Source organism: Balaenoptera musculus, chromosome X (assembly GCF_009873245.2).
Source record: "Balaenoptera musculus isolate JJ_BM4_2016_0621 chromosome X, mBalMus1.pri.v3, whole genome shotgun sequence".
NCBI lineage: Eukaryota > Metazoa > Chordata > Mammalia > Artiodactyla > Balaenopteridae > Balaenoptera > Balaenoptera musculus.
The window spans coordinates 41,201,893-41,273,981 of NC_045806.1; the positions used below are offsets into that span (position 1 = coordinate 41,201,893).

General features: G+C 39.3%; 1 protein-coding gene and 1 non-coding gene across 3 annotated transcripts; both read left to right on the plus strand.

Moving 5' to 3' along the window:
• Positions 1–27,853: 27,853 nt before the first annotated feature.
• Positions 27,854–27,949, plus strand: LOC118889328. The gene has a single exon (XR_005018469.1). It is a non-coding gene; the product is annotated as a small nucleolar RNA SNORA31 (small nucleolar RNA).
• Positions 27,950–29,713: 1,764 nt separating this feature from the next.
• On the plus strand, positions 29,714–58,708 carry ZNF157 (zinc finger protein 157). Of its 2 annotated transcripts, XM_036839647.1 has the most exons (5): positions 29,714–29,872; positions 32,065–32,271; positions 55,610–55,749; positions 56,043–56,138; positions 57,071–58,708. In XM_036839647.1, the coding sequence occupies exons 2-5, from the start codon at positions 32,210–32,212 to the stop codon at positions 58,093–58,095; spliced, it is 1,323 nt and encodes a 440-aa protein (XP_036695542.1). In that variant the 5' UTR covers positions 29,714–29,872; positions 32,065–32,209; the 3' UTR covers positions 58,096–58,708. The 2 variants fall into 2 exon arrangements, with proteins under 2 accessions (XP_036695542.1, XP_036695543.1); XM_036839648.1 differs by lacking the exon at positions 29,714–29,872 and having other exon boundaries at positions 32,063–32,271.
• The last annotated feature ends 13,381 nt before the right edge of the window (positions 58,709–72,089 follow it).

Genomic DNA, 72,089 nt, shown 5'->3' on the forward strand with positions numbered 1-72,089 from the left:
ACGGGGATCAGGATTGTTGTGCTAAGTTTAAGAACATGGTTAACTTAAAATCTCAGTGTCAGACTACACTTTTATTTTTTATTTATTAAAATTACTGGACTGAATGTCAATATTATGACATAGTATGAGTGTGTTTCGTGTTTGGTAATTGCAATCATTGTTGCTTTTGTTGTGGTCATCCATTTACAATGCTTGGTGTCAGTTTATTTATCTCTTGTAAAAATAAAATACAATGTGTGTGTGTGTGTGTGTGTGTGTGTGTGTGAAAAAACAACTAGGAAAAAAAATAAATGTTAAAACAAAAAAAAGAATAAATTGGATTCTTCATTCCCTCCTGGAAAAAGGGTTGGGAACTAATAATTTTTGAGCACCCGTTAGCATCCATGGTTTGAGCAACCATGCTAGGAATTTTATATATGTTATTGCATTCATTCTTACGGGACAGGGATAAAAGAAAATATATTGAATTCTAAGAGATTGCAGGTGTTTTCCTCCCCCATTTCTAAAGAGGAAGGCTGCTGCCTTGGTTAAGGAGCTACCTTTGTAGTGCAGGATCCAGGTGTTCCCAAATGAAAAGAAAATCAAGAGATGAAGAGACTTATCTACATCCTTGGCACATTGATATTTTGTGCCAAATAGTTCTTTGTTTTGGAGGCTGACCTATGCACTGTAGGATGTTTAGCAGCATCCCTGGCCCCCACTTGGGAATCACATGTTTAAGGGTTGAGACTTGGAGGTGAGAAAGGAGCTAGACTAGAGAGGTGGTGGAGTGGGCGTTGAGGACAATTTTGGGGGGTAGAAAGAGAAAAAGGAGAATTTTTTGAGTCACTACTACAGACTGAGGATGAGAGAATCCCCCAAAGGATTTTTTGAGAAGTTATTTATTAAGAGTGAATTTTCCCCTTTATAATTTTCTTGAAAGTTTGGATCAGGATTTGAGTTGCTCTGAATTGTGATTTTTATATGGTTGTTGCTTTCTTTGAATATGATTCTGTGTTGAAACTGGACCACATGGTAGGTGTTCGTGTAGATTTTATATGGTTTACACTCATAACAGTCTTTTAAATTCACACTATCCCCATTTTTATAGATGATGCCCTAATCTCTCTGAAAGGTAAGATTTCACCTTGTACCATTCTTCCTTCCTCTTCCCTTTGCCTTCACAGAGAGGACCATGTTTCATTTTCTCAAGATTTTAAAAAGACTAGTATGAAAAAACACCTGTTTTTCCTCTTTTAAAATGGTGTCATAGCTTACATTCGGAGGTAATTTAACATCTAATCCTCATATGATTCAGAAAGGTATGTCTGCAAGTTTCTTATTGTTGCTATAACAAATAACTACAAATTCAGTGGCTTAAAACAATACAAACATTATCTTACAGTTCTGGAGATCCACAATCAGTCTCAGTGGGCTAAAATCAAGGCGTCGACAAGGCTGCATCCCTTCTGGAGACTCTAAGGGAGAATCCATTTCCTTGCCTTTTCCAGCTTCTAGAGACTGTGTGCATTCTTGACTCATGACCCTGCATCACTTCAACCTCTGTTTCTTTCATCATATGTACTTTTCTCTTTGACCTGCCTGCCTCCTTCTTAATAAGGACACTTCTGATTACTTTGTGAACCCACCTGAATAATCCAGGACAATCTCTCCATTTCAAGGTAATTAATCACGTCTGCAAAGTCCCTTCTGCCATGTAAAAGAGCATATTTACAGGTTCCAGAGACTGGGATGTGGGCATCTTTGGGGCCATTATTCTGCCTTCCCCAGCAAGAGTGTAAGACCTCGCGGTATGTATGGTGTCATTCTGACAACGTGCTTGAATTGTTCCATCTTGACTTGATTTTTTTTAATATGAAATTCTTAGGCTTAGCTGACATTTAATTTTCACATTAGAAAAGGGATAAGGATTAATCAAATTATAATAATATTGATGGAGATGCTGATAAGAGTTTTAAATACTAACTCAAGTTCCTCTTTAATTTCATTCCTAGTATCTAATTACTAGGCCCGTCAAGAAGAAGAAAGTTGTGGCTACAGCACATTCAATGGTCTTCCTGAAACATACAGCATGTCTAATAGTTAAATAGGTGGGATAAATCCTCTTTCAACAGATTCAAAAGTATCACCTGCCCGGCACAGTGCCTGACACAGAGTAGTGGTCCATGAATGTTGCTTAAATAATTAAAAGACCGCACAGTCACATCAGGTTTTATTGATGTTGAAATATGTTGGTGAGAGATGATACCAAAAGCTGTTATGTCATTTGTTATATATTTGGACATAATGCAATTTGACCTGCACTGCCTAACTTCTGGTGAAGCTCATGGGTTGGGTACATTAGTGTTACTGTGATTTCATTTCACTTCTTCCTTGTCAATATACTCAAACTAGTTTCTCCGAGGCCTCTTCTCCTTAACTCACTTTTCTGTTGTGCTTGATGAAGTGAATAATCATAGGCTTCAAAACTTGCCTTGAACTTGGAAGTTCAGCCATGGGCTGGAGGGAGATAGTGCACGAGTTAAGAGCGTGGACTTGGCAGTCAGACTGATGATGTATTTAAATGTTACCTCTGCCACTTGCTGAGAAGCTGCAGGCCCATCCTGAGCCTCAGTTTTCTCACCTGAAAGTGATGATAATAGTGCCTGTTGAATCATAGGGTTGTGGAGAGGATTCAAGGAGAGCCATGTGAAATGCAGAGTCAGTGCCTGGCTCACAATGACCACTTAGTAAATAAAAGCTAATATTTGTCAGATTGAATTATTACCTATTAACCAGTAAGACTGTAAAACGGGCGTTCTGTACTTTCCTGTGTCCATGACTATTTTGAGGAGAATTTTGGGGAAGAACCTATCCCTCCTCCTGGAGGAGAGTGGGAGAGCGGATGCTTAATGGTTGGAGGATTTTTTTTGAAGTGATCAAAATATATTGTACCTAGATAGAGGTGGTGGTTGCACAACATTGTGAATGTATTAAATGCCACTGAATTGTATACTTTAAAATGGTTAAAATGGTGAGTTTAATGGTATGTGTATTTTGCCACAATTAAAAAAAAATCTCAATGTCAGACTACATTTTTATTTTTTATTTATGTATTTATTAAAATTTATTTATTTATTTTTGGCTGCATTGGGTCTTCGTTGCTGTGTGCGGGCTTTCTCTAGTTGCAGTGCACGGGGGCTACTCTTTGTTGCTGTGCGTGGGATTCTCACTGTGGTGGCTTCTCTTGTTGCGGAGCACGGGCTGTAGGCACGTGGGCTTCAGTAGTTGTGGTACACAGGCTTGGTAGTTGTGGCTCGCGGGCTCCAGAGTGCAGGCTCAGTAGTTGTGGCGCAGGGGCTTAGTTGCTCTGTGGCATGTGGGATCTTCCCGGACCAGGGCTCAAACCTGTGTCCCCCTTCATTGGCAGGAGGATTCTTAACCACTGCGCCACCAGGGAAGTCCCAGAATGCCACAGACTCTTACTGTTCTTACCCAGTTTTACTAGATTTTCTTTCTTTCTCTCTTTCTTTCCTTCCTTTCTTTCTTTCTTTCTTTCTTCTCTTCTCTTCTCTTCTTTCTTTCTTCTTTCTTTCTTTCTTTCTTTCTTCCTTCCTTCCTTCCTTCCTTCCTTCCTTCCTTCCTTCCTTCCTTCCTTCCTTCTTTCTTTCTTTCTTTCTTTCTTTCTTTCTTTCTTTCTTTCTTTCTTTCTTTCTTTCTTTCTTTCTTTCTTTCTTTCTTTCTTTCTTTCTTTCTTTCTTTTCTGCACCATGTGGCACTCAGGATCTTAGTTCCCACATTGGAAGCATTGGAAGCACAGATTCTTAACCACTGGACCACCAGGGAAGTCCTAGATTTTCTTGAATAAATAGTTCTTCATTTGCTGTATGCTCTTAGGACAATTTGCAGAGACTTTAACTGGTTGCTTTCTTAAAAAGAAATTTCACCAACTTTATTAGTTTTGTTGGAAGGGGGTCCATGGAACATCTCACTCTACCACCCTGGAACTCTCCATATATATATTTAACTGACCCAGCTTCAGTAATTGAAAGACTACTATTAACTATCAATAATACTGTATTGCATATTTGAAAGTTGCTAAGAGAGTAGATCTTAAAAGTTCTCATCACTAGAAAAAATATCCGTGAGTACGTATGATGACAGATGTTAACTAGACTTGTGGCCATCATTTTGTAATATATACAAATATCAAATCATTATATTGTACACCTGAAACTAATATAATGTATGTCAATTATACCTCAATAAAGTTAAAAAGAAAAAGACCATCCTTTTCCCACTGCACTGTACTGTGACTGTGACCTTTGTCATAAATCAGGTGGTGAATTTAAATAAATAAATAAATAAATAAGTAAGTAAATAAATATATATATATTTGTTCTGGACTCTCCATTTTGTTCTGTTGGTCTACCTGTTTATCCTCACACCTATGTCACATTGTCTTAGATCCTGGAGCTTTTTAACAAGGCTTGAAATCAGGTAGTGTAAGTCCTCCAACTTTTTCTTCTTTTTCCTCTTCTCCTCCTCATCCCTCAAGACTGGACTTAGCTATGGTGTTTTTACCATGTACAACTTTTAAACATTTTTATGTCATTGAATATATGTCTTTCTCTTTATGGTTTCTAGATTTTGAGTCACTGTTAGGAAACTTTTCGTCAGTCCCAGGTTATAAAGGAGTTCACTGCCTTTCCTTTGTGTATGTGTATGTGTGTGTGGTTTTATTTTATACGTTTAGATCTCTGATCCATATAGGATCTGTCTTAATATACAGTGTGAGGAATGGGTCTAGTTTAATTTTCTTTTCCACTTTGCTATCTTTTGTCCTAATACCACCTATCAACTGTGTTCATCTCTTTTACCACTGATTTGAGATGACAGCTGTACCATAATTTCCCTTGTGCACTTGGGTCTGTTTCTATATTTTCTATTCAGTTTCACTAGTCTGTGTGCCAGTACCACATGTTTTAATTATAGAGACTTTATAGTAAGATTTAATATCTGGAAGAGTTTGTCCCTCCTCAAGGTTCCTCTCCCCACCCCCAGATTTGTTGAGATATAATTGACACATAACATTGTGTACAACGTGATGATTTGATATATGTATATATTGCAAAATTATTACCACCATAAGGTTAGTTAAGAAGTCCATCACCTCACAGAGTTACCTTTTTTTTTTTGTGGTGAGAATGTTAAGATCTACCCTCTTATTAACTTTCAAGTGTACGATACAGTATTGTTAACTATAGTCACCATGCTGCACAGTAGCTCCCCAGAACTTATTCATCTTATAACTGGAAGTTTATAGCCTTTGACCAACATCTCCCCATTTCCTCCCAAGCCCCAGGTAACCATCCTTCTACTCTCTGTTTCTCTGAGTCTGTCTTTTTTAGATTCCACATATAAGGGATATCATACAGTATTTGTCTTTCTCTGACTTATTTCACTTAGCATAATGCCCTCAAGTTCCATCCAAGTTGTCATAAACAGCAAGATTTCCTTCTTTCTCATGGCAAATATATATATATATATATATATTTTTTTCCCCCTCCCTTTATTCCTTTGTCAGTGAACACTTAGGTTGTTTCCATGTCTTCACTATTGTGACTAATGCTATGGAGGTTCCTCAAGAAATTAAAAATAGAACTACCATATGATCTAGCAGTCCTGCTTCTGGGCATATATCTGAAAGAAATGAAATCACTATCTTGAAGAGATACCTGCACCCCATGTTCACTGCAGCATTATTCACAATACCCAAGTCATAGTTCCTTTTTTTCAGGGGTTTCCTGGATACTCTTACTTCTATATTCTTTCATATTAACTTTATAATCAACCTGTTTAGCTCCAGGAAGACATATGATATTTTAATTGGGATCATCTTAAATTTAAAATGAACCTAAAGACAGTGAAACCTTTATGATGTTAGTTATTCTTTCCATTTGTATTTCCATTTGTTCAAATCTAGTTGTGTGTTTTTCAGGAGTGTTTTGTAGTTTTCCTATTAAATATATGCCTAGGATTTTATTCTGTTTTGTTTTATTGCTGTTGTTCATTTCACCAAAAAGGATATACAGTTGGAAAACAGCCACAAGAAAATATGATCATTAGCCATTAGTGGAATACAAATTGAAACCAAAATGAGAAACCAGTACACACCTATCAGAATGGCTGAAATAAAATATAGTGATAACACTAAATACTGGCAGTACATAGAAACTGGATCAGTCATATATTGCTAGTGGGAATGTAAAATGGTACAGCCTTTCTGGAAAATAGTTTGGCTGTTTCTTATAAAACTAAACATAATCCAGCAATTTCGTTATTGGGCATTTATTCCAGAGAAATGAAAATTTATGTTCACACAAAAACCTGTACATGAATGTTCACAGAAGTTTTATTCAGAATAGCCCCAAACTGAAAACCACCCAACTATCTTTTGACATTAAGGATGAATGTTTAAGCAAACTCTGGTACATCCATACTTTGGAATATTGCTTAGCAATAAAAAGGAACAAACTACTGATACGTACAACAACTTGGATGGATTTCAATGGAATTATGCTGAATGAAAAAAGACAATCTTGGGACTTCCCTGGTGGTCCAGTGGCTAAGACTCTGTGGTTCCAATGCAGGGGACCTGGGTTTGATCCCTGGTGAGGGAACTAGATCCCATATGCTGCCACCAAGAGTTTGCATGCTGCAACTGAAGATCCCACACATGGCAACAAAGATCCTGCCTGCAGCAACTAAGACTCAGAGCAGGCAAATAAAAAAATAAATATTAAAAAACAAAAAGAGAAAGAAAAAAGGCAATCTCAAAAAGTCACATACTGTATGATTATATTTATGCAATAAGCTGGAAATAACATAGAGATTAGGCGTTGCCAGGGCTTCAAGTGGTGGGGAAGGTGGGTGTTTATTCTGGCTATAAAGGGGTAGTACGGAGAAGCTTTGTGGGGATGGAACGCTTTTCTCTCACTCTCTCTCTCTTTTTAGTATTTATTTACTTATTTATTTATTTATTTATTTTGGCTGCGCTGGGTCTTAGTTGTGGCATGCAGGATCTTCGTTGAAGCATGCGGGATCTTTTGTTGAGGCATGCAGACTCTTAGTTGCCGCATGCATGCGGGATCTAGTTCCCGGACTAGGGATCGAACCTGGGCCCCCTGCAATGGGAGCATGGAGTATTACCCAGTGTACCACCAGGGAAGTCCCGGAACAGTTCTGTATATTGATTATGGTAGTGGTTACATGCAGTAAAATTGAATGGAACTAAACACACACAAATGGGTGCACTTAAAGCTGGTGAAATCTGAATAAGCTCTGTGGATTATACCAATGTCAATTTCCTGGTTTCGATATTGTACTATAGCTATGCAAGATGTTAGCACTTGGGGAATCTACTGAAGCATCCACAGGACCTCCCTGTACAATTTTTGTTATCACTTCTTGTGACTCTATCATTATTTTAAAATAAAAAGCTAAAAATTCAAAATAAAGTAATGGATTATAACCTATTGAATAAAATAGGAAACCATGCATCCACACCGATATGGATAAATGAATGAATAAATTGAAATTTTGATGAAGAATGAGATATATACATAGTATCAAACTACCTCCTCACTATATACTCATTAATTACAAAAGGAAAACCATAACTTTATAGTAGAGAAACCTGGCAGACACCATCTTAATCAAGGAATCAAAGTGAACATTCTCAGTATTGATAGGGTGAAATGAAAAGGACACAGCGTTGCCTCTGTGATATTCTTATCTAAGGTACAAAATCTGAATCTAACCATGAGGAAACATCAGACAAATCCAAACTGAGAGACATTCTACAAAATAACTGGCCTGTAATCTTTAAACGTATCAAGGCCATGAACGTCAAGGAAAGCCTGTGGAAATTGTTTCAGACTGAAGGAGATTAAAGAGACAGGATAACTAAATGCAATATGTGATTCTGAACTGGATGGACCCTTTTGCTAGAAAGGACATTATTGAGACAAGTGGTAAAACTTGAATGGGGTCTGAGGATTAGATGGTAGTAACATATCCATGGCATGTCCTGATTTTGATGCTGTGTTTTGGTTATAGAGGAGAATGTCCTCATTTGTAGGAAATACTCATTAAAGTACCCAGGAATGATGAAGTATCGAGTCAGCAACTTAATCTAAAATGGTCCAGCAAGAAAAGTTCTGTGTACTGTACTTGTAACTTTTCTAAGTTTGAGATTTTTTTCAAAATAAAATATTTTTAAAACATCAAGCAAGATTGTCTTGCCAAAAATGCAGGCATTTTTTTAATTAGAAAAATTACCTAGTGGAATCTGTAAGATATAGCTAAATAAAAATAGGAAAAATTGTTGCCTTAAAAACTTACTTAAAAAAAAAGACAATTCAAGAAGATGGGGGAAAAAAGAAAGCAGAAGGAATAAATAGATAAAAGCATAGATGACAATATAAGATTGAAAAAAATGATACACTAAATAAATTTTCTTTTGGATAATAAATATAGATAGACTAGTTTTAACAAATACAGTGAGTAAGAAGTACAAGAGAAATAATGAGAATTGCAAGTGATATTAAAAGAATCATAGGACACTACTTTTTTCAATACCATCCAAATAAACTTGGCGATCTAAATGAAATTTGTGTTTTTAGGAAGATATAAATGGACAAAATTGACTCTGGGATAGAGAGAAAATCGAATACACCATTTACAATAGAACAAATAGAATGAAAATTCAAAGTTACCCTCCTAAGCTGTGCCAGACCCAAAGGAAATCCTAGGGGAATTCTACCAGTGCTCCTTCGACTTTCCCACAGCTTAGAAAGAAAAGGGAAAACTTTTCAATTCTTTTCATTTATTTATTTTTAATATTTATTTATTTGGCCGCATCAGGTCTTAGTTGCCACAGGTGGTCTTTTAGTTGCAGCATGCGGGATCTAGTTCCCTGACCAGGGATTGAACTGAGACCTCTCCATTGGGAGCGCAGTCTTAGCCACTGGACCACCAGGGAAGTCCCTCAATTCTTTTTTTTTTTTTTAAACATCTTTATTGGAGTATAATTGCTTTAAAATGGTGTGTTAGTTTCTGCTTTATAACAAAGTGAATCAGTTATACATATACATATGTTCCCATATCTCTTCCCTCTTGCATCTCCCTCCCTCCCACCCTCCCTATCCCACCCCTCTAGGTGGTCACAAACCATCGAGCTGATCTCCCTGTGCTATGCGGCTGCTTCCCACTAGCTATCTATTTTACGTTTGGTAGTGTATATATGTCCATGCCACTCTCTCACCCTGTCACATCTTACCCCTCCTCCTCCCCATATCCTCAAGTCCATTCTCTAGTAGGTTTGTGTCTTTATTCCCGTCTTGCCACTAGGTTCTTCATGACCTTTTTTTTTTCCCCTTAGATTCCATATATATGTGTTAGCATACTGTATTTGTTTTTCTCTTTCTAAATTACTTCACTATGTATGACAGACTCTAACTCCATCCACCTCATTACAAATACCTCCATTTCATTTCTTTTTATGGCTGAGTAATATTCCATTGTATATATGTGCCACATCTTCTTTATCCATTCATCCGATGATGGACAGGTTGCTTCCATGTCCTGGCTATTGTAAATAGAGCTGCAATGAACATTTTGGTACATGACTCTTTTCGAATTATGGTTTTCTCAGGGTATATGCCCAGTAGTGGGATTGCTGGGTTGTATGGTAGTTCTATTTTTAGTTTTTTAAGGAACCTCCATACTGTTCTCCATAGTGGCTGTATCAATTTACATTCCCACCAACAGTGCAAGAGGGTTCCCTTTTCTCCACACCCTCTCCAGCATTTATTGTTTCTAGATTTTTTGATGATGACCATTCTGACCGGTGTGAGATGATATCTCATTGTAGTTTTGATTTGCATTTCTCTAATGATTAATGATGTTGAGCATTCTTTCATGTGTCTGTTGGCAATCTGTATATCTTCTTTGGAGAAGTGTCTATTTAGGTCTTCTGCCCATTTTTGGATTGGGTTGTTTGTTTTTCTGTTATTGGGCTGCATGAGTTGCTTGTAAATCTTGGAGATTAATCCTTTGTCAGTTGCTTCATTTGCAAATATTGTCTCCCATTCTGAGGGTTGTCTTTTCGTCTTGTTTATGGTTTCCTTTGCTGTGCAAAAGCTTTTAAGTTTCATTAGGTCCCATTTGTTTATTTTTGTTTTTATTTCCATTTCTCTAGGAGCTGGGTCAAAAAGGATCTTGCTGTGATTTACGTCATAGAGTGTTCTGCCTATGTTTTCCTCTAAGAGTTTGATAATGTCTGGCCTTACACTTAGGTCTTTAATCCATTTTGAGTTTATTTTTGTGTATGGTGTCAGGGAGTGTTCTAATTTCATACTTTTACATGTACCTGTCCAATTTTCCCAGCACCACTTATTGAAGAGGCTGTCTTTTCTCCACTGTATATGCTTGCCTCCTTTATCAAAGATAAGGTGACCATATGTGCGTGGGTTTATCTCTGGGCTTTCTATCCTGTTCCATTGATCTATATTTCTGTTTTTGTGCCAGTACAATACTGTCTTGATTACTGTAGCTTTGTAATATAGTCTGAAGTCAGGGAGCCTGATTCCTCCAGCTCCATTTTTCATTCTCAAGATTGCTTTGGCTATTCGGGGTCTTTTGTGTTTCCATACAAATTGTGAAATTTTTTGTTCTAGTTCTGTGAAAAATGCCAGTGGTAGTTTGATAGGGATTGCATTGAATCTGTAGATTGCTTTGGGTAGTAGAGTCATTTTCACAGTGTTGATTCTTCCAGTCCAAGAACATGGTATATCTCTCCATCTATTTGTATCATCTTTGATTTCTTTCATCATTGTCTTATAATTTTCTGCATACAGGTCTTTTGTCTCCTTAGGTAGGTTTATTCCTAGATATTTTATTCTTTTTGTTGCAATGGTAAACAGGAGTGTTTTCTTAATTTCACTTTCAGATTTTTCACCGTTAGCGTATAGGAATGCAAGAGATTTCTGTGCATTAATTTTGTATCCTGCTACTTTACCAAATTCATTGATTAGCTCTAGTAGTTTTCTGGTAGCATCTTTAGGATTCTCTATGTGTAGTATCATGTCATCTGCAAACAGTGACAGCTTTACTTCTTCTTTTCCGATTTGGATTCCTTTTATTTCTTTTTCTTCTCTGATTGCTGTGGCTAACACTTCCAAAACTATGTTGAATAATAGTGGTGAGAGTGGGCAACCTTGTCTTGTTCCTGATCTTAGTGGAAATGGTTTCAGTTTTTCACCATTGAGGACGATGTTGGCTGTGGGTTTGTCATATATGGCCTTTATTATGTTGAGGAAAGTTCCCTCTATGCCTACTTTCTGCAGGGCTTTTATCATAAATGGGTGTTGAATTTTGTCAAAAGCTTTCTCTGCATCTACTGAGATGATCATATGGTTTTTCTCCTTCAATTTGTTAATATGATGTATCACGTTGACTGATTTGCATATATTGAAGAATCCTTGCATTCCTGGAATAAACCCCACTTGATCATGGTGTATGATCCTTTTAATGTGCTGTTGGATTCTGTTTGCCAGTATTTTGTTGAGGATTTTTGCATCTCTGTTCATCAGTGATATTGGCCTGTAGTTTTCTTTCTTTGTGACATCTTTGTCTGGTTTTGGTATCAGAGTGATGGTGGCCTTGTAGAATGCGTTGGGGAGTGTTCCTCCCTCTGCAATATTGTGGAAGAGTTTGAGAAGGATAGGTGTTAGCTCTTCTCTAAATGTTTGATAGAATTCGCCTGTGAAGCCATCTGGTCCTGGGCTTTTGAGATGTTTCCTGTTTCTTGATGTAGGCTTGTATTGCTATAAACTTCCCTCTTAGAACTGCTTTTGCTGCATCCCATAGGTTTTGGGTCGTCTTGTCTCCATTGTCATTTGTTTCTAGGTATTTTTTGATTTCCCCTTTGATTTCTTCAGTGATCACTTTGTTATTAAATAGTGTATTGTGTAGCCTCCATGTGTTTGTATTTTTTACAGATCTTTTCCTGTAATTGATATCCAGTCTCATAGCATTATGGTCGGAAAAGATACTTGATACGATTTCAATTTTCTTAAATTTACCAAGGCTTGATTTGTGACCCAAGATATGATCTATCCTGGAGAATGTTCCATGAGCACTTGAGAAAAATGTGTATTCCTTTGTTTTTGGCTGGAATGTCCTATAAATATCAATTAAGTCCATCTTGTTTAATGTATCATTTAAAGCTTGTGTTTCCTTATTTATTTTCATTTTGGATGATCTGTCCATTGGTGAAAGTGGGGTGTTAAAGTCCCCTACTATGATTGTGTTATTGTCGATTTCCCCTTTTATGGCTGTTAGTATTTGCCTTATGTATTGAGGTGCTCCTATGTTGGGTGCATAAATATTTACAATTGTTATACCTTCTTCTTGGATCGATCCTTTGATCATTATATAGTGTCCTTCTTTGTCTCTTGTGATAGTCTTTATTTTAAAGTCTATTTTGTCTGATATGAGAATTGCTACTCCAGCTTTCTTTTGATTTCCATTTGCATGGAATATCTTTTTCCATCCCCTCACTTTCAGTCTGTATGTGTCCCTAGGTCTGAAGTGGGTCTCTTGTAGACAGCATATATATGGGTCTTGTTTTTGTATCCATTCAGCCAGTCTATGTCTTTTGGTGGGAGCATTTAATCCATTTACATTTAAGGTAATTATTGATATGTATGTTCCTATTCCCATTTTCTTAAATGTTTTGGGTTTGTTATTGTAGGTGTTTTCCTTCTCTTGTGTTTCTTGCCTAGAGAAGTTCCTTTAGCATTTGTTGTAAAGCTGGTTTGGTGGTGCTGAACTCTCTCAGCTTTTGCTTGTCTGTAAAGGTTTTAATTTCTCCATCAAATCTGAATGAGATCCTTGCTGGGTCGAGTAATCTTGGTTGTAGGTTTTTCTCCTTCATCACTTTAAGTATATCCTGCCACTCCCTTCTGGCTTGCAGAGTTTCTGCTGAAAGATCAGCTGTTAACCTTATGGGGATTCCCTTGTGTGTTATTTGTTGTTTTTCCCTTGCTGCTTTTAATATGTTTTCTTTATATTTAATTTTTGATAGTTTGATTAATATGTGTCTTGGCGTGTTTCTCCTTGGATTTATCCTGTATGGGACTCTCTGTGCTTCCAGGACTTGATTAACTATTTCCTTTCCCATAGTAGGGAAGTTTTCAACTATAATCTCTTCAAATATTTTCTCAGTCCCCTTCTTTTTCTCTTCTTCTTTGGGACCCCTATAATTTGAATGTTGGTGTGTTTAATGTTGTCCCAGAGGTCTCTGAGACTGTCCTCAGTTCTTTTCATTCTTTTTTCTTTATTCTGCTCTGCAGTAGTTATTTCCAGTATTTTATCTTCCAGGTCACTTATCCGTTCTTCTGCCTCAGTTATTCTGCTATTGATCCCGTTTAGAGTATTTTTAATTTCATTTATTGTGTTCTTCATCGTTGTTTGGTTCCTCTTTAGTTCTTCTACATCCTTGTTAAATGTTTCTTGCATTTTGTCTATTCTATTTCCAGGATTTTGGATCATCTTTACTATCATTATTCTGAATTCTTTTTCAGGTAGACTGCCTATTTCCTCTTCATTTGTTAGGTCTGGTGTGTTTTGACCCTGCTCCTTCACCTGCTGTGTGGTTTTTTGTCTTCTCATTTTGCTTATCTTACTGTGTTTGGGGTCTCCTTTTCACAGGCTGCAGGTTCGTAGTTCCTGTTGTTTTTGGTATCTGTCCCCAGTGGCTAAGGTTAGTTCAGTGGGTTGTGTAGGCTTCCTGGTGGAGGGGACTAGTGCCTGTGTTCTGGTGGATGAGGTTGGATCTTGTCTTTCTGGTGGGCACGTCCACATCTGCTGGTGTGTTTTGGGGTGTCTGTGGCCTTATTATGATTTTAGGCAGCCTGTCTGCTAATGGATGGGGCTGTGTTCCTGTCTTGCTAGTTGTTTGGCATAGGGTGTCCAGCACTGTAGCTTGCTGGTCGTTGAGTGAAGCTGGGTCTTGATGTTGAGATGGAGATCTCTGAGAGATTTTCGCCATTTGGTATTACGTGGAGCTGGGAGGTCCTTTGTGGACCAGTGTCCTGAAGTTGGCTCTCCCACCTCAGAGACACAGCCCTGATGCCTGGCTGGAGCACCAAGAGCTTTTCATCCACACAGCTCACAATAAAAGTGAGAAAAAATAGAAAGAAAGAAAGAAAGAGGATAAAATAAAATAAAGCTATTATAATAAAAAATAAGAAAAAAATTATTAAGAAAAAATTTATTAAGAAAAATTTTTTTAATTTTTAAAAATAAATTTATTAATTTTTTATAATAAAAAATAAAAAAATTATTAAGTAACAAATTTATTAAGAAAAATTTTTTAATTTTTTAAAATAAAAATATGAAAAAACTTATTAAGAAAAAAAAATTTTAATTTTTAAAAATAGAAAATAAAGAAAAAATTATTAAGAAAACATTTATTAAGAAAAAAAAATTTTTAAGTACAAAAAAAAAAAAAAAAACAACGGACGGACCAAACCCTAGGACAAATGGTGAAAGCAAAGCTATATAAAATCTCACCCAGAAGCATACACATATACACTCACAAAAAAAGGAAAAGGGGAAAAATTAATATATCCTGCTCCCAAAGTCCACCTCCTGAATTTGGGATGATTCGTTGTCTATTCAGGTATTCCACAGATGCAGGTACATCAAGTTGTTTGTGGAGCTTTAATCCACTGCTTCTGAGGCTGCTGGGAGAGATTTCCCTTTCTCTTCTTTGTTCATACAGCTCCCGGGGTTCAACTTTGGATTTGGACCGGCCTCTGCGTGTAGGTCGCCTGAGGGCATCTGTTCTTTGCTCACACAGGACGGGGTTAAAGGAGCAGCTGATTCGGGCGCTCTGGCTCACTCAGGCTGGGGGGAGGGAGGGGTACAGAGGAGGCGGGACGAGCCTGCGGCGGCAGAGGCCGGCGCGATGTTGCAGCAGCCTGAGGCGCGCCGTGCGTTCTCCCAGCGAAGTTGTCCCTGGATCACAGGAGCTTGGCAGTGGCGGGCTGCACAGGCTCCCGGGAGGGGCAGTGTGGAGAGTGACCTGTGCTTGCACACAGGCTTTTTGGAGGCGGCAGCAGCAGCCCCAGCGTCTCACGCCCGTCTCTGGGGTCCGCGCTGATAGCCACGGCTCGCGCCTGTCTCTGGAGCTCATTTAGGCGGCGCTCTGAATCCCCTCTCCTTGAGCACCGCGAAACAAATAGGCAAGAAAAAGTCTCTTGCCTCTTCAGCAGCTGCAGACTTTTTCCCGAACTCCCTCCCGGCTAGCTGTGGCGCGCTAACCCCTTCAGGCTGTGTTCACGCCGCCAACCCCAGTCCTCTCCCTGGGATCTGACCTCCGAAGCCCGAGCCTCAGCTCCCAGCCCCCGCCCGCCCCGGCGGGTGAGCAGACAAGCCTCTTGGGCTGGTGAGTGCTGGTCTGCACGGATCCTTTGTGCGGGAATCTCTCCGCTTTGCCCTCCGCACCCCTGTGGCTGCGCTCAACCCCGTGGCTCCGAAGCTTCCCCCCTCCGCCACCCACAGTCTCCGCCCGCGAAGGGGCTTCCTAGTGTGTGGAAACCTTTCCTCCTTCACAGCTCCCTCCCACTGGTGCAGGTCCCGTCCCTATTCTTTTGTCTCTGTTATTTCTTTTTTCTTTTGCTCTACCCAAGTACGTGGGGGAGGTTCTTGCCTTTTGGGAGGTCTGACATTTTCTGCCAGCGTTCAGTGGGTGTTCTGTAGGAGCAGTTCCACGTGTAGATGTATTTCTACTGTATCTGTGGGAAGGAAGGTGATCTCCGCATCTTACTCTTCCGCCATCTTGCCCAGACCCCCCCTCAATTCTTTTTAAATTGAATGTAACACTGATCCAAACTTACCAAAAGTAGAGGAAAAAAAGTGGGAAGGTAACTAACTACAAATTTCATTTATGTATATCAGTTCATAAATCATACATGAAACAATGTGAAAAATACTGCAGAACAAAAGAATAATCCAGCATAAACAAGTGGGAGTTTTTTTTCTAGGGATGCCAGGAGAGTCAGATGGAAGGAAATCTATTACTGTAAATCATTATACTGATTGATATTAGGAGAAAATTGGATTATCTCCCAGATGTAAAACATATGAGATAAAAAAACCAATGATAAGGACTTCCCTGGTGGTGCAGTGGTTGAGAATCCACCTGCCAATGCAGGGAACATGGGTTCGAACCCTGGTCCAGGAAGATCCCACATGCCATGGAGCAACTGAGCCAGTGTGCCACAACTACTGAGCCTGCGCTCTAGAGCCCGTGAGCCACAACTACTGAGCCCACGAAGCCACAACTACTGAAGCCCGCACGCCTAGAGCCCGTGCTCCGCAATAAGAGAAGCCACCACAATTAGAAGCCTGCGCGCTGAAACAGAGTAGCCCTGCCCCCGCTCGCCGCAACTAGAGAAAGCCCGAGCAGCAGCGAAGACCCAACACAGCCAAAGATAAATAAATAAATAAATAAATAAATAAATAAATAAATAAATAAATAAAATAAAACTCAGAGGAAAACATAGAGGTTTAAAAAAAAAACCAATGATCATTCCAAATAAAAACTCATAATACACTAAGAATTGTTGGCTATTTCTTTAACTTGATAAAACCAATAATCAGCATCATACTAACGGTGGGACCACAAAAGCTGTTCCATTAAAGTCAGGAAAAAGATGAAATTGGTCCCTGTCAGGACCTGACATGTCTTAGTTAGCCAATGATGGTTAAGAAATTAGAGACTGAAACTAGAGGAACAAATATTGGAGAGGAAAAAATATATAACTTTTTTGAAAAGATAGGTGCCCTGCACATACCAAAACTCTGTGAAAATGAAGAATGTGAAAAACAATAAATGTAAAAAGCTAAAAGGAAATTTAGAATGATAATTATATAAATTTGGGGACAAGGGGTCTTGCCACGTTATTCTTTATAAAGGAAAAGATGGCCATATCTCAACTAGGAGTACTTATAATATGGCAAAAGAAGCCAAGGAAATAATAAAACTATATCAGTGACCTGACACAATTCCAATCATTCACCCCTCAGATCTCTAATCACTCACCCCAGAGACCCCCTTCACTAACCTCACATAGTCTCCATCACGCACCCCATAGACTCCATTACTGACCCCACAGATCTCCATAACTTGGCTTACTGAACCCCAGCCCCCCATCACTAACCCAAGGGGTCATTCCTGGTAAAAGCCAGTATCTAGGTGAGTTCTTGTAACAAAGACCCCTTCTGCTGCTTTTTATCTGTCCCCTTCTCTCAATCCTCACCTATTTGCCACCACTGTGCATCCTCATTAGCAGCTGTGAAGTCAGTTTCCCATGGCCAACAAGGGCGCCTTTGTGACCGCAGGGATTTTGCTCCTGGGGGCTCTTCAGTTGCCGTGGGCACTCAGTGGTGTTCCCCACAGCGTTGTGTTCCCAGCGAGTGGCAGATTGGATCTGTCCCTCTGGCAGAGGAGCTGGCCTCTCTCTGGTGGCCTGTCCTTGTACCCTTGGGATGGGACAGCAGGAAGCGGGTCAGCTTTTAGGAGTTTTGGAACTGCCTCGCAGACTGTAAATTTGGAACAATCTCTCTTCCTGTTTATATAGTTAAATATAGATATAAAAACATAACATTACATAGATTAAATTAATCACATAGATATTGCATAAAGATGTTTTAGCTATGTGATTTATGTAAGGTGTAAAAATAGTTTTCATGAAAATTGTTGAAACTTTGCTGGTTATATGACAGGTCACTGTACTTTTTAATTACCTTTTGTCCATGTTTAAGTTTCTGTAATAAAACTTAAAAAAAAAATCATTATTTTGGGACTTCCCTGGTGGCGCAGTGGTTAAGAATCCGCCTGCCAATGCAGGGGACACGGGTTCAAGCCGTGGTCTGGGAAGAACCTACATGCCGTGGAGCAACTAAGCCCATGTGTCACAACTACTGAGCCTGCGCTCTAGAGCCCGGGAGCCACAACTACTACTGAAACCCTTGTGCCTAGAGCCCGCGCTCTGCAACAAGAGAAGCCACCACAATGAGAAGCCCGCGCACCGCATTGAAGAGTAGTCCCGCCCGCCCCCCACCCCGCTCACCCCCCCACCCCGCTCACCACAACTAGAGAAAGCCCGCGTGCAGCAACAAAAATCCAATGCAGCCATAAATAAATAAATAAAAATCATTATTTTGAGAACTGTAATGATAATAAACATGCCTCTGTTACCCAAAGCAAGTTCATGTGCTCTATGCACAGTGAGGCCAAACAAACTGAAAAGTTAGAGTTTGGAGCAGAGAAAGATTTATTGCAGGCCAAGCAAGGAGAATGCATGGCTCATGATCAAAAAACCCAAAGTCCCCAGTGGTTTTTGGGGAGAAGTTTTTAAATAGGCAAAATTTGGGGTGAGGGCTGCAGGGTGTGTGACTTTCTTGTGATTGGTTGGTGGTGAGGTAACAGGGTGGTGCTCCGGAGATCTCGTGCTCAGCCTGAAGTTACCATCCTCCACCTGGTTGGGGGCCTTAGTTCCTGAGGAAGAACTCAAAGATATTGTTATGTATATTCCTTGAGCAGGAACCAGGACCCTGCTTTAATCACTGCACTATTGTTTCTTGACTGCTCCTCCTTTGTTTCTGCATTCCCTCTCTTCCCTAATTAGTAACTGTTTGAATCTGCCCTTTGGAACTCAGGGAAGGTGTAGGAGGCTGAGTGAAGCCTATTTCCTACAAACAAGAAACTGGGGAAACGGAAAGGATTTGTACCCTGGAGGGCTCCACAAGTTCCTGCTCAGTTTCACCTCTTCTCCCTGCTTTTTAAATTGTACTTTTTAATATGTATTTTTCCCCCTTTTCATCCTTACTTTTAGTCCAACTCCAGGCACACTCCTTAAAGCATTGTGTCCTTTATGTCTAGTGACATATAGAATATATATTTAACCATCAGTTAATATTTGTAAGTACATAGGGTGAATTGAAACCGCACAGCTCAGATGGGATTTGAACCCAGCCAAAACTCAGATTGGGACTCGAACCCACTGTCTCTTAATTGAAATCACTCACCTGGTCTCAGGACTTAATCAAGCTTAGGTTCTTTATGTCTTGTCAGAGAAAGAATTCAGTGAGAGACAAAGTGATAGGTTAAGAAGTGGATTTACTTAGAGAGATACACATTCCATAGACAGAATGCAGTCCGTCTCAAAAGGCAAGAGCATCCCCAAAATAAGGAGTGGTTAGTTTTTATGGGCTGGGTAATTTCATAGACAAATGAGTAGGAGGATTATTCCAACTATTTTGGGGAAGGGGGTGGGGATTTCCAGGATTTGGCCACCACCTACTTTTTGGCCTTGGAACTGTCATGGCGCTGGTAGGTGTGTTATTTAGCATATGCTAATGTATTACAATGAGTGTATAATGAGGCTCAAGGTCTACTGGAAGTTGAATCTTCTGCCATCTTGGACCTAATCGGTTCTAATCAGTTTATGTTGTACCCTCAATGACTATGTCATTCTTTTAAAGGTTGTGCCTTGCCCCCTTCCCTCCTGTTTCAGAATCAGCCACTATATTTCACCATTATGCAACTAAATCCTCTTATGACCACTAAATGTCTTCATCTTAAGACTCAGAAAGATGCCCATATATCTAAATATCTATATCTAGATATAAAAGTTATTCTATATATTTCCATATGTGTATATTCATATATATTTTATTTATAAGAAATATATTTGTGTTACACACACATATATGTATACATATGTGTGTGCATATATATATGTATTTTATATATATATATAAAATTGAAACTGAGCAGAACCCTATGGGGCCCTCCTGGGCACAAAAACCTTTCTGTGTTCCTCATTTTCTCATTTGTAGGAAATAGGCTTTATTCCACCACCTCCCTTACCTTCCCTGAGTGTCAGATTGTTACCAAGGCTCTTGCTCCATAATCATACCCCTGCCCCTCCCTCGAATGGAAACCAATTGCTCTTATCTAAGTTTCAAGAGGAAGCTGCAAAGAGAAAAACAACTGGTTAGAACCAACTAGGCCCAAGATGGCAGATTTGACTTCTAGTAGGCCTTGAGCCTCACTATATGTTCATTGTAACACAATAGCAGGCTAAATGACAAACCCACCAGTGCCATGACAGTTGACAATTGCCATGACAACAGTCAGAAAAGCCCATACAAGGACTGAAAAGGAGTATTGCCTCAGTTCCTGTCCAAACCACACCCCTGTTCTCAGATAAGTCACGAATATTCCTCCCTCTTTCCAATTCCCTCCCTTTTACCTCCACCCTCCTATATATATGGTGTCTCCACCCAAATTGGGTTGAGAAGTTGATTTGCAAACTAGGTTTCTGCTTCTCCATTCTTTGGCCATTGAATAAAGCTTGTGCTGTTCCAGTCTCAGCATCAGTTTCGTGATTGGCTGTGCGAATCTGATCGGAAAAAGAATCTCCCTGGCCCAGACAAGGCATCTCGGCTGGGGCTAGGACTCTGGTGCGGGTCTGGTCGACCAGTTCGGTAATGAGATCCCACAGGTTAAGGGCTCAGTCCTGCAAGACTACCCTCTCCGCCCTCACTTCAGATGCCAGATTGTCACCTATACTTCTGACCAGTTTCCATGAAGCAGAAATTTGATTAATTCACAGAAATCAGAGAAACATTTTACTTACTACATTACAGGTTTATTATAAAAGAATATAACCTAGGAACAGCCAGATGGAAGAGATGCATAGGGCAAGATGTCTGGGAAGGGGGAGCGGAGCTTCCATGCCCTCTCTAGGTGCACCACTCTCCCCACATCTTCACATGTTCACCAAACTGGAAGCTTTTTATTTCCCCTTCTTACCTGAAGGATAGTTTCACTAGATAAAGAATTTGCACTTGACAACTCTTTTCTCTCAGTACTTTAAAAAATATTATGTCACTAGTGAGAAATCTACTGTCATTTTTTTCAGTCTTTTTCTTTCTTGCATTTAAAAAAATTGAGATATAATTGACATATAACATTGTGTAAGTTTAAGGTGTACAATGTGTTGATTTGATGTGTTTATATACTGCAAAATGATTATCACCATATCATTAGCTAACACCTCTATCCTGTCACAAATTACAGTTTCTTTTTTGTGGTGAGAACAATTAAGATTTGCTCTCTAGGCAACTTTCAAGTATATGATACATTATCACTAGCTATATTCACCATGCTGTGTATTAGATCTCCTTTATTTATCTATTACTTGCAAGTTTGTACCCTTAAACAGTATCTCTGCAATTTCCCCACCCAATCTGCTGTCATTTAAATTGGTGTTCCCCTAGAGATAATGCTTTATTTCTCTCTGGCTGCTAAAAGGGAGCAGATTTTGCCACCCCAAACATGCCTCTTCAGCATATTATTATTTATTTTTTTAATTAATTAATTACTTTAAAATTTATTTTTGGCTGCATTGGGTCTTCGTTGCTGCACGCAGGCTTTTCTCTAGTTGCAGCGAGTCGGGACTACTCTGGTTGTGGTGCGCGGGCTTCTCATTGCAGTGGCTTCTCTTGTTGCGGAGCATGGGCTCTAGGTGCACGGGCTTCCATAGTTGTGGCACATGGGCTCAAGAGTTGTGGCTTGAGGCCTCTAGAGCGCAGGCTCAGTAGTTGTGGTGCACAGGCTTAGTTGCTCTGCAGCATGTGGGATCTTCCCGGACCAAGGCTCGAACCCGTGTCCCCTGCACTGACAGGTGGATTCGTAACCACTGAGCCACCAGGGAAGCCCTGGCATATTATTTTAAGCTTGTTATTTTTAAAAAGACAGCAGCCCTGAGAGAAGCTCTGAAAACTGAGTAGAAGTTACCCTTTTGTAAGAGACCTTTACATTTATAAGGGAAATCTCCATTTGTTAGGTGTCTCCCTTCTGTACCAGGAAGAGAAAGATGATTTTAAATCTCTAGAACTTCTTATCAATGGAGAAGGCAACAACTTAAATCTACATAACAACCTTACCCCTGTTTACTGTGCTTTTCCTGGTCACCTCCCATAACTGACTTCCCTCCCACCCCCTCCAACATTTTCTTCCACCTTTAGCTGGAAGATAGTATTTAAGGTGATGGCTTTGGCCATTTCAGAGAGTTACTCAGTTTTCCTGGGAATCTCCCATGTATACAGGAGGTATACATGTTATTAAACTTTTGTTTGTTTTTCTCCTGTTAATCTGTCTTATGTCAATTTAATTATTAGACCAACCAAAGAACCTAGAGGAAAGAAGGGAAAATTACCCCACCCCTTCACTGTTTTCAAGTTATTTTCATTGTCTTAGTTTTCAAAAGTTTAATTATGATATATATGTATTTTAAATTTTATTTATTTATTTGGCTGCATTGGGTCTTAGTTGTGGCATGTGGTATCTTTCATTGTGGCGAGTGGGCTCCAGAGCATGCAGGCTCAGTAGTTGCAGCGAGTGGGCTCAGTAACTGTGGCACGTGGGCTTAGTTGCCCCACAGCATGTGGGATCTTAGTTCCCCGACCAAGGATCGAACCCGTGACCCCTGCATTGCAAGATGAATTCTTAACCACTGGACCACCAGGGAAGTCCCCCTAATTATGATATATTTTGACATGAATTTCTTTGGGTTCATCATATTGAGATTCCCTCAGCTTCTTGGATCTGTAGGTTTGTGTCTTTTGCCAAATTTGGAACATTTCATTAATTATTCAAATACTCATTTGGTCTCAGGGTCTTTCTCTTATCTTCCTGGGAATTCCATAATATGAATGCTGGGCTTTTTGTTATTGTCTTACAGGTCTATGAGACTCTGTTTAATATTTTCTGTCAATTTTCTCTCTGTTGTTCAGATTGGGTAAGTTCTATTGATCTGTCTTCAAGTTTACTGATTCTACCTTCTGTCACCTCTACTCTACTAGTGAGCCCATCCAGTGAGGTTTTTATTTCTGTCATTGCCCTTTTTGGTTCTATAATATCCATTTGGGGTTTTAAAAAAATAACTTCTTTGCTGAGATTCTTCTCATTTTTCATTTGTTCCAAGAGAATTTGTAGAGTTTGTAATTGATTGTTGAAACATTTTTATATTGGGTGCTTTACAATCTTGTCAGATAATTTGAACATGTGAGTCATCTCAGTGTTGGCATCCGTTAATTGTCTTTTCTCATTCAAGTTGTTATTTACTTGGTTCTTGATGTGACAAATGATTTTCTATTGTATTCCAGGCCTTTGTCTATGATGTTAGGAGACTATGGGTCTTATGAAAATCTTTCATTTTAGCAGCCAGTCACCCTGTTTAGGTTTGGCATGAAAGTTTCAGCCTAATTTTGGTGCTGTGGTTCCAATGGCAGTTTAATTTTCTGAGCCTTCGTGGTGTTATTTTTATCTGCTTGGACTATCTGGTGCCTCTGGGGCTCTCACTTGCCTTTGCTGGTGCTGCTTAAGGGTGAGAAGGATTTCTACAGGCCAGGCCTCTGGGTGTTCCTCAGTGGTAGAGGGATGTGATGAGCTCCACTGACCAGTGCCTTCTGGCTGCCCAGGTGTCTCTGTGCAGCCAGAAGGGGAATCTCAGGTCAAAGTGGCATCCTGGGTCAGGATGATTGCTGTGGCTAGGTCCCTCTTGCTGGTTCTGCCCCTCTTGCCTGCCTGGTGACTTTGGACAGGGGAGAGGTTTTCCAAGTCTGGTCGACTGGTTGGATCCTTCTTTCTAGTTTCACCCACCAGCATCATGTTTCCTGTTGGGAGAAGGGAATCTCAGGTCTCTTGGGCCTTCAAGGTAAAAGAAGTTTCCAGCCTGGCCTCTTGCTGTGGCTGCATCTCTCCAGCAGTTCCCCCCTGCCTGGTTCTTTCAACTTGACCACCATCAATGGCATATTGCCTAGAATTGTGCCATTTGATATTGGAGACACCAGCCATGTGTGGCTACTGAGCACTTGAAATGAGGCTAATGAGACTGAGAATTGATTTAAAATTTTATTCATTTTAATTAACTAAAAATTTAAAATAGATACTCAAGTGGAAGATCCAGTGCTTCAATAAAATGCAATACAATTTTGGATTAAAAGATCTGAAATGATGTCCTGTCCCCATTGACCACGTATTGAGAGTCACAACCTTTCCCTGGCAAACCTTTCAAATACCTAGCTGCCATCTGAAAGAAAAACTGTTCTAAATGTAATGTTATACATTTTGGTAATATTAGAAATTTCTTCTGTTAAAAAAATACTCAATTCAGTTATTGGAAAACTTTTAAAGTATGTTTGAAACAACCTGTGACTATTAATCTACATTTTCTTTTTTAAAAAAGATTATTTATCTATTTGGCTGTGCCAGGTTTTAGTTGCAGCATGTGGGACCTAGTTCCCTGATCAGGGATTGAACCCGGGCCCCTTGCATTGGAAGTATGGAGTCTTAACCACTGGACCACCAGGGAAGTCCCTAACCTACATTTTCATCTGTAAATTTTATGAAGTCTGCATATAAATCAAGTATTTTGATGAAAATTTAGCATTCAAATTGAGATGTGTTGTAAGTATAAAATACACATCTGATTTCACAGGCTTACTACAACAAAAAGAATGCCAAATAGCTCATTAATAATTAAAAAAATTGATTACATGTTGAAATGATAATGTTTTGGATATGTAGTTTAAATATATTATTAAAGTTAATTTCATTTGTTTCTTTTTCTTTAATGTGTCATCTGTCTGCAGCACCTCATGCTAAGTTTCCTCCTCCTTTTCCACCTGTGTTGGAAATTGAGGCTGATGCTCTGTTTGTTTGTTTGTTTTAGTTTGGTTTTTTGGCCACGCTGAGCGGCTTGCAGGATCTTAGTTCCCTGACCAGGGATTGAACCCGGTACACGGCAGTGAAAGCACCAAGTCCTAAACGCTGGACCACCAGGGTAATCCCCAGGCTGCTGCTCTGTGTCAAAGTGATTTAGATTCTCCAGGCAGGAGTAAGAAGTTTCATTCTTTTTTTTTTTAACACCTTTATTGGAGTATAATTGCTTTACAATGGTGTGTTAGTTTCTGCTTTATAACAAAGTGAATCAGCTATACATATACATACAATTTGGAACAGCAAAGTTATTTCTACATAGTAACAGAGATGTTCACATTTCATTAGTCAGGGAGACTAAAGTCTGCCTCCCACACAGAGCCATTGGCCAGCTGCACCTCCTGCCCAAAGCAACCTCAAGCCTTTGCTCCCACCCACTTCCACTTCCCTCACACAGCTGTGTCATCTATCTGCACCCCCGCAGGCTATGCACTGCCCCCTCCCTGCACTGGACAATGAGGACATCACTGATTTACAGACCAGGAAGCCTCATATACCTAGGGAGGCCAGAGCCCCATTCTTACTCAACCATTGGTTAACTGTGCCTTTTGTCTACAGCCTCTCAGGTGCCACTTTGGCTGCCTTCTTTCACATGGCCGTGGGGGTTACTACCTAGCATCAGTTTACTATAGGCTGAAGAAGCTAAAGCCCAATTTCTGCAGTCATTGGCTAACTATTTTTCTGTAGCAACTCAGGCTAGACCCTGCCTCTCTCACTCTGCACATAGCAACAGGGGCTTCTCCCTAGTAACAGGCTGCTGCTTCATCCCATTGGCCACCGGAAACTAGATCCCACCTTTCGTACACAGCCATTGGCCAGCTGTACCATCTATCTACATCCCCTCAGACTTGGTCTAGACAAGAGAGCTCAAATTGCTGGCTTCCATTAACTCTTCCACCACCACTGCTCATATGGTAGGACCTTGAATTTGGTCATTTGTTATCTGACCAACCATCAACGACTCTCTTGTCAAAATCTAAAATCCAGGCTCCTGTAATAACATTTCTACTACCTTTGGACCAAATTTCAACCCGATCAGTATTGCTCTAGTCTGACCTGTAATCTACAGCTCTGATAATTCTTCCACCATCAATGCCTTTCTCGTATCTTTTAGCATTCAGCCTTTAATTAACTATTCCTCCATCAATGTCTCTCTGATCTGGAGCTTGAACCCAGGCCTGTTAATTTTTCCACCATCAATGCATACTAGGACTGATCTCAAACTCGACATCTGTGAACCTTCCAACATTAATGACCTTGATAAAGTCCATCTGATAAAGGCCACAAGGGTCACATCCATAGTTGGACAGAAATGGGTTTTTTTTTAAACAAGTTTTTTTAAAATTTATTTATTTATTTATTTTCAGCTGCGTTGGGTCTTCGTTGCTGCATGTGGGCTTTCTCTAGTTGCGGCAAGCAGGGGCTACTCTTCATTGCAGTGCGCGAGCTTCACATTGCAGTAGCTTCTCCTGTTGTGGAGCACGGGCTCTAGGCTCACGGGCTTCAGTAGTTCTAGCACGCGGGCTCAGCAGTTGTGGCTTGCGGGCTCTAGAGGGCAGGCTCGGTAGTTGTGGCACACGGGTTTAGTTGCTCCGTGGCGTGTGGGATCTTCCCGGACCTGGGCTCAAACCCATGTCCCCTGCATTGGTAGGTGGATTCTTAACCACTGCGCCACCAGGGGAGCCCAGAAATGGATTTTAACTTGCTGCAGCAAGGGAGACCACACACCGTAGGAATTGTGGAGGATCTCACTTAGGGTGGCCAACTTGTTTTAGTTTTGCCTGGGACTTTCCTGATTTTAGCACTGAAGTTCCCTTGTTCCAATAAACCCCTCAGTCCTGGGCAAACAGGTATGGTTGATCACCCTCGTCTCACCAAACAAAGGAAGAAATAGAATTATGGTAAGTCCCCTACATACGAACAAGTTCCATTCTGAGAGCGCGTCTGTAAGTCCAGTTTGTTCGTAAGCCCAACAAAGTTAGCCTAGGTACCCAACTAACACAATTGGCTATATAGGACAGTACGGTAATAGCTTTATAATACTTCTCACACAAATAATACATAAAAAACAAACACAAAAAATAAAGAAAACATTTTTAATCTTACAGCACAGTACCTTGAAAAGTACAGTAGTACAGTACAACAGCTGGCATACAGGGGCTGGCATCAAGTGAACAGCAAGAAGAGTTACTGACTGGAGGAGGGAGAGGAGGTGGGAGATGGTAGAGCTGAAGGATCGTCAGCAATGGGAGACGGAGGGCAAACTGCAATTTCACTCACGCCTGACATTCATGGCACAGGTTCTGGTTCCTTGCTGGATTCAGTTCTATCTAGCCTCTTTTTTCATCATAGGTGGCATGGTAGCACTGGATTGCATTCTGAACGGCTGCTGCAACCTTCGTGTACTGTTCTACGTTCGGGTCCTGTGCCTCAAAAACTAACAGTGCCTCCTCAAATAAAGAAAATCCCCTTGCCATTTCCTGCATCGTGAATCTCTTCGGTTCTTCAGTAGTACCAACTACAACACCGCTGCTTTTACACTTGCTTCCGGACATCCTGGGCTTGAAATAAAGATACTGTACTACTGTACTGTATACAGTATGGTACTGTAAAGTACATAAAAGCACAACCACTTATAGAGGATGCACACACATGACAATGTACACCAGACATGTGAGCTAATTTACGTGATTGGACATGTGAATGCACGTCAACATCTTCGAAAGTTCGCAACCTGAAGGTTGTATGTAGGGGACTTACTGTACTACAGGATGTTGGGGAAGAGTGGAGTTCAGTTAAAATTTAAATGAAGCAGTGTACTGATTAGCCCAAAGCAAAGTAGGTTGGTATGTAAAAGAGTCAATGTCAAGTCTGGACTGTGAGGTGGATCCAGGGTCCTTTTTATTTAGAAACGCTAAATTAAAAAAAGATGTGACATACTGTCTGCTAAGGTTCCCACTACAGATGCAAGAAAAAAGTGTCCTTATGCTTTCTGTTTGTCTGATTGTGGCAACCCAGATTGAATGGGGGAATACAGGGAAAAATTGCAACTGACAAATAACCTTGTGAACAGTAAAAGCCTCCTTTATTTCAAAGAAGAGTTTATAAGAACAGTATTGGAAAATTATTCCCCTACACCCTTGCCTTCTGATTTTACTTTTAAAAGCATAAGGGTTCAGTCTAAGCATGGTGGGGAGGGATAGTTAGGGAGTTCGGGATCGACATGTACACACTGCTATATTTAAAATGGATAACCAACAAGGACCTACTGTATAGCACAGGGAACTCTGCTCAATGTTATGTGGCAGCCTGGATGGGAGGGTAGTTTGGGGGAGAACGGATACGTGTATATGCAAGGCTGAGTCCCTTTGCTGTGCACCTGAAACTGTCACAACATTGTTAGTCGGCTATACTCCAATATAAAATAAAAAGTTAAAAAAATAGATGTGACATGTTTGCTTCAGATACCCCTTATTTGAAGCTCTGAACCTGGGTTGGAAATCGAGTCTGCTTCTCTGTGTCAAAGTGACTTGAATCCTCCAGGCAAGAGTGGGATGTTTTATTCTTACTGACATAATTTCAATTAACAAAGCTTCTGATAGTCTATGATTTTAGAGAACAAGTTTTCTGGGACTAGGGTAAGGCAAGAGAGACACTCACTTCAAAGTGCAAAATTTAAGGGGGCACCAAAAAACTCAGTAATCAAAACAAATAACATTTTAGTGCAATATTTTCAAAAGTCAAAATACAAGAACATTGATGATTGAATCATTAATAGAGAACATGAAGCCAGATCAGAAAAATGCAACATAGGTGTTGGTAGAGTTAAGAAAGGTTCAGGTTTGAGATCAGCTCAGAGAGGCATTGATGATGGAAGTAAACAGGGTCTAGGATTTGAGACGTTGACCAGAAGTCACAACAATAATAAGTTTTGGCAATTTATGTCGAGGTGCGTGTGTTACAATAATATTCTCATATTTGCCATTCTGTCTTTCATCCAGTTCATAAATACTGCTGGGGAGACAGAGAAAATGGGATAATCTGAGAGGCTAACATTCTAGCTCTCCAGATTGTTGAGCTGAGGTCCAGAGAAAGGAAATGAATGTCCCCAGGGTACCCAGCAATCCATACTCAAGCTTAGCCAGGGTCTACCTGCTAGGTTGGAAACACCTTACGCAGGGAAAAGAGCTCTTTACCTCTTGTCAGAGTAGGCTCCCTGCAGGAGGGTATACTAGGACTAGCTTATAAAGACTGTGTATAGGAGTTCAGAGGTGAAGAACACCCAAAATTCTCTTCTCTCCCAAGAGTCAGTAGCAGCTCCTGAATTTCCATATAAGAGAGGCTAACCTGGTTGACAGCAGGTGTTGGGGGCATGTCTTGGAGATGCATTTTCATCGAAAGTGTGCTTAAAATGTTTTCTAAATATTTTTCTATTGATAATTTGCTGAAAAACATTAGTTGTCCAGATCAAAGGCTAGTATTATTATTCTCACCTACTATCATTTCAGTGGGGTAATGGGATTGAGGGGGATTAAAGACCCCTCCATATCTGTTCCACAGTCCGTCAAAAGGAGACTGTACCACCTTGACTCCTCCCCTCTCTTCTACAGTGGTATCGCCCAGGAGGGACTTTTCCCCCCTCTTCCCAGTGGTATCTCCCTTGAAGATCGGGACACATCTCCCCTCCCCCGAGTTGGGGTTTGGCACCTCTGCTTCTGTAAACTTTGCACAAACCTATAGAACTCGGTTCCAAAGACCAGCTTCTCCTGGAAGCTTGTCTTCAGAAAGTTTCTACCCATGAACGACACCCCCCTCCGTCGCCTATGGAACAGCCCACTGTACGGAATGGATGCTATGATGGCGGCCCTCATGGTGGAAAGCCTCGGCGCAGCCATGTTCCTCTCTCGGCACCGCTGCTCATGGACAAAGTCTCTGCAGTTCCATAACAGCACCTTGTTCAGAGTGAGTAGACCACAGTCGCACAGCTCTTGTGTGATCGTGTGCGAAATTAACAGCCCCAGAAGGGGCAGGTTCAGAGGTGAGGACAGGAAACGGAAGTGACCCTCAGAGGCTGTTTAAGTCTTGTTGGCGCGCGGCACTAAAGCGAGTGCACGAGGGTTTGTGGCGTGACAGTCATCAGTGATTTTGAGGTGATGGCTTTGTTGGCTTTTGGGAATGACAGTTTGTGGGGTCAGTTGGTGGGGAATTAAAGAATCTGGTGAATGGGAGTGTATGCGGGTCAGGGAGGGATGGAGGCTTCTGAGGTAGTCAGTTCTTGTTTAGATTCCTTGCTGCATTTTGTTGTCAAGTCCTAATAGTGTGTGTGCTTTTAGATTTTTTTCCTCAGTCTCCCCAGAGATTTGCTAATTTTATTAGCCTTTCCAAACTACCAACTTTTGGCTTTGTTGATCCTCTCTGATGTACCTTTGTTTTCTCTTTCCCTAATTCCTACTCTCTGTGCTATTTTCTCTTTTATCTAACTTCTTAAATTGGTTGTTAATTCATTAATGTTCAGCCTTTCTTTGTTAAAAGGCATTTGAAAACATGAATTTCCCTTTAAGAGTCTCTTTAGTTGCGTTCCACAAAATGTTATATACACCATCTTATTATTGAGCTTTGTGTTTAATTTTTCTTTTTTATTTATTCTTTACATTATTATAATGTTTTGGGAGGGCTGACATTTTAATTAAATTTTTTATCCAGGGGTATGGTATGTCTGTGTGACTATTTTATATTTGTCAATTTTTTTTACTTTTTAAATTTATAGGTGCAGCTCCTTAAAGAATTTATTTTACATATTTTATATTTTTCTTGTTATCATTACTAACGGATTTTTTTTCCGTTTTCATTTGGTCATTGTTATTATACAGGGAAAAAACTATCTGCTCTTGTAATTTTATCTTGTATCCAGCCCCTTATCAAATTACCCTATGAGTTCTGGTAGAGTCTGGGGTAGGTTTTCTATGTATAAAATCATATCACTGGCAAAGAAAGCTACATTTTCATTTCTTTTTTTTTTAACTTTATTTTAAATTTTATTTATTTATTTATTTATTTATTTATTTATTTATTTATTTATTTTTAGCTGTGTTGGGTCTTCGTTTCTGTGCAAGGGCTTTCTCTAGTTGCGGCAAGTGGGGGCCACTCTTCATCGCGGTGCGCGGGCCTCTCATTATCGCGGCCTCTCGTTGCGGAGCACAGGCTCCAGACGCACAGGCTCAGTAATTGTGGCTCACGGGCCCAGTTGCTCCGCGGCATGTGGGATCCTCCCAGACCAGGGCTCGAACCCGTGTCCCCTGCATTGGCAGGCAGATTCTCAACCACTGCGCCACCAGGGAAGCCCCATTTTCATTTCTTTGCAATATTTATTCTGATTATTTCGTCTTCTATTGTGTAAGCTAGAGCCAGAAAAAACAATTTTGAGTTGTATCAGACATCCCTATCTTTTTACTAATTTTAATGGCAGTTGCTTCATCATTTTATTTTTTAGCATAGTATTTCGGGGATATGTTTTGTAAATGATTTTTGTGATATTTAAGTGATTTACTTCTTCCTTAATTTTAGTTTTGAGTTTTTATTAGTAATGACTGCTGAATTGTGTCAAATGCTTTTTTGGTGTAAGTTAAAAGCAGCATGTTTCCTCCCCCACCCCCAGTTTGTTGATTTAATAAATATTATTAATGTTGAATCATCTTCTGGAAAGAAGAGGCTCAGAGCTTCTCTGCAGAAGAATTTAAGAGGGATTTTTCACCCTAAAATGGTGAAATAATTAAAGTGGACAGAAGAGACCCCTTTCATTAAGATTACCAGGTTTCCAGGTTTTTTGCCTCCACAGTCACTCACCAGGACCCCATGGACAAGTCCTTCCCCTGCCTACCCCATGGGGCTTCAGCACCATTCACTGCCTCACTTCCACCTTCTCCCCAAACCCAGATCTGCCGTGAACCTGGAATTGAGGGATGAGCTGGTTGGGTAAAGTGTGAAGCACCGCCTGTGGAGCCACCCAAGAGTAACGGACTCTGAGTTCATTAATTTGACTCCAAATATCATGATTGTTTCCACAATCTACCCTCACTAATACTCAGAGTGGGAGTTGCTGAACTTTGTGGGGTGAATGTGGAATGACAGTGATGACATGGATACTATCCTTTTAGGATTTGTTGGTGTCTCTGTGGAGCTGTTGAACTTTCTGCATATTGGAGGCTGCAGGATCTTCCATTTATTCTGACTGCAGCCCACATACAAAGGCCTCTCCAGCTTTGGAAGGTGGGCTGGTACTTGGAGTCAACATGCCAGCTAATGGGAAATCACCCCAGAGGTTTCCTGCCCTGGTCCCAGGACAACCTGGCAGATCATTTGAGGTAAGTAAGAGGAGCCTACTTTTTCCCATTTTTTTATTTTTAAAAAATTTTTTAGACAAAAATTTTTATTTTTTAGACAAATTTTGATTTTGAGATAATTGTAGATTCAAATGCAATATACTGATGTACTGTTTACCCAGTTTCCCCCATCATAGCATCTTGCAAAACCTTGGTATTGATACAGTATCACAACCAGGATATTGACATACAGAACATTTCCTTTACCACAAGGATCTCTCATGTTGCACTTTAATAGTCACACCCACTTCCCTCCTCCCCCTCTCCCTCCTTAACCCCTGGCAACCAATAATCTGTGCTCCAGTTCTATAATTTTGTTATTTCAAGAGTGTTATATATGTAGAATCATACAGTATGTAACCTTTTGGGACTGGCTTTTTTTACTCAGCATAATTCTCTGGAGATTCATCCAGATTGTTGCATATATGAATAGTTTGTTCCTCTTTATTGCTGAATAGCATTCCATGGTATGGATTTACCACAGTTTGCTTAACCAGTCACTAGTTGAAGAACATCTTGGTTGTTTCCAGTTTTTGGCTGTTATGAATAAGGATGCTGTGATTGTGTAAGATTTTTGTATCGAAGGAATGCACGTGAGTGCAATTGCTGGATTGTATGCTAAGAGCATTAAAACAATTAAGTGACCTAATTTTTAGTAGTTCTAGATTTACAGAATAATTGAGATGGTAGTATTAGTGTGGTACATTTGTTACAATGAACCAATATTGATACATTATTATTAATTATAGTCAACAGTTTACAGTAAGGTTCACTCTTTGTGTTACACATTCTATGTGTTTTGACAAATACATAATGACATATATCCACCATTACAGTTCATACAGAACAGTTTCATCTGTGCTTTAGCTATTCATTCATCTTTCCTCTCCCCCTGCCTGAAACTCTGGCAACCACACTTTTTTACTGTCTCTATAGCTTTGCCGTTTCTAAAATGTCATATAGTTGGAATCATACAGTCTGTGGCCTTTTCAGATTGGCTTCTTTCACTCAGCAATTTGCATTCAAGTTTCCTCCATGTCTTTTCATGGCTTGATAGCTCATTTATTTTTATCACTGAATAATATTCCATTGTATGGATGTACCACAGTTTGCTTATCCATTCACCTATTGAAGTACACCTTGGTTGTTTCCAGTGTGGGGTGATTATGAATAAAGCTGCTATAAACATGTATGTACAGGTTATGCTGTAGACATAAGTTTTCCATTCATTTGGGTAAATGACTAGGAGTGCAACTGTGGGTCATATGGTAAGACTTTGTAAGAAACTACCAAACTGTCTTCCACAGTTTTTCATCATTTTCATTCTCAACAGCAATGAATGAACATTCTTGTTGCTTCACATCTTTGCCAGGATTTGGTATTGTCAGTTTTTTGAATTTTAACCATTCTAATAAGTGTGTAGTGGTATCTTATTGTTGTTTTAATTTGAAATTCCATAATGAAAAATGATGTTGGACATGGTTTTACATGCTTATTTCCCATCCGTATATTTTCTTTGGTCAAGTGTCTATTCAGATCTTTTGCCCATTTTGTAATGGGGTTGTTTGTTTTCTTATTGTTGATTTTTAAGAGTTCTTTGTATATTTTATTTTATTTTATTATTTTAAAAATTTTTAAAAAATATTTATTAGGGGCTTCCCTGATGGCGCAGTGGTTAGGAATCTGCCTGCCAATGCAGGGGACACGGGTTCGTGCCCCAGTCTGGGAAGATCCCACATGCCGCGGAGCGGCTAGGCCCGTGAGCCACAACTACTGAGCCTGCGCGTCTGGAGCCTGTGCTCCACAACGGGAGAGGCCGCGACAGTGAGAGGCCCGCGCACCGTGATGAAGAGTGGCCCCCACTCGCCGCAACTGGAGAAAGCCCTTGCACAGAAACGAAGACCCAACACAGCCAAAAAAAAGAAATTTTTTTAAAAAAGTATTTATTTATTTATTTATTTATTGGCTGTGTTGGGTGGGTCTTAGTTGCAGCAGGCGGGATCTTTTGTTGCAGTGCGTGGGTTCTCCGTTGGGGCGCACGGGCTTCCCTCTAGTTGTGGTGTGTGGGCTCCAGAGTGCATGGGCTCTGTAGTTGTGGCACACTGGCTCCAGAGTGCGTGGGCTCGGTAGTTGCAGCACGTGGGCTTAGTTGCTCTGCAGCATGTGGGATCTTAGTTCCCTGACCAGGGATCAAACTGGTGTGCCCTGAATTGCAAGACAGATTCTTAACCACTGGACCACGAGGGAAGTCCCTCTTTGTATATTTTTAAATACAAGTCATTTTATCAGATATGTGTTGTGCAAGTATTTTCTCCTGTTCTGGGCTTGTCTCTTTATTCTCTTAACAGTGTCTTTCACAGAGCAGAATTTTAAATAAAGTCCAACTTTCAATTTCAATAAAGTCCAACTTGTCAGTTTTCTTTCATGTAACGTACTTTTGGTGTTATATTTTAAAACACTGCCAAACCCAAAGTCACTTAGATTTTCTCCTGTTATTTGCAGAAGTTTTCTTTCTTTTTTTTTTTGGCCACGCCGTGCAGCTTGTGGGATTTCAGTTCCCTGACGAAGGATTGAACCTGGGCCATAGTAGTGAAAGTTTGGAATCCTAACCACTAGGCCACCAGGGAACTCCCTATATGCAGAAGTTTTATATTTTTGCATTTTGCCTATAAGTCTAAGATCCATTTAGAGTTAATTTTTGTGAAAGTTGTCAGGACTGTGTCTAGATATTTTCTTTTTGCATATGGATATCAAATTGTTTCAACACCATTTATTGAAAAGGCTGTCCTTTCTCCATTGAATCGCTTTTGTTCCTTTGTCAAAGATCAGTTGTCTATATTTGTGTGGGTCTATTTTCTGGCTCTCTATTTGTTGCATTGATAAATTTGTCTATTTTTACCAATACCATACTTTTATTTATTTATTTATTTTTAAATTGAGGTATAATTGACTTACAATATTATATTAGTTTCAGATATACAACATAGTGATTCGATATTTGTATGTATTGTTAAATGATCACCATGGTAAGTCTAGTTGACATCCATCACCATACATAGTTACAGAATTTTTTTTCTTGTGATGAGAACTTTTAAGATTTACTTTCTTAGCAGCTTTCAGATATGCAATATAATATTATTAACTATAGTCACCATGCCTGTACATTACATCCCCATGACTTATTTACTTTTTAACTGGAAGTTTGTACCTTTTGACTCCCTTCACCCATTTTACCCTCTCCTCTTGCCTCTGGCAACCGCCAATCTGTTCTCTATATCTATGAGTTTGTTTTTTTGTTTGTTTTGTTTTGTTTTCGATTCCACATATAAGTGAGATCATACACTATTTGTCTTTCTGTGTCTGATTTATTTCACTTAGCATAATGCCCTCAAGGTCCATCCAAGTTGTTGTAAACAGCAGGATGTCTTTCTTACTCATGGCTGAATAATATTCCATTGTGTATGTGTGTATATCTATATCTCTATCTATCTCACATTTTCTTTATCCGTTCATCCATTGGATGGACACTTAGGTTGCTTCCATATCTTGCCTATTGTAAATAATGCTGCAATGAACATGGGAGTGCACATATCTTTTCAAGTTAGTATTTTCATTTTCTTCAGATAAATACTCAGAAGTGGAATTACTGGATCATATGGTAGTTCTATTTTTAATTTTTTGAGGAACTTCCATACTGTTTTCCATAATGGCTGCACCAATTTGCATTCTTACCAACAGTGCACAAGGGTTCTCTTTTCTCTATGTCCTCACCAACAATTGTTACTTGTCATCCTTTTGATAATAGGCATTCTAACAGGTGTGAGGTGATAGCTCACTGTGGTTTTGATTCGCATTTCACTGATGATTAGTGATGTTGAGCATCTTTTCATGTACCTGTTGGCCATTGCTATGTCTTCTTTGGAGAAATGTCTATTCAGATCCTCTGTCCATTTTTAAATTGGATTGTTTTTTGCTATTGAGCTGTATGAGTTCTTTATATATTTTGGATATTAACACCTTGTCAGATATACAATTTGCAAATATTTTCTCCCATTCAGTAGGTTGCCTTTTCATTTTGTTGATGGTTTCCTTTGCTGTGCAGAAGCATTTTAGTTTGATGTAGTCCCACTTGTTTATTTTTGCTTTTATTGCCTTTGCTTTTGGAGTCGATCCAAAATAATCATTGCTAAGACTGTTGTCAAGGAACTTACTGCCCATGCTTTCTATGAGTTTTATGGTTTCAGGTCTTACATTCAACTCTTTAATTCATTTTGAGTTAATTTTTTATATGGTGTAAGATAGTAATCCAGTTTCATTTTTTGCATGTGGCTGTCCAGTTTTCCCAACACTATTTTTTGGAGATATTGTCCTTTTCCCATTGTATATTCTTGGATCCTTTGTCATAAATTAATTGACCATATATGCATGGGTTTATTTCTGGGCTCTTTATTCTGTTCTGTTGTTGTTTGTGTCTGTTTTTATGCCAATACCATACTGGGTTTTTTTTCACTTAATTTATTTATTTATTTTTATTTTTATCTTTTTAATTGAAGTATAGTTGATTTAAAATGTTGTATTAGTTTCAGTGTACAGCACAGTGATTCAGTTTTATATATATATATATATATATATATATATATATATATATATAATTTTTTAGATTCTTTTCCCTTATAGGTTATTACAAAATATTGAGTATAGTTCCCTGTGCTATACAGTAGGTCCTTGTTGGTTGGTTATCTTTTTTTTTTTTAATTGATTTCTTTTTTCTTTTTTTTTTTTTTTAGAGCTCCTGATTTATTTATTTATTTATTTAATTTTTTTGGCTGTGTTGGGTCTTCGTTTCTATGTGAGGGCTTTCTCTAGTTGTGGCAAGCGGGGGCCACTCTTCATCGCGGTGCACGGGCCTTTCACTGTCGCGGCCTCTCTTGTTGCAGGGCACAGGCTCCAGACGCGCAGGCTCAGTAGTTGTGGCTCACGGGCCTAGTTGCTCCGTGGCATGTGGGATCCTCCCAGACCAGGGCTCGAACCCGTGTCCCCTGCATTGGCAGGCAGACTCTCAACCACTGCGCCACCAGGGAAGCCCCGGTTATCTATTTTATATAGATAGTAGTGTGTATATGTTAATCCCAAACTCCTAATTTATCCCTTCCCCCTTTCCCCTTTGGTAAAGGGGAGGTAACCATAAGTAACCATAAGGTAACCATAAGTTTGTTTTATGTGTCTGTGAGTCTGTTTCTGTTTTGTAAATAAGTTCATTTGTATCTGTCTTTTTTTGTTTTTTGGCTGTGCCACCAGGCTTGCGGGATCTCAGTTCTCCCACCAGGGATTGAACCCAGGCCACAGCAGTGAAAGCGCTGAATCCTAACCACTAGGTCACCAGGGAACTCCCTGTATCTTTTTTTAGATTCCACATATAAGTGATATCATAAGATATTTGTCATCGTCTGGCTTACTTCACTTAGTATGATAATCTCCAGGTCCATCTATGTTGCTGCAAATGGCATTATCTGATTCTTTTTTATGGATGAGTAATATTCCATTGTATATATATACCACATCTTCTTTATCCATTCTTCTATCGATGGACATTTAGGTTGCTTCCATGTCTTGGCTATTGTAAATAGTGCTGCAGTGAACATTGGGGTGCATGTAACTTTCTGAGTTATAGTTTTCTCCCATACTGTTTTGATTACTGTAGCTTTGTAGTATATAGTTGACCTTTGAACAACACAGGTTTGAACTGTGTGGATCCACTTATATGTGGATTATTTTCAATAGTAAATACTACAGTACTACACGATCTACAGTTGGTTGAATCTGTGGATACAGAGAAACTGGGGATAAGGAGGAACCAAGTATATGGTGGGCCAACTATAAGTTATACATGGACTTTCAACTGCTCAGAGGGTCAATGCCCCTAATCCTGCATTGTTCAAGGGTTTTAAATCAGATAGTGTAATGCCTCCAGCTTTGTTCTTCTTTCTCAAGATTGCTAGTGTGTTGCAGTATTTAACTTACTGCAAGATGTGAACTTACTGCAAATAAGTAAACAGCAATTTAACTTACTGCAACTTTTAGTTTTGTTAGGGTTATACTTAAGTGTTTAATACTTCTGAGTAATTATCAATGGTTTCATATTTTTTATTTTGGAGTCCACGTTTTCATTGCTAACATATAGAAAAACACTTGGTTTTTGTGTGTTTTTCTATGCTTTCTATGACCTTTTCATCTGGAAATAGAGACAGTTTAATTTCTTCCTTTTTATTCTGTATGCCTTTCATTTCCATTTCTTGCCTTATTGTAATGGTTAGAACTTCCAGCACTATGTTGAATAAGAGTCGTGAGAATAGACATCCTTGCCTTGCTCTTGTTCTTCAGTCTTTTATCATGAAGTATAATGTTAGCTGTAGTTTTGTTTTAGATGCTGTTTATCAAATTGAGGGTGTTACTCTGTATTTCTATTTCTATTCTGGTTTTTGCAGGAATGAGTGTTGGATTTCTTCAAGTGCTTTTTCTATATTGATTGATACAATCATGTGATTTTTAAAATCCTGTTAACATGGTGGAGTATATGGATTGATTTTTGAATATTGAACCTGTCTTGCATCCCTGGAATAAACCCTAATTGGTCATGGTATATAATTCCTTTAATATATTAATGAATTATAGTTGCTAATATTTTGTCAAGAAATTTTGCCTCTATATTCATGAGTGATATTGGTGTGTAGTTTTCTTTTTTATACTATATTCATCCAGTTTTGTAATCAGGGAATGTGTTAGTTTCATGTGGTTGCTGCAACAAATTACCACAAACTTGGTGGCTTAAAACAGCAGAAATTTATTCTCTCATAGTTCTAAAGGCCAGAAATCCAAAATAAGCATCACTGGGCGAAAATCAAGGTGTTGACAGGGCTTTACTCCCTGCAGAGGCTCCGGGGGAGAATCTGTTTCTTGCCTCTTTCAGCTTTTGGGGGCTGCAGCTATTCCTTGGATTGTTACTTCATCTCTTCATTCTTCATGGCCAGCATCTTCAAATATCTCTCTACTGTCTTCACATCACTGCCTCTGTGTGCGTCAAATCATCTTTTGCCTCCCTCTTGTAAGGATACATGTGATCACATTTAGAACCCACCTGGATAATACAAGATACTCTCCTTATCGGAAGATCCTTAATCACATCTGTAAAGACCTTTTTATTTTTGCCATGTAAGGTGATATTCATAGATTCCAAGGATTAGGATGTGGATATCTTTTGGGGGCCCCTTTTCACCTATCCTAGGAAAATACTAGCCTCATAGAATGAGTTTGAAAGAATTACCTCCTCTTCTGTTTCCTGTAAGAGATTATGTAATTGTGTTAATTCTTCGTTAAAAGTTTGGTAAAATTCTACAGGGAAACCATCTGGCCAGAGATATCTTTTTTTGGGTGAGTTTTATTTTTTATTTTTAAAAACTTTTATTGGAGTATAGTTGATTTAAAATGTTGTGTTAGTTTCTGCTGTACAGCAAAGTGAATCAGTTATACATATACATATATCCATTCTTTTTAGATTCTTTTATGAGTTTTAAATTATGGATAAATTTTCCTTAATAGTACAGGGCTACTTAAATTATCTATTTCATATTGGATGATTTGTGGTCGTTTGTGGGTTTTGAAGAATTGGTTCATTTCATCTAAGTTATAAGTGTAGAATTGTTCATAGTAATTTCTCTTTTGATGTCCGCTGGGTCTGTAGTGATATTCTTTGTTTCATTCCTGATATTGGTAATTTGTGTCCTCTTTTTTTTTGTCAGTCTTACTAAAAGTTTATCAATTTTATTGATATTTTCAAAGAACCAGCTCTTTGTTTCATTGATTTTTATCTATTGTTTTTCTGTTCAGCTTCATTAATTTCTGTTCTTTTCTATTATTTTCTTCCCTCTCTGTGCTCTGGGTTTATTTTGGTCTTTTTTTCTTTATTTTTAAATTGAAATATAATTGGCATATAACATTATGTAAGTTTAAAGTGACAATGTGTTGTGAGTTCCCTGGTGGCCTAGTGGTTAGGATTCCAGGCTTTCACTGCTGCAGCCTGGGTTTAATCCCTGATGGGGGAGCTGAGATCCCACAAGCTGTCCTGTGCAGCCAAAAAAAACAAGTGACAATGTGTTGACTTGATACATTTATATATTGCAATATGATTATCCCTGTAGCATTAGCAAACACCTCAATCACATCACATAATTATCATTTCTTTTTTGTGGCAGTAACAGTTAAGATCTAGTCTCTTAGCAACTTTGTATAATACAGTATTGTTGACTATAATCACTATTCTGTGCATTAGCTCTCTTGGACTTATTTATCTACTAGTTCCAAGTTTGTACTCTTAACTTATCCTCAATATGGTCTTTTTTCTAGGTTTTTGGTGTGGGACCTTAAATCTTTGATTTGAGACTTTCCTCTTTCAAATGTATGCATTTAGTGCTGTATATTTTCCTCTCAGCAATGCTTTAGATGTGTTCCACAAATTGTAAATATGTATTTTTTTCATTTTCATTCAGTTCATTGTATTTTTTGGATTTCCTTTGAGACTTCCTCTTTGAACCATGGATTATTTAGAAGTGTGTTGTTTCGTTTCTAAGTGTATGGAAATTTTCTTGTTATCTTTCTGTTATTGATTTCTAGTTTGATTCCCGTGTAATCAGAAAAAATACCTTGTATAATTTCAATTCTTCTAAAATTGTTGGGGTTTGTTTTACGGCCCAAGATATGCTATATGTTCCATGGACACTTGAAAGGAATGTGTATTCTGCTGTTGTTGGGTGGTGTGTTCTGTAAGTGTCAGTTAGATCCTGTTGGGTCATTGTGTTGTTGAGAATGCTCATTTTCTGTTTAGCTGTTCTGTAAATTGTTGAGAGAAGGGGTGTTGAAGTTTCCAACTATAATTTGTCTACTTCTCCTTTCAGTTTTATCAGCTTTTGCTTCTGTATTTGCTGCATACACATTTAGAATTGCTTTGTTTTTCTTGATGGATTGACTTTTTTTTCATTATATATCTCTCTCTCTGTCTGGTAATTTTTTTTTCTAAATTCTAATTTATCTGATATTAATATAGCTACTCATGCTTCTAGCTTTATTGAGGTATAGTGGACAATACTTCTGCTTTCTTTTAATTAATGTTTGCATGATATATCTTTTTCCATACTTTTTCCTTCAACCTGCCTATATCACTATATTTGAAGTGACTTTCTTTTAGATACCATATAGTTGAGTCATGTTTTTAATCCTTTCTATGAGTCTCTGTCTTTTACTTGGTGTAGTTAGACCATTCACATTTAATGAAATTAATGATATGTTAGGCCTACATTTACTATTTTTCTTTTCTGTTTGTTCTCTCTGCTTTGTTTTCTGTTTTATTTTTCCCTGTCTTCCTATCAGTTTCTTGAGCATATTTTAGAATTCCATTTTGATTTACGTATAGTGTTTTTGAGTGTATTTCTTTGTATAGCTCATTTAATGGTTGCTCTAGATATTACATTATATACACATAACTTATCATTGTCTATTGCTATCATCATTTTGCCAGTTTGAGTGAAATGTAGAAACCTTGCCTCCCTTTAATCCCCTTTGCAGTCTCCTGTTTATCATTGTCTTAAATATCTTGTCCACATACATTTAGAACCAGATCAAACAGTGTTAAAATTTTTTCCTTTAATTGTCAAACGTAACTTAAAAACTCCAGAGGGGAAGGAAAGTCTATTGCACTTACCCACATTTTCATTTACTGTATTCTTTCTTACTTTGTGGTGTTCCAAGATTCTATATTTTATCTTTCATTTTCTGTTTAGGGAATTTCCTTTAGCCATTCTTTTAAGGTAAGTCTGCTGGTGACAAATTCTATTAGTTTTCCTTCATCTGAGAATATCTTTATTTCTCCTTCATTCCTGGAGGATATTTCATTAGGTATAGGATTCTGTGTTGACAGTTCTTTTCTTTCAGCACTTGAAAAATGTTATGCTACCTCCTATGGCATCTGTGGTTTCTGATGTGAAATCTGCTGTCATTCACATTGTTTTGTAAGGTGTTGTTTCTCTCTCATGGCTTTCAGTGCATATATTTTATTTTATTTTTATTTTTTTAAGATTGATTTATTATTTATTTAATTAATTAATTTATTTTTTACTGCGTTGGGTCTTAGTTGCAGCACGTGGGATCTTCGTTGAGGCAAGTGGGATCTTTTGTTGTGGGGCGCAGGCTCTTCATTGTGGCGCGTGGGCTTTCTCTAGCTGTGGCGTGCGGGTCTTCTCTTCTCTAGTTGTGGCACACAGGCTCCAGGGTGCGTGGGTTCTGTAGTTGTGGCACACTGGTTCCAGAGCACATGGGCCCTGTAGTTTGTGGCATTCAGGCTCTAGCTGAGATGCACGAGCTCAGTAGTTGTGGCATGTGGGCTTAGTTGCCCCACGGCATGTGGGATCTTAGTTCCCTGACCAGGGATCGAACCCGCGTTCCCTGCATTGCAAGGTGGATTCTTTACCACTGGACCACCAGGGAAGTCCCTCAGTACATATATTTTAATCTTTAGTTTTCAGAAGTTTAAGGATGTGTCTTGGTGTGGCTTTCTTTTGTTTTATCCTATTTGTGGTTTGCTCTGTTTCTTGAATCTGTAAATTTATGTCTTTCGCCAAATTGGGACGTTTTCAGCCATTATTTCTTTGTGTACTTTTAAAGCCCCATCCTCTTTCTCCTTTCCTTTTTGTGTTCTGATAACATGAATGTTGGTTCTTTTGCTATAGTCCCACAGGTCCCTGAGGCAGTATTTTTCCAGTTAATTTTGTCCGGGTAATTTCTATTCTTCTGTGTTCCATTTCACTGAGTCTTTCCTCTGTCCCCTCTGTTCTGTTGTTGAGGCCATCCATTGAGGTTTTTTTGTGCTTTTTTGGGGTTGTTTTTTATTTATTTTTTGGCTGTGTTGGGTCTTCGTTGCTGTGCATGGGCTTTCTCTAGTTGTGGCGAGCGGGGGCTACTCTTCGTTGCTGTGCGAGGGCTTCTCATTGCAATGGCTTCTCTTGCTGCAGAGCACAGGCTCTAGGCACACAGGCTTCAGTAGTTGTGGCATGCAGGCCTCAGTAGTTGTGGCTCGTGGGCTCTAGAGCGCAGGCTCAGTAGTTGTGGTGCATGGGCTTAGGTGCTCCGTGGCATGTGGGATCTTCCCAGACCAGGGCTCGAACCCGCATCCCCTGCATTGGCAGGCAGATTCTTAACCATTGCGCCACCAGGGAAGCCCCCACCCATTGAGTTTTTAATTTTAGTTATTGTGTTTGTTAGGTCTAAAATTTCCATTTGGGTCTTTTTTAAAATTAATTAATTAATTTTTTTTATGGCTGTATTGGGTCTTCGTTTCTGTGCGAGGGCTTTCTCTAGTTGCGGCAAGCGGGGCCACTCTTCATCGCGGTGCGCGGGCCTCTCACTATCGCGGCCTCTCTTGTTGCGGAGCACAGGCTCCAGACGCACAGGCTCAGCAATTGTGGCTCACGGGCCTAGTCGCTCCGCGGCATGTGGGATCTTCCCAGACCAGGGCTCAAACCCATGTCCCCTGCATTGGCAGGCAGACTCTCAACCACTGCGCCACCAGGGAAGCCCATTTGGGTCTTTTTTATATCTTCTATTTTTTTCCTGAGACATGCTCACTGAAGCGTTTTTGTGATGACTGATTCAAAATCTTTGCTGGATAATTATCTCTGTTATGTCAGTCTTGATACCTATTGATTTTTTTTTCATTCAGTTTGAGATTTTTCTGGTTCTTGATATGAGTGATTGTCAATTGAAACCTAGGCATTTTTGGTATTATGCTATGAGAATCTTGTTCTTATTTAAACCTGTTTTAGCTGGCTTCCTCTGACTTCACTCCGGCTGGGGAAGAGAGGGCGTCACCTCATTAGTGCCAAGTGGCACTATATATATATACACCACATCTTCTTTATCCATTCATCTGTTGATGGATACAGGATGCTTCTGTGTCTTGACTATTGTAAATAGTGCTGCTATGAACATTAGGGTGCGTGTATTTTTTTGAATTAGAACTTTGTTTTGTATATGGTGTTCAGAGTTTTTAGTCATACTTAGCAGGAGGAATGGGGAAAAGTATATTTACTCTATTTTCCCAGAAGCAGAAATCAGCCTACTTCTTAAGAGAGAAAAAAAATACAGAGCTCATTTCCAGTTCAGATTAAAATTACAGAACTTTTACTTCTTTGCTATTATACTTACATATCTTTTTTTGGTGGAGGTGTTATAATGACATTAACACAATTACTTTCTTGGTTTATCCTATAATATAAAAAATAATGGCAAATGAAGTAAAACTAATAAGAATGGTTACCTTTTCTAAAAAAAAGAAACATTGGGAGTGTTAGATAAATATTTTTCCACGTCCAGAAACAATTTTCTACATAATTTTAGTGGTTACATAGCACTCCATCCTTTGAGCACTTGCAATGGTGGTAAGTTTTCATTATAATTGACAATTTGATGGTGAAACTCCTTGATTTGTTTCTTTACGTACATCCATGATTATTTGTTAAAGATATTTTTTGGGAAATTGAATTTTTGTGTCACAGGAGAGGGTTCACTAAATTGTAAGGAATTCAGTGGATGACAGTGAAAAATCTTCCTCTTCACACTAAATGGTAATACTGTTTGGAGGCTGATGATTCTGGGCAATGCATGGCAACTTTTTCCTGATCAGTGCTCTACCCCTCTCCAGCTCTTCCTTCCCAGATCTTCCAAAAAAGTTCGATATGGCCACATCTCCAGCCAGTTTTTATTTGTTCATTTATTTACTTATTAATTTTGTTTTCCTGTGGTTTTTAGGGAGCTTCTAAGTATAAATAGACAAATATTAGGATAAAAGGAAGGGAAATAAAAAGAAGAAAATATCAAAACAAGTTTTAGAATGTAGGCATGTTGGTCAACAATCCTACACAATTAGAAACTTCGAAGTCTAGATTTATCTCTGATATTCTGGGACGACATAACAGAGTTAGAAGTCCAATCAAACACATGAATTTCAATGCCCCCACAGAGAAATCGATAATTCCTCTATAGTAAAGATTTCCTGATACTTGAGAGTTAAGAAATCTTTTGATGGATCTTCATATGGATGATGGAAACAGTATCTTCAATCACAACTTTGTCATAAATGCTATTACAGGACTCCTATGGCTTTTTCTCTTTTTGAAAATATTTTTTTCATTCAGTGTTTAAGTAAGATTAAAACCTATAAGATTTTGCTTACAGTTAATGAGTGATAAGAGAAAGGGTGAACATAAATTATCCTCTGATTGGGTAATTAAAATGCATCTGACCCAAAGTCAAGTTACTCAGTGATATACCAGTTACTTTGTGTGGGCTTAAGAGTTTTTGACCAAAATACTTCTAAACAAAACATGCCATCTGAGAGCATAGGGATACTGGGTACATAAAATACTACATAAGAAAGTTGATGGAAGGTAGTTGTGTCAGACCTTTAGATTCTTTTTTTTAAAATTGAAGTATAGTTGATTTACAATGTTGTGTTAGTTTCTGCTGCACAGCAAAGTGATTCAGTTATACATACATACATACATACATACATACATACATATATATATATATATGCTTTTTCATTATAGGTTACTACAAGATATTGAATATAGTTCCCTTTGCTATACAGTAGGACCTTATTTATCTATTTTATATATAAGACCTTTAGATTCTTTAGGCTTCTAACAGTTGGTTGCCATATGCAGGGACTTTGCAACCAGTTCGTCGTTATTTTCTCTCTTGACTTTTCTGAGTTACAGTTTTAACCCACACCCACTAAGCAGGATTAAAGAGACACTTTAAAATAAAGATTAGTTGGAAAACATAAAGCAATCCTACATCCCAGTAGAACTTTAGTTGAATTAAATTGTAAGAGAAGTGCAATGATTATTGCACATATTGTTCTAGTCTCACTACATCTGTTGAATAGAATTTGCATTCCAAGTGTTTTCATCTTCACCATCATTGAGTCCTTAATCTGTCTCTCTTCCTTTCTGAAGTCTTCCCCATGCTTTTCTGATACTCCTTTCTGGCTGGTTCTCTTTTTTTCTGAGTTGCTAGATGGTGCACAATTTGAGGGTTCTGATGATGTTGTTATCAAAGAAGTCTGTGCAGGAGGAGCATTACCAAATAAGAAATTGCTAATCAATGTCCAGATGACGTGGCATGGATAAAGTACCATCCCCAACAGTGTCCAAATGTCTCCCCTGGAAGAGTGCACCATGGATGTAGTTGGTCTTTCTGCCTGTGCAGTAAACTGCAATGCTTTTTCTCAAGGAGCATCCAGAGGGAACTGATTTATAAAGGAAGAACCATCAAGAAGACAGAATTGAATTATTGCAACAATGTTTCTTTCTCTAGCATAAGATTCCCTCTTGAATTCCACTTTTGCCTGTTGTCAGCAACGTTCCATTCATGATGCCCAAAGACATCAAGAGAGCTACCGCTTTTTGCAATTCAGACATAGCTTACTTTTTTTCAGGCCCTTATACAAATATGGCCTTCTTTTTGGGTCATTTTATAGAGAGGAGCTAGCAATATTTGCAGATGTGGACCATGCATCCTGCAAAATCCACGTAACCCGATCATGGGCTGTGTTTCTTCTTAGTACCAAAAGTAGGCAACAACAGTTCATTTTTTGTTGCCTGTGGAATGTCACGTGTGGCTCCTGCCAAGGGTATTCCTAAGAATTTCACCATTTGAGTGGGCCCTTAGATTTTTGTTGGATTTATCAACTAGCTTCTGTTGATCATATGTGTCACTATTGCATTTAAGTCAGTCCTAGCTCGATCTTCAGTTTCCAATATTATGATATCATCAATGTAGTTTATTATTATACTTGGGACCTGCATTAAGTTTAAATCCCTTCTAACCAAATTATGACAGTTGAAGTATGACAGCTGGTGAATTCAAATAACATTTTGGCAGTACAGTAAATGTAAATTAGGATCCTTCCCACATGAAAGCAAACTGTAGTTGACTCTTCCTATATTGAGATAGGGAAAAAAGCATTTGCAGGATCAGTCACTGAGAACCAGTCTCCTTTAGCTTCCTGTATTTTTCCACTGTTGAAACCATATCAGGAAGTACTGATGCTGTTAGGTGATACTAATTTATTTAAGCCTTGATGATCTGCTGTTAGTCTCCCTGAGCCATCCGCCTTTTTCATGGGCCACTCAGGGCTATTCTAAGAGAATTTGTTGGACCAGCACTCCAGCTTCTAACATGTCATTAATTAAAATGGTAACTTTTTTTGTCCAACACATTTTCTACACTGCTTCAAAATAACAACTTGTATGAGCTTGGGCAATTATAAAGGTTCTCATTTATCATGTGCAATTAATACTGGCCAAGGGATGAACTTATATTCCTCTTGTTTTATAATACTACGTAGGAGAAGTATTCCCCAGTCAGACATAAATATCCATCTCAGGAATACATTTAGATGAAGGAGATGCACTTCACATAAAGTCTATTCAAATATTCCCATTTTCATGCAGATTTTCACCTTAATTCCATCAACTGTTGCATCCCTATATCCTTTTAATCTAACTGTGGCCCCTGTTAGGACTTGACCAACAGATTTTGGAATCACAGTGCATTATTCTTACATGTCAAAGAGTCCCAGGAAACTTTCTTCTCTGCCCTCTGGCCATTTACCCACATATGTGCATATGGCCTTTGGGTACTCAGCTGGGTGTTGAGCCTGGCTGGAGACTAAGATAAACCTTGAGTCCATACTGATAGTAAATGTATGAACAAGGGAGAAAGGAAAGCTCTTCCTTAAGGTCTAATGGCAACTAGTAATGTGGAAAGAATGATGGAGTTAGAAAAATAACCTTTTGCAACCATTCTAGTTAGTAATAATTAAGCCAAGCAAGAATCATTGATGGATGCCAAAGCTATTGGATGAAAGTTTAATGAGGAACAACACATTTACATAGTTTCAAGGTATGTTCCTACACATTGCTCATTAATTACATAGGGAAAATTGGTAACTTTACAATGGAGAAACCTGACGGACACTACCTTAACTAAATGATCAGAAACATAAAAATTTTAATTTGAAGAGTCCTCATAATCTCATCTTCTGGAGATAACCAGTCTTAACAGTTCAGTAAATATCCCTCAGGAATTCTGAAGTTTTTCTGGATATGACTGTCTGATTGATTGTTCCAGAGACATTTGTTGAGAAGAGTATCCTTTCCCCACTGAATATTCTTTTTTTTTTTAACATCTTTATTGGAGTGTAATTGCTTTACAATGTTGTGTTAGTTTCTGCTATATAACAAAGTGAATCAGCAATACGTATACATATATCCCCATATCTCCTCCCTCTTGCGTCTCCCTCCCACCCTCCCTATCCCACCCCTCTAGGTGGTCACAAAGCACCGAGCTGATCTCCTTGTGCTATGCGTCTGCTTCCCACTAGCTATCTATTTTACATTTGGTAGTGTATATATGTCCATGCCACTCTCTCACTTTGTCCCAGCTTACCCTTCCCCCTCCCCATGTCCTCAATTCCATTCTCTGGTAGGTCTGCATCTTTATTCCCGTCTTGCCCCTAGGTTCTTCATGACCTTTTTTTTTTTTTCCTTAGATTCCATATATATGTGTTAGCATAAAGTATTTGTTTTTCTCTTTCTGACTTACTTCACTCTGTATGACAGACTCTAGGTCGATCCTCCTCACTACAAATAACTCAATTTCGTTTCTTTTTATGGCTGAGTAATATTCCATTGTATATATGTGCCACATCTTCTTTATCCATTCATCTGTCCATGGACACTTAGGTTGCTTCCATGTCCTGGCTACTGTAAATAGTGCTGCAATGAACATTGTGGTACATGACTGTTTTTGAATTATGGTTTTCTCAGGGTATATGCCCAGTAGTGGGATTGCTGGGTCGTATGGTAGTCCTATTTTTAGTTTTTTAAGGAACCTCCATACTGTTCTCCATAGTGGCTGTATCAATTTACATTCCCACCAACAGTGCAAGAGGGTTCCCTTTTCTCCACACCCTCTCCAGCATTTATTGTTTGTAGATCTTTTGATGATGGCCATTCTGACTGGTGTGAGGTGATACCTCATTGTAGTTTTTTTTTTTTTTTTTTACCTCATTGTAGTTTTGATTTGCATTTCTCTAATGATTAGTGATGCTGAGCATCCTTTCATGTGTCTGTTAGGACATCTGTGTGTCTTCTTTGGAGAAATATCTATTTAGGTCTTCTGCCCATTTTTGGATTGGGTTGTTTGTTTTTTTGATATTGAGCTGTATGAGCTGTTTGTATATTTTGGAGATTAATCCTTTGTCAGTTGCTTCGTTTGCAAATATTTTCTCCCATTCTGAGGGTTGTCTTTTCGTCTTGTTTATGGTTTCCTTTGCTGTGCAAAAGCTTTAAAGTTTCATTAGGTCCCATTTGTTTATTTTTGTTTTTATTTCCATTTCTCTAGGAGGTCCCTACTGAATATTCTTGACACCTTTGTCAGACATCAATTGATCATATATGTGTGAATCTATTTCTAAACTCTATTTTGTCTCATGGATATCTTTTTTTAAAAATTTATTTATTTATTTTGGCTGCACCAGCTCTTAGTTGCGGAATGCAGGATCTTTGTTCCGGCATGTGGGATCTTTGTTCCGGCATGCAGGATCTTTTTTTTTTTTTTTTTTTTTAGTTGTGGCATGTGGACTTAGTTGTGGCATGCATGTGGGATCTAGTTCCCTGACCAGGGATTGAACCTGGGCCCCCTGCATTGGGAGCGTGGAGTCTTACCCACTGGACCACCAGGGAAGCCCCTCTCATGTATATCTTTACAAAAATACTACACTGTTTTGAAAACTGTAGCTTTATAAGTCTTGAAATGAGGTAATGTCAGTCCTCTAACTTTTTTCTTCTTGTTCAAAATTGCTCTGACTAGTCTAAGTCTTGTGGTTTTATTTCTATATTAATTTTAGAATCAGCTTGTCCATTTTTAGTTCTTAAATTTCTTTATTGATTGTGATCAGTGTTGCTTGTAATATTTCAATTTTAAGGAACTTACTGAGATTGTTTTCTTTGTGCCCTAGTATATGATCAAGTTTTGTGAATGTTCCATGTACACCTGAGAAAAAGTATATTCTGTATGATCTGGGTATAGTGTTTCTTTCTTTTGTTCTTTCCTTCTCTCTCCCTTCCTTCCTCCCTCCCTCCCTCCCTCCCTTTTTCTCTCTCTTTAAAAGTCTCCCATTAGAGAAAGCTTCTATTTCTTCTTGTATCTCTGTAGTTTTCAGCTTATGTAGGCTTTTGCTGTGTTACTTTGTGCATAGATATTTACAAATATCTTTATTGTTATATCTTCATTGTGAACAGGGCTTGTAACATTACGAAGTATCCTACTTTATCTTGTATAATTGCTTTTGGAATTCTACTCTGTCTGGTATCAGGATTTCAATCCCTGCTTTTATATTGTTTTCATTTGTTAAATCTTTGTCCATCTTTTTAACTTTAGCCTTTTTGAAAGACCATTTTAAGCATGTCTCTTGTATACAGCATTGTGTTGGGTTCTGCTTTACAAGGCAATGTGAAAACCTTTTTCTTTTTTTTTTTAAATTTTATTTATTTATTTATTTATTTATTTTTTGGCTGTGTTGGGTCTTCGTTTCTGTGCGAGGGCTTTCTCTAGTTGCGGCAAGCGAGGGCCACTCTTCATCGCGGTGCGCGGGCCTCTCACTGTTGTGGCCTCTCTTGTTGCGGAGCACAGGCTCCAGATGCGCAGGCTCAGTAATTGTGGCTCACGGGCCTAGTTGCTCCGCGGCATGTGGGATCTTCCCAGACCAGGGCTCGAACCCGTGTCCCCTGCATTGGCAGGCGGATTCTCAACCACTGAGCCACCAGCGAAGCCTGAAAACCTTTTTCTTTTAATAGATGAAGTAAGCCCATTCACATTTATTTGTATTACTGTTTGGTAATATAAATAATACAAATTTGTTCTCAGTTCTCTCATTTTATCTTATGATGTAATTACTGTGTGTATTTGTTATATTTACTGTGTTTCTTTTTCTATTGAGTGTTTCCTCTAAACTTTTTTTTGGTAGTTAGGAAGACTTGTATTTTTATGCTGGTGGTTACCTTTGTGTTAATCCTTTTTATAGTACTCTTAGTCAACCCTTTTATCTTTCTTTTTATTTACATATTTATTTATAAAATTGTATATATTTAAGGTGTACAGCATGATGATTTGATATACATATACATAGTGAAATGATTCCTACAGTTAAGCTAATTAACATATCATCTCCTTACATAGTTACCATTTTTTGTGTGTGATGAGTGCACCTGAAATTTACTCTCTTAGAATATTTCCATTGTTCAATACAGTGTTAAGTATAGTCATCATGCTTGTATATTAGATCTCTAGACTTTATTCATCCTACATAAATGTAATTTTATAATCTTTGACCAACATCTCTCCTCATTTCCCCCATACACTTGGTAACCACCATTCTACTCTTTGCTTCTGAGTTTGACTTTTTAATTTTTTTTTTAGATTCCACATATTAGTGAGATCATACAATATTTGTCTTTCTGTCTGACTTATTTCACTTAGCATAATGTCCTCCAGGTTCATCCATGTTGTTGCAAATGGCAGGATTTCCTTCTTTCTCATGGCTGAATACTACTCCACTCTATATATACCAGATCTTTTTTATCCATTCATCCACTGATGGACACTTAGGTTATTTCCATATATTGGCTATTGCAAATAATGTTGCAATGAACATGGGAGTGCAGATACCTATTCGGGGTAGTGATTTCATTTCCTTTGGATATATACCCAGAAGCAGGACCACTGGATCATACAGTAGTTCTAGTTTTAATTACTTGAGAAATCTTCACATTGTTTTCCATAATGGCTTTACCAATTTACCTTTTTTAAATTAATCTTTTACCATCTAATTTGTCTCTCATCTGTTACCTATACAGCAGTAAATGATCTTATTCAGTTTCCCCCTTTTTCTTTCTCTTCTCCCATATTTTAGTTGTATTTTTTCTACTTTGTCAGGACACTTAGTGTTTATACATTATCCTTCAACCCATGACCCCAGCCTTATTTTAGTCTTAGCTTTACCGTTAAATATATGAAATGCTTACTGTCAGTCCTTTTGCCAGAATTTTCCCATTCATTGTTTTTGGTTGAAGCTCATTGTTTAGTATAGTGCTATCCAGTAACACTTCCTTCAGTGTTGGGAATGTTCTGTATCTGTGCTGTCCAGTACTGTCCAGTACTGTAACCAGCCACATGTGGCTACTGAGCACTGGAAATGTGCCTAGTGTGACTGAAGAACTGAATTTTTAATTTTATTCCATTTTAATTCATCAAAATTTAAACTCAGATAGCCACATGTGGTTAGTGGCTACCATATTAAACAGTGCAGCTCTAGCAAATTCCTTAGGAAGGGCACACATATTCTGGCCTATTCAAAACTTTTTCTGATGGCCTTGATACTTGAAGGGTATCTTGGCTGGATATAATTTCCTTTATTTGTACTTTCTTTCCTTAAGTTTCTTGAATGTGCTGTTCTACTATTGCCTTGCTTTCTACATTGTTTTTGAGAAATTGATGCCGATCTAATTCTTTTGCCTGGAGGCCCTGAGGAATATTTTTCTTTGCCTTTAAATTCTAATAGTTTTAATTAGGATATATCTCAGAGTTGATTGTTCCAAGTCAATTTTCCTTGGTATCCAGTGGGCCCTTTGATTGTGTTGAGGTTTGTTTTATGATCCAGTATATGGTCTAGCTTGGTGAATATTCCATGGGTACTTGAAGAAACAGTTAATCTCAGTTTTTGAGTGAAATGTTCTACAATTCATTGGATGATTGGTGGTGTTCAGTTTTTCTGTATCCTTGTTGATTTTCACTCATCACTAAAAGAGGTGATGAAAGTTGGCAGCCGTATTTGTGGATTGTCCCATTTCTTCTTTCAGTTTTGCTTCATGTATTTTGAAGCTATATTGTTAGGGCAATCTCCCCCACACCCCTGTTCCCAGGGCTTCCCCATCTTGGTCCTCTAGCTGGACAGTTGGGGCTTTCATCTCCATCCTGGCACTCACTTTCTGCAACTAGGTTTACCCTTGGGGCCAAGTGGTGAGAGGTTAGAAAAAAGGCAATGGGGATCCTTCCCATACTCTTCAGACCACTATTCCTCTGGCCAAAGAAGAGGATTCCTCTCCCTTAGAGTTTGAGGGGCCTGCTGCTGCAAGGTTGCATCTTTGGCACTGGGATTTACTTTGGGGCAGGACTGCATGAGAAAGAAAAGAGGCTTTTTCTCATTTTCTCTGTCCCACAAGATCCCCTCCCACCCCCTTTCAGTCTTCATGTCATATTGGTGTACCTGCTGACTCTGTATTTGATGCCTCTCTCAAGCTCTGTGTTCTCCTAGCCACCCAGTTTATTCTGGTGGCTTCAGCTAGTGCTGAAATGCTACTGTCTCTCAATCCTTCATCTATCCTAGCCTCCTCTCACAGATCCAGCATCATATATGCACCTTCCAGCTGGATGTCTCTATCAGTATGTGACATAAACACTCCAGCTCAGGTCCAAGATCTATCTCAATTTCCCCTTCTGCCAACCCACTGTCTTTCCTGTTTTGCTACTCTGAATATTGTGGCACCAGCCTCAACCCAGCTGTTCATGCTTTTATCCTGGGAGTAATATTCTCTCCCTTTCTCCTACTTGACAGTACTTCTGTATAACTTATAAATCTAACTATATTGTGTGAAGGTCAGAAAATATTCTGATCATATAAAGAGTCAAGTATTTTGGAGATTGATGATCTACAGAAAAAAAAAAGGTGAAAATCCCTCCACTGTCTGCCCCTGAATATCTCTCTAGCCCTTTATCTCATCACAGCCCAAAGCACTGTTTTCCTGTCATACTGTGCTATTTGTAGTTCTGTAAATCACCATGTGTGTTTCATGTCTTCCTGCCTTTTCTCATACTACTGCCCCATGTTCGTGAGGGAGATTATATTCTTGTTTAAGGATTCAAAGCTCTACCTCCCCAGTAACACAAGGTGGAATCTTATTCCATCCCTTGTGAAAGCCCATTGCACCCTGTACACATGTCCAGCATAGCTCCTGTAACATCTCATCACAGGTGTGTGTTCACATACAGTCATACCTCCGAAATATTGGAGGTTTGGTTCCAGACCACTGCAATAAAGAAAATATCTCAATAAAGCGAGACACATGAATTTTTTGGTTTCCCGGTGCATATAAAAGTTACATTGGCATTATATACTGTAGTCTATTAAGTGTGTAATAACATTATGTTTAAAAAAACCAATGTACATACCTTAATTAAAAAATACTTTATTGCTTAAAAATGCTAACCATCATCTGACAATACAGGGTTGCCACAAACCTTCAATTTGTAAAAAACGTGATATCTGTGAAGCACAATAAAGTGAAGTGCAGTAAAACACGGCATGCCTGTGCAAGTCTCCTTATTGGGGTACGAGCTCCTTGAGAGCAGGCACTCTATCTTTGTTTCCCCAGCAACTGGGACAGGTCCAGGCACAGAGTGTTAACTCAGTAGTCAGTGGTCTTTTCTCCATGAATTGAAAAATTAATACACTAGCAGGACTGTTCTGTGTTTTCTTCCCCCAAAGTATAGTATCAAGCAAGACAGGGTCAGGTTTCCAGTGCCAGCTAAAAATTGTCACTTGCTATCTGCCTCTACAAGGATGAAGTCACTAGCCACTGCAGTCACTGACCTTCAACATACCCTGAAAGGAGTTCAGGGTGGAGATCAGGAATGAGGTACTCTGTGCTCTGGGAAAAACTGGCAGAGCAGGCCTTCAGATAGTTAGATATTTTCAGGAGAAAATTTTCTGAACTCAATTTCTTGCATCTTCTCATATCTAGCAAAGCACTAAAACCATTAACGGAAACATCTGCTCCTTCTGACTAGCAGCAACCTTCTACCAAGATGTGTGCTTAATTGCATGTACCTCCTTCACCAAAATCACATATATACTGACCTCCCCCCTTGCCTCTTCGGAGCAGTTCCTCAGAGCTATCTGAGAGGCTGTCTCCTGAGCTATAGTCTTCATTTTGCCCCAAATAAAACTTAACCCACAACTCTCACGTTGTGCTTTTTTTTTTTTCAGTTGACACCAGTGTAGCTTTTTCTAGTCAACTGTCAAAAGTGCTCTATTGAAAGAATTAGTTCCCACACATCTTTTCCATGTGTCCCATTCTGATCATTGCAGATTGTTGTTACAGGGATCTGTGTCATTTGAAGACGTGGCTGTGGATTTTACCCGACAGGAGTGGTACAGACTGGACCCTTCCCAGAGGACCATGCACAAGGATGTGATGCTGGAGAATTACAGCAACCTGGCATCAGTGGGTGAGGATTATTGTCCATGTAACTCCTGGTAGCATGTGTTTCCTTTCTTGGTTGCTGTAACCTGGGCAGCCTTTGTAGAGTTCAGTAATACTTTAGTTCTACATTCAAGGGGTCACAGATGATTTATCAGTTTGGGGCACCAGGAAGAGTGTGTGTGTTCTCGCTTCCCCCAATGAAAGGTTTCAATGGGCGCCCTTCCTTGTGCAGCTCATGAAGATGCACCTTTCTCCTCCATCAGAGGCCCTAAAGCTCAGACAACTTGGCCCACGTCCTGTGCCATTTCCCATTAACAGGCCTCTGCGTGGCCAAACCAGAGATGATCTTCAAGTTGGAGCGAGGGGAAGAACTGTGGATATTAGAGGAGGAATCCTCAGGCCATGGTTACCCAGGTGAGTGAGCAAGAACTAGGCATATGGAAAATAGGGGAAATAAGAGCTCAGGAATTCAGGTCAAAGGTTAAGTTTGTGCAGTGTTTTTCAGGAATCTCTTTTCACAGGCCCTTGCTCTTTGAAAATGACCGGAGGACAAAGGTCTATATGCTTTAGATACCTAAATCCTACATCCCAATATCCTACTCACACTTAAGTGCTCTCTCCTATTTTATCTCAATCTTTGTAGTCATTTACCACTCTTATCTTTCCCTGCCTGCCTCAGCTTAGGCATTTATTCTTAGCTAGTCTGTCTCTCTTTAGTATTCTCAATTGCCTTCCTTCCTTCCATTGCCTTGGATGCCTTCTGTTGTCAAGCAATCATTCATACATTCATTAAGTCATCTACCAAATCTTAAATGAGGTCAACTATATGCTGGTCACATTCTAGGTGTGGGGATCCAGTAGTGAGTAAAGTAATATCTCTGTTCTCCTGGAGCTTGCAGTCTAATGAGGGAAAGAGACCAGAAACAAACAAGTACATGGTGTTTGGTGGTGAAAAGAATATCAATTCAAGATAAGAATAGACAGTGATGGGGTTTGTGCTTTTGGGGAATGTGGTCAGAGAAGACTCTTTGGGGAAGTTAACATTAGTGCACCAACATCAGTGAAGTGAGAGAGACAGAGCCATGTGGAATTTTAGTATTCTGAGCAGAGAGAACAGTAAGTGCCAAGCCTAGTCTGAGCAATATATCATAGGAACAGCAAAGATGCTGGTGTGGCTTAAGTGTGGGTGGTGAGAGTGTTAAGAGGTGATATCAGAGAGTTAGCTGGGGGCTAAATTATGTAGAATTTTTATAGGCTTTGTTTAGCATTTTAATTTTACACTGTGACAAGGGAAAACCTATGTTGGGTTTTGAGTGAGAGTGATATGATCTGATTTGTTTTTAAAGGCTCTCTCTCACTGCTGTGTGCCAACAATTCTGTTGGGGGTAATGCCCTCAGTCATGATAATGACCTTCAGCATCAGAAGATTCAAACTTTGGATCAAACTGTTGAATATGGGAAAGCCTTCTACAAGAGAACAGGCTTTGTTGGACATAAAAGAACACACACAGGAGAGAAAAACTTTGAATGTCATGAATGTGGGAAAACTTACTGCAGGAAATCAAATCTTATTGAACATCTGAGAATACACACAGGCGAGAGACCCTATAAATGTGGTGAATGTGCAAAAACCTTTAGTGCAAGATCATACCTCATTGCTCATCAGAAAACTCACACAGGGGAGAAGCCCTTTGAATGTAATGAATGTGGAAAATCTTTTGGCAGGAAGTCACAACTCATTCTGCATCGGAGAACACACACAGGAGAGAGACCCTATGAATGCACTGAGTGTGGGAAAACCTTTTCTGAGAAGGCAACCCTCATGATTCATCAGAGAACTCACACAGGGGAGAAACCCTATGAATGTGGCGAATGTGGGAAAACATTTCGTGTTAAGATATCCCTTACTCAACACCAGAGAACTCACACAGGGGAGAAACCCTATGAATGTGGTGATTGTGGGAAAAACTTTCGTGCAAAAAAATCCCTAAACCAACATCAAAGAATTCACACAGGCGAGAAACCCTATAAATGTGGTGAATGTGGGAAATGCTTCAGAATGAAGATGACTCTCAATAATCACCAGAGAACTCATACAGGTGAAAAACCCTATCAGTGTAACGAATGTGGGAAATCTTTCAGGGTGCACTCATCTCTCGGAATACATCAGCGAATTCACACAGGAGAGAAACCTTATGAATGTAATAAATGCGGTAATGCCTTCTATGTCAAAGCACGCCTCATTGAACATCAGAGAATGCATTCAGGAGAGAAACCCTATGAATGTAGTGAATGTGGAAAAATCTTCAGTATGAAGAAATCCCTGTGTCAACATCGGAGAACTCACATAGGAGAGAAACTTTATGAATGAAGTGAATGCAGAAATGCCTTCTATGTGCAAGTATGCCTCATTGACAGAGGAGAGAGACCCTTTGAATGTCAAGAATGTGGGAAAGCCTTCTGCCAGAAAGCACTTCTCACAGAACATCAGATAACTCACTTAGGCCAGCCCTTGCCTTGTACTATGGAGAAAGCTTCTCTAAGAAGATTCCCCTCATCATTTGACCAAGCCCTTTGGGCCATCTGATTACTGGTGCACACAGAGTGCACTTGTAACAATTTGGCTCTTACATTGGTGTGAAAATTGTCCTGATCCCCTTAGGGAGTGGCTCACTGTTGTTTTCATTTCATTTGGATTTTCCTAATTAGTGGTGAGGTTAAACATTGGCTTACCTGTTGACTGGCCATTTGTTTTATTTCATCTGTGCAATGACTGTTCATATCCTTTGCTCATTGTTTTCTAATGGGCTGTTTATCTTTTACTTCTTGGTTTAAATGTTGTTTTTCTTGTTTTTTTAATATATGAAAATATAAAAATCATTTTTCAGTCATGTGTGTTGCAAATATCTCCCCTCAGACTGTGACTGGTTCTTTAATTTTTTTAACTCTTTTCTTCTGCTGAGGTTTTATGTTTTCATATTATTGGTTTCAAGATGATAATATTCTCCTATACTTTCCTCTAAAGTGAAGGTTTCACTTTCAACATTTAGAATTTTAATCTACCCTAAATTTTTTCTGTGTGATATGAAGTCTACAATATATAATGCTGCATTTCTTTTAAATACTTTACATCAGTGGTATCACACTATTTTAAAACTTATGCAACTTGCTTTTTTTCATGAAATGTTACATTTCCAAGATCTATCCATGTTGATAAATATATTTATTTATCTCTCCATTCCCCTAGTGAAAGACATTTGTATGGTTTTTGTGCTTAGTGTTTAAATCTAGAAGTGGAAATGATGGGTCCAGGGTGTAGATAGTATGCCAGTTATTAATCTATTGTGCTTCAGCTCCGAACCTACCATTCTATACTGGACTTTGTGATGCTGGGGCCATGACTCTACAGAACACATTTCTGTCTTGCCAGCTGCTACTCCCTGTTGGGTCTTACCGGTAAGAGATACTAAATATAAATATTGAGCCTGCAGAAGGAAGAAGGGACTTGCTCCTTTTTTCCTTCCGGTTGGCTCCCTGTTCATCTGAGTGTCAGCCCAGCATTGCTTCTTCACTTGGGCAGCAGCAGTTCCTCATGGTAGCAGCAGTTTAATCCAGTTTGCACTTTTCCAGCACTAACAGCTTTAGGGTACCCCAGCCCCTCAGAGACCTAGCAGCATCTGGCTGGTGCCACCTCCTTAGAGGTATGAATCCCAGTCACATGAGACCCCGCTTCCAACCTTCTATTTTTAATAATTCCAACTTCTTCCCTTGTTACCTTAGGCCAGCTGCTTTCTGCAGTTGCTACCTCCATGATAATTTTAATGTTCTCTTTTTCTCTTTTAAGTTATGTGGTTAATAACTTCATCACTAGTTAAAAATTCATTTTAAGTTCTCTCTGTTAAAATAATCATTATGGTTTCTGTCTCCTAACTGGGTTCTGATTGATATAGAAGTTTTTCAACTTGACTAAATTTTAAAGTTAAAAAAATTGCACTAATTTACACTCTCATGAGCAGTTTGAGAAAAAGTTTACATTTTCCCACATATTCACCAGGACTTATCTGTTCTTTTTAAATTGTTGCCGATCTGAAAGGTGTAAAATGGCTTTAAGCCTCCCATCCATGAATATGGTTTGTCTTTTTATTTAACTCACCTTTTTAAATTTTAAATAGTATTGTATGGTTTTCTCTAAGAAATTGTCTTGAAAGTTAATCTTTTAATAGAAAATTTGCTCATATACATGTATATACATATATATTTAAAAATATTATGATGTATTATGGGGTATATATATATTTATATGTAATATATGTATCTATATATACGTATATAAGTGTGTGTGTATACATGTGTGTGTATGTCTCCCCAGAAAACATTTCTGTTTTATATATTCATTTTATTTTACCCACATATTTACCACTTTGGTTGCTCTTCATTCTTTTCTGCATTTCCTCCAGGATCATTTTCTTCTTTGCCTGAAAAATATCCTTTAGAGTTTTCTTTAGTGGAGGTCTATTAATGATAAACCTCTCAACCTTGTGAATATTTTCTCTTGCACTTTTTTGATAAACAAAAGTGAATCCTTACCTTTAGTACTTGGTAGCACTGTGCCATAGTAAATTGATGCTAAATTAAATACTTTTTTTTGATTTTATCCCTGAGTGTTCCATAATGATTATGACAACCCAGGATATTTGAATTAATCACCAGATGCCCCCCAATACATCATACACTTGAATATACATATTACACTTTCTTCACTTTGTATATAGCATGCCCTCATCCTCATTTACTAATTATTAAGTTTATCAAGATGATATCTCATCAGTTCTTCCAATCTTCATCTCATCCATTAAAAAAACTAAATTTGATGTTTTAAAATTATTATTATTATGGAAAATGTCAAACATAAATAAAAGTAATCTATAGTGACAGAAAGCAGATGAGTGATTGCCTCTGGGGTAGGAATTAACTCCTAAGAGGTAGGAGGGAACTTCCCAGGGTGATGGAACTATTCTGTATCTTGACTGGAGTGGATGTTAATGGGGATACACAAGGTCATCAAATGAGTAAACTTAAGATTTGTGCATTTTATTTTATGTAAATTATATGTCAATTAAAATTTTAAAACAACAATAAAGAGTTCCCTGTTCCCATATCAGGAGTCAAATGTGGGCTGCTTGGGAGAAAACCAAGAATCTTGACCACTAGATCAGATGAAAGACACTGGCAATGGGAGACTTGGTCCTCCCAAGGCTTTAGAAATGGTTTTGCTCCATGAAAATGACCTTTACTAAGGCCCCATGATGGGTTGTGCTGGCCTTCCATTAGCTACCATCACTTATGTGGTGATCCCTACTGGCCAATACTACTGTGTGTATTTGGCTCCCAATAGCCTGAGCACAGTCTCTCCTAATCCTCCATTAGCTACCATGATGTAGTTCTTACCCCCATCACATGTCTGCACAGTGTCTACTAACACCCACTCCATTAGCTTATAGCAGTTCTTATCACCACCTTTAGTCAAGAGCACAGTGTCTGCTGACCTTCCATTAGCTCACAATAGCTTGTCTTCCCACACTTTTTATTCCAGCAGAGTCTGCTGACCCCCTTTAGCTCATAGCATCTTGTCTCGCAACCCCTTTTAGCTGCCATTACAATTTTTACTGACCTCCATTTACTTACAGCATAGTGTCTTTTCACTCCTTTAGCCTCCAGCTTAGTGACTGATGATCTATTAACTCAGTATCATGTCTTTTGCCCTCTTTTAGACTCAACATGGTGACTGCTGACCTCCCATTAGCTCCCAGCGATGTGTCATCACCTTCCTTTATACCTAATGCAGTGGCTGTTGACCCCATGTTGGCTCTCACCACTTTGTTCATTCCCCATTGGCCACTGTACAGTATATTTAATCCAATGAGTTCTAATCGCAGTGTCTGCTCATCCTACATTAGATCCCCTCACTATGTCTGCTGGTTTTTTATTAGCCATGAGTACAGTGTCTTTGACCCCCATGAACCCACAACACAGCACAGTTGCACCAATATTTATCTGCTGTTCCCCAGTTAGCCACGAATATGGTGACTTTGATCCTCTTGAGCCCCAGCACAATGTCTGCAGAACTCACATGACCTTGTCACTCTATCTTCTGATCCCCCACTTACCAAGTTCCAAGTTTTTTACCTGAGGACCCCTAAATAGCCTCCATCACTATGTCGTCTGACCTTACATTATAGCCTATTAGTGTATCTGCTGACCATACGTTAATGTCTTCTGACTTGTCAGACACCCACACAGAGTATGACCTCCTTGAGGACCCATTACCATGTTTTTTGTCCTTACAGTAGCTGAATCCCTGTGTCTGCTGCTGAGTCCCCCTCCCTCTCCTTTAACCACGAGTATTGTGTCTTTGACCCCTTGTGGCCTGAGTAGAGTTTGCTGACCCCACGTTAGCTCCGATCCCAGTGTCTGTTGATCCTCCATTAGGCAGCAGTACTGTTTCTTCAATATGCATGAGGTTCCAGCAATGTATTTGCTGATCCCCAATTAGCCACAAGATCAGAGACTAACCTCCATGAGCTTCTGGCACAGTATCTGCTGATTCCACAGTAGTCTCATCTTGCTGACCACCCATTAGCAATGAGTACAATGTCTTTGACCTTCATAAGTCCCAATCACAGTGTTGCTGACCCTGCACTAACCATCATCACTGTGCCTGTTGATCCCCCATTAGCCACTAATACAGTGTCTGAATACAATGATGCCCCAGTACAGTGCATGCTGACCATACATTAGAGCCCATCACCATGTTTGCTAACCCTATACTGGCCTCAACACTGAGACTACTGACTACCAGCTACTAGTTTAGAGCCTTTGCCTCACGTTTTTCAATCACAGTATCTGCTACTGATCCTATATTAATTAGTGTCATCACTGTGTCTTCTAATCTTGGTCATGGGTAGAGTGTCTTTGATCTTCATAAAAAATCTGACTAGTGTCTGCTGATCCCACATTAGTACTTTATTACCCTGCTGATTACCATTAGCCACCACTAAAGTGATTTTTGTCTCCACCCCAGCATCAGCCCATTCGCTACCCCCATCCCTGTGGATGCAGGTTACTTATCCTCTAATACAATGCATTGACCTCATGAGCCCCAGCATAATGCCTGGGACTCATTAGAGCCTACCCTGCATTAGAGCCCTTCATGGTTTCTGATGATCTTCTATTGGTCGCCAGTACAGTGTCTTTGACTCCCATGAGTCCCCATAACCATATCTGCTGGTGCTGTATTAGCTCCCGTGATTGTTGAATTCCCACTAGTCATTAATATACTATATTTGATCCCTGTGATTACTCCCCACAGTTTCTGATGACCCTCTATTAGGACCAGTCACGGTTCCCTGATTTCTGTAAATTGGTTTGTTGGCTGTTTCAATCGCTATAATTGTTCCTTGGACTCTGGTGGTTCCCCAGCCCTGCAGACTGCTTTTTTATTTTTCCTTTCCCAGCACTTCAGAGACTCTTCTTTGATGTTTTTGGCCTGATCCTCTGGATCTAGGCCCTGTTGCTCTCGCTCTTTTGTAGCCCCTCTGACTGTTTTCCAAATACAAGGACTGTTTTGTGGTCTCTTCAGATGTTTGATGATCCCTGTGTTCCTCAGGTCCAGACACTATCCCCTTGTCCCGTTAGCTGTTTCCTGGTTTCTCTGGCTGTGCCCTCAGCTTGAGATTGTTCCCTTATCTGTCTGGCTGTCTCCTAGGTATTTATAGCTGTTGCATGACATTTAGGGATGTTTTCTTCTTCCATTTGCCTGTTCTAGAGTCTCTCTGGTTGTCCTCTAACTACAAGGACTGTTTTCTGGTCCTCTGGCCGTTTGATAATTTCTCTGACTGTTCACATCACTGCCATGACTGTTTCCTGGTCCCTATGGCTGTTTTCTAGTGTCCGGGGATGTTTCCTCAGCCCTGACCTATTGTCTGGAACCACAGACTGTTCCTGCTGCTTCTAGCAGTTCCCCAATACATGGAATAGGTTACTTTACCCTCCCTGATGTTACCTCAATCCTGGGTATGTTCACATGTCTTATTGCTTATTTTCTGGTTTTGCCAACTGTCTCTCAACACCAAGGACTGTTGTATACACTGGATGTGGCCGCAGGCATTAAACAGCAAGTGGGAGTTGCAGGCTCCAGAGGGAGCACCTTCCAGGTAGATCCCTTTAGCTGTGGCTGCTATGGAGAAACAGACCCTACAGAGAGGCTATTTAGTTCAGAGTCCTGGTGTGAGTCACTACATTTCCTCCCATTACCCTTCTAGAAAATCCATTAAGGGGAGTAAAATGAGTTACCCCTTACCCCCACATTCCATGTGTCTGTGTGTGAATCTCTGCTTGGAAAAGAATCTCTGATGGCTGAGAGGAAGTACGAGGGGTTGGCAGTCCTGTGAGGTGTGCAGCATGGGGTCCAGCTCCATGGGTAGCCTGGGGGCTGGCCCTACCCTCACCCGACCCTCATTACTTCTCCCTGAAAAAATGGGTCTCACAGTCCCTACCCAGAATCCTTCTGAGGTCTGTGCTAGGATTGGAGGATGACTTATGGGTGTATTCACCCCTTGGATATTTTTTCCGGTCAAAACACAAAACTCTCATAATAATAACTTCATGTGTAATATTACTAACAGTGACAATTGCTAGACAGGCAATGTAGTGTAATGATGAAGAACATGAACACTGAAGCCAAATCTGTATTCAAATCCGAGGCCTTAATGGTTTCTTAGCTATGACACCAAAAGCACGTACTATAAAACAAAAAGGAAATAAATTGGGCTTCATCAAAATTAAAAACTTTTGTGTGGTAAACAGTACTGTCAAGAAAGTAAAATGTCAACCCACAGAATGGGAAAAAATATTTGCAAATCATATATCTGATAAGGGATGTGTATCTCAGATATATAAAGGACTTGTATAACCCAATAAAAAAAAAATAACCCAACTTAAAAATGGGCAAAGGATCTGAATAGACATTTCTCCAAATGAGATATATGAATGGCCTAAGCACATGAAAAGCTGCACAGCATCATTAGGCATTAGGGAAATGGAAATCAAAACCACAATGAGATAATACTTCACAACCACTAGTAGGCTAGAATAAAAAAGATAGACAATAGCAAGTGTTGACGAGGATGTAGAAAAATTGGACCCATCTTACATTGCTAATGGAATGTAAAGTGGTGCAACTGTTTTGGAAGAAAGTTTGGAAGTTTCTTAAAATGTTAAACATAGAGTTACCATATGATCTAGGAATTCCACTCCTGGGTATCCACCCAAGAGAAATTAAAACATATATCCATACAAAAACTTACACACAAATGTTCACAGCAGCATTATTCAGAGTAGTCCCAAAGTGGAAACAACCCAAATACCCATCAACTAATGAATGGATGATCAAAATGTGGTATATCCATACAATAAAATATTCAGTAATAAAAAGGGATGATGTACTGATACATGCTACAAAATGGATGAACTCTGAAAACATGTTACTTGAAAGAAGCCAGTCACAAAAGACCACATATTGTATGATTCCATTTGTATGAAATGTCCAGAATAAGTAAAACTATGGAGACAGAAAGTAGATTAGTGGTTACCTAGGGCTGGGGTTGGGGGAGGTGGGAGAATTGGAGAGTGACTGCTAATGGGCTTCTCTTTGGGATGATGAAAATATTCTAAAATTCTATTGTGATGGTTGCACAACTTTGTGAATATACTAAAATTAATTTAATTGTCATATTAAATGGGTAAATTTTATTGTATGTGGATTGCATCTCAATAAAGTTTTAAGAAATATTATAAAAATAAAAAAGATATTAACTAAGTCAGTATTTGATTCCTTGTAATATTAATTTGATTATTAGTTTGATTCCTTGTAATATTTTTTAAAGAAAAACAATTAATTAATTCCCACTTACGACTGAGAAAGAAATCCTGCCTTTTCCTAGCTCTGTGTCCTTGGGGAAATCATATTACTTCTCTATGCCTGTTTCTACATCTGTAAAATGGGGATAAAAATAATGCCTAACTCATACGGGCAGTGTGAATATTAAATGACATTATATATGTAAAGTACTTAAAACAGTGCTAGGCATATAGTTCTCTGTACTAGTTATTATTAGTAATAGTAATGGTAAATATATTTTATAATAGTAGTGATAGATCTTAGTAATGACTATTTACATTATTGCAAATAATGTTTTATTAGGCATGATAATTTATAATATTGGAAATAATGTATAACACTAGTAGTAATTGCATGCCCTCTGGCATCTTTAAGTCATGATTTTGACAAACTCAAAGACATTACAAATATTTAATATACTCATTTGTAATGTTTTTCTTATGGTGATGCTCATACACTAATTTCTAGTGTACAAATCCCCCCACTAAAAAATACCAACATTTTCAAAGACTTCTGAGACAGCCACCCCCCAAGTGATAATGTTCCTGCTTCTATTTCCAAGTGAGGTCACATTCTGAAATGGTGGGGGTTATGTATCTTTTTGGAGGACACAATTCAACCCATAACAATTCTCCATTATGCAGTCCTCACTGTGGACAAATCCCCATGTTTATAAATCTCTACTGTTGCCAAGAACAGATGACAAATCCCCAAGCCCTGTGTAAATAATTCCCTTGAAAAGTAACCTCTCTTCATTGTGGCATATCCCCTCTTTCACAAATACCCAGCTGGCAAATACTGTATTAGATTTCTATCGTTGTGTAACAAATTACCACAAACTTAACAGCTTAAAGCAACACCCATTTATGATCTCACAGGTCAGAAGTCCAAGTAAGCTTGACTGGGTTCTCTGCTTAATGGTCTCACAAAACCAAAGTCAAAGTGTTGGCCACACTGGACTCTTCTATGGAGGCTCTTAGGAAGAATCCATTTCAATCTTATTCATGTTATTGGCACAACTTAGTTCCTTGCAGTTGTAGTACTGAGGTTCCCATTTCTTTGTTGGCTGTCAGCCAGTGGTGGTTGCTCTCTGCTTCTAAAGGCCAACTGCATGCCTCACAATGTGGGCCTCTTTGTCTTCAAAGTCAATTAGGACGTGCCAAATGCTTCTCATGCTTCCAATTTCTCCAGCATCCTCTTCTGTCACCAGCAGGAGAAAACTCTGCATTTCTGAAGGGCTAAGGTACTTAACTAGATTAGGCTCACCTGGATAATCTCCCTATTTTAAGGCAAACTGATTAGTAACCTTAATTACATTTGCAATTAATTTGCTACATAATGTAATATAATCATGGAATTATATCTCATCACATTCACAGGTTACATGCACAATCAAGGGGAGATGTTTATATAAGGCCTCCTGCAATCACTTTTGCACTATCTTTGTATTCACAAATATTCCACTGGCATATCTCCATTGACAGTCCCCATTGGCAAATCTTCCTTCTCATAAATATCTACTCACTGGAAAATCTTTCATTCCTTAACCTGTTGGGGAAAAAAAAATCACCCCATTCCAAAAAAAAACCCCTTAAAATATCTCCACTCATGACCCCTCTTGACAAATCTCCTCACTGAGAAATAAAAACTATTGACATATCACCAGTCTGCCACTGAGAAATCTTATGCATAAACACCCACTGGCATCTTTCTTATTTATAATCCCTGTTGAAAAATCTCTTTTTATAAATAACCTCCATAATACATACTCCATTGTTGTTTGTCCATTGAAAAGTCTTTATAAACACCCACCTGATGGTGTAACCTATTTATAACCTTTGATGACAATTTGCCTTGTTTTTAAACACTTGACTATTGGCATATGTCCTATTGCCCAGCTCATTTAAAAAATATACCCATTATTAATACCCTTGTTGACATATACCCTATTGACGATATCTGTTGTATATCTCTCCATTCTTATACACCTATCAATGTATCCCTAAGTGATAGCTCCACATTTACCAGGATCTATATTCATAAAAACCTCTCCCCCTCAACCAGGTATAACTCTATTGATGATCACTGGTGACAAATCTCTTTATTCTTAAATACTCACCAAAGTCATATCACTCATTGACAACCCAATTTACAAATCTTCTGATGTGCAAATACCTGCCCATTGGAATTTTTTTACATTAAAAATCCCAGTTGAACATAAATTTTCCCCTACTGGAGAATATCTCATTGACAGCCTACATTGACATATCTCCCCTTTCTTAAATACTTCTCAATATATCCCACACTGATGAGCACTTAGTAGATACAAGTTCCTTGTTTATAGATACAGGTTCTTTGGCATACTTGTCTCAAACCCAGGTTACAGTATTCATCATTCATAAAAATCACACCAACTGAAATATATCTCTTACTGATGATCTCCATGGACAAATCTCCACATTTATAAATTCCTGCCTGTGACTTCTTCTAGCCAAGATGGAGTCCCAGGGCCTGAATTTACCCTCATGCCAGGAACAAACAGAACAAAAACCAGACAAAGTACATTGAGAAAAAAAAAAAAGGTTTTCAAGACACTGGATATCAGGCAATGAAGAACAGTGATCCCTGAGGAAAGGGAAACAAATAAAGTGAATCATATGATTTGTCCAACATACTTCCTCGAGAGAGTTTCCAGGGTACTGCACAGAGAGGGGAAACTGAGGAAGAGACTGGTGAATTCCCTGAATTGAGAAGGAACTGAGAGTCTAGGGAGAACAAGGCAGCTAGAATTTGTAGGACACACCACCAAAGTGGAGAAAACTGCACAGAGAGAAGATCGGGGTGATCTGCCTAGGGTCCTCCTTGAGTATTCAGTTGAGTATCAATCAGCACGTGTGTGTGAGGAAACTGAGGCCAGGGAGAGAACCATTCGAAAGGATAAGAGGAAATGGTGTCTGATGCTCACACAGGGCTGTGAATAGTGCCTGTTCTCAATAGCTAGACTGGAAAAATAGGGCATTGGGTAGAGAATTCAAGAAGCTATTGCCTCAGTAGCAGGGATTAATTAGCCCTAGGTTGAGCACTGCTCCAGATACACCTAAAAAATTATATTAGCAAGATGTGCAAGGATCAAACTCCTTCCAAGTAACTTAGCTGTGTCCCAGAACAAAACTCCAGATGACTTATAGAAATGCATAAATGTCCAGTACCCAACAAAATAGAATTCACAATGTCTGGCATTCAATCAAATATTACCAGGCATGAAAAGAGTTAAGAAAATAGGAAAAGTAATGAGAATAATCAAGCAATCAACCAACCCAGAAGTGACACAGAGGTTAGTATTAGCAGACAAGGATATTTTAAAAGTTGTTGTAAATGCTCAGAAAGTAAGTAGAGACTTCGGAAATATTTTTTTAAATTAATTAATTAATTAATTTATTTATTTTTGGCTGAGTTGGGGCTTTGTTGCTCCGTGCGGGCTTTCTCTAGTTGCGGTGAGCGGGGGCTACTCCTCCTTGCGGTGTGCGGGCTTCTCATTGCGGTGGCTTCTCTTGTTGCAGAGCATGGGCTCTAGGGCGCGCGGGCTTCAGTAGTTGTGGCATGCAGGCTCAGTAGTTGTGGTGCACAGGCTTAGTTGCTCCGTGGCATGTGGGATCTTCCCGGACCCGGGCTCAGACCCGTGTCCCCTGCATTGGTAGGCGGATTCTTAACCACTGCGCCACCAGGGAAGCCCGGGAAATATTTTAAAAGACCCAATTACATGATTTCCACTTCTGGGAGAATGGAGCAGATTCTCTCTTTCTGGGAGAAAGTGGAGCAGCACTTTTCCCTATTCCTCCTGCTAAGTACAATAAAAAACTTTGGAAATGATATTTATAAAACAAACATAAGCTGACTCAGAAAGGTGGAGTGAAGGAGGCAAACTGGCTAAGGACCTCAGGACCCAAAAGAAAAGAGCACATTAGGAGTTCCCTGGTGGTCTAGTGGTTAGGACTTGGTGTTTCACTGTCATGGCCTGGGTTCAATCCCCGGTCAGGGAACTGAAATCCCACAAGCTGTGTGGCGCGGGGCGGGGGGGGGGGGGGGAAGAAAAGAACATTGGTTCCATGGGTTTTCTTTTTGCCTCATATATATGACAGTGGTGGAGAACCTGGCAACCTAGAAATGCCGATGGGCCCAGACAAGAAAAAAGACCCTACAAAAGCCAGTTCTGTCTAGTAAAAAAACAGGGAATGAGCAGCTTAACAATATGGTAAACTTTCAGAAAATAGTTGCTTTACTGCATCCCAAAAGTATAGAAAAAAAACTGTGGCCCAACTCCCATCAATGCTAATAAATGCCAAGTGAAGAGCTTACATTTTCACCCTGAACAGACTGTAAAAGTCATGCCAAACCCCTGCCGAGGTGGTGTCAGAAAAAATCGACTATGAAGCTAGGACTTTTGTCCCCACTGGGTGGTAATGAGCCCTCACCTATATGATGTCAGTGGAAACCATACAGGGAGCCTATACTTCCTTTCTCACATATCAGCATCAAGGCACCCCTCCCTTTTCCCCTAGGGTGGTGTCATTGGAGGCCATGTGGAAAACAGTAGGGAGGCACTGCTACCCCTTCCAGCCAGGGAAATAGTGGAGCCCTACTTGGTTGTGGAACTCCCAGTCTTGCCCAGCAGTAGCAAGGAGCCTCCCAACTCTGTTATTTTTTTTTAATACTTTATTTATTTATTTTATTTATTTATTTATGACTGTGTTGGGTCTCTTAGTTTTCGTGTGAGGGCTTTCTCTAGTTGCGGCAAGTGGGGGCCACTCTTCATCACGGTGCGGGGGCCGCTCTTCACCGCGGTTCGTGGGCCTTTCACTATCGCGGCCCCTCCCGTTGCGGGGCACAGGCTCCAGACGCGCAGGCTCAGTAGTTGTGGCTCACGGGCCTAGTTGCTCCGCAGCATGTGGGATCTTCCCAGACCAGGGCTCGAACCCGTGTCCCCTGCATTAGCAGGCAGATTCTCAACCACTGCGCCACCAGGGAAGCCCCCAACTCTGTTATTAACAGAGGCTGAGTGGGGAAACTAGACTTCTCCCCATAGCTGGCATTAACAAACTGGCACCCTCCACTTCTTTTCCCTGCTGGAGTGGTGTCAGAAAAAGCCAGCTTATAAGGAAGGTTTAGGGAATTCCCTGGTGGTCCAGTGGTTAGCACTCAGCACTTTTACTGCCGTGGGCCTGGGTTCAATCCCTGGTTGGAGAACTAAGATCCCACAAGCCCCGTGGTGTGGCCATAAATAAGAACCAGGATCTTACAACATAATATCGAAAATGGTCATCTTTCTTTTTTTTTTTTTTTGGCTGTGCAGCTTGTGGGATTTTAGTTCCCTGACCAGGGATTGAACCCAGGCCATGGCAGTGAGAACGTAAAGTCCTAACCACTGGACCCCCAGGGAATTCCATGAAAATGTTCATCTTTCAATTGAAAATCACTTATCACACCAAGAATCAGGAATACATGTGAACACCAAGATGACAGAGATGTTAGAATTATCTGACAAAGATTTTAAAGTAGCCATAATAAAAATGCTTCAATGATCAATTATGAACACACTTGAAACAGATGCCAAAATAGAGTCACAGAAGAGAAATAAAAGGTCTCAGCAAAGATATAGAAGATAGAAATAAAAACCAAATGGAAATTTAGAACTGAAAAATAGAATAACCATAATAAAAAACTCAAAAGATGAGCTCAGTGGAGAAACAGATAAAGAAATCAGTGGGTTGGAAGATAGAAGAACAGAAATTACCCAGTTTGAACAACAGAAAGGAAATAAAATTTTAAAATGAATGGGGGGCTTCCCTGGTGGAGCAGTGGTTAAGACTCCACACTCTCAATGCAGGGGGCCCGGGTTCTATCTCTGGTCAGGGAACTAGATCCCACATGCATGCGCAACCAAGAGTTTGCATGCCACAACTAAGGAGCCCGCATGCCACAACTAAGGAGTCCACCTGCTGCAACTAAGATCTGGTGCAACCAAATAAAGAAACAAATATTTTCAAAAAATGAATGGATCCTCAGGGACTTGTGGGATTATAACAAAATATTTAATAGTCCTGGAGGAGAGGAGAAATAGGGCATGACTGAAGAACTGCTCAAAGAATTAATTGCTGAAGACTTCCTAAATTTGGTAAAAGACAAACCTACAGATTCAAGAAGCTGAGTGTTTATCTGGGAATGTGTTTATTCTTCCTTCATTTTTAAAAGATATTTTTGCTGGATATGAGATTCTTGGTTGGTAGGTTTTTTCTTTCAGTACTTTGGATATGTCATTCCATTGCCTTCTGGCCTCTGTTGTTTTTGAAGAGAAGTCAGTTGTGAATGTTATTGGGGTTCTCTTCTATATGATGAGTCATTTTTCTCTT

Coding starts and splice junctions, on each gene's coding strand:
- ZNF157 (XM_036839647.1), top strand. CDS start 32,210: ATGGGAAATCACCCCAGAGGTTTCCTGCCCTGGTCCCAGGACAACCTG. Junction 32,272..55,609: donor AACCTGGCAGATCATTTGAG/GTAAGTAAGAGG, acceptor TGATCATTGCAG/ATTGTTGTTACAGGGATCTG. Junction 55,750..56,042: donor CAGCAACCTGGCATCAGTGG/GTGAGGATTATT, acceptor TCCCATTAACAG/GCCTCTGCGTGGCCAAACCA.